Source organism: Lontra canadensis, unplaced genomic scaffold (assembly GCF_010015895.1).
Source record: "Lontra canadensis isolate GAN:19392208 unplaced genomic scaffold, GSC_riverotter_1.0 scaffold44, whole genome shotgun sequence".
NCBI lineage: Eukaryota > Metazoa > Chordata > Mammalia > Carnivora > Mustelidae > Lontra > Lontra canadensis.
Genome location: NW_022631038.1, coordinates 4,416,911 through 4,482,518, shown reverse-complemented (window position 1 = coordinate 4,482,518; position 65,608 = coordinate 4,416,911). Strand labels below are relative to the sequence as shown.

Genomic DNA, 65,608 nt, shown 5'->3' with positions numbered 1-65,608 from the left:
GCGGTCCTAGGGTGGTCCGCCAGGGCTAGCTATCGCACGCCACCCTCGCCTCGGTTTCGCAATCGGGTCAGACTAGCCAGCCCTGGAGGTCACTGTGTAACCAAGTCGCTCCGCTGCGAATCTGTTAACTATTAAAATCTGTTAACGTGATGGGAGAGTCCCGAGCCTCGGGGACTTAAAACACGCAGTGCCGTCACTCTGCGTTAGAGAAACAGTGTGCTGCCCAGAATCGCCACTCAGGAATTGTGCTGGACATTCCCCTCCCCAGGCGTATCCAATTCTCACAGGAAGAAAACCCAGGGAAATTATTTGTGCGGTACAAAGAAAGTCCTAGTTACTCCTCAAGCTCTGCAGCGCTTCTCCGCTGTTGACACTGACTGGGCGAGTACTTGCGTTAGTGTCCCCTCTGTCTCTTCTCAACGGTGTATTGTTTACATAAATCCCAAAGGATCAACAGCGCTAGGACTCCAGAACAGCAACTCCCCAGCTTAGAGAGCACTCAGAGGAAGATTTGCAAATGTTTGGGGGTCGGCGGGGGCGGGGTAGGAATCCCAGCATATTATCATCTATTAGGCTCCTTTTCACCAACGGTAGTGAATTCTAAAAGGGCCTACACAGCAGGTTACACGTGTAGGTCATCCTCCTAGAGACTCAACACAGCTCGTCCATGTTAGAAGCTTCATGTTAGTTCCCTTCCCACTGCTTACCTCCTCCATAGGAATGCATGGCCATGGAGAAGGAAACATTTTTCCAAGCTTTCTAAATAGCCTTTACAGATGATGGAATACACTGGTCTTCATATATTGAACCAGCCTTGCATTTTTGAATACACCCCACTTGTTTATTGCTGAATTATATTGTTAGAGAATTTTTTTTTTTTTTTTTTAATCTGTGTTTGTGGGAGAAATTGGTGTGAGGTTTTCTTTCACGCATGGTATTTATCTGGTTTGGGTATCAGAGTAACACTGGCTTCAGAGAATGAATTGGAAAGTATTCTCTATTTTTCTATTTTTCTGAAGAGGTTTGTAGAATTGGTTTTATTATTCTTTAAAAGTAGAGTTCTCCAAGGAAGCCATACAGGCTTGCAGATTTATTTTTCAGGAAGTTAAACCATGAATTTAATCTCCATAACAGATACAGGACTATTTAAATTATGTTTCATACTGGGAGAGTTGTGGTATTTCATACTCTTTGAGGAATTGTTCCATTTCATCCACTCATAATACTTCTTTATTAACCTTTTGATGTCTGTAAGATTTATATTGATATCCCATGTTTAATTCCTGATATGAATAATTTGTGACTTCTCTCATTTTTTGGCTGTCAGCATTGCTAGAGGTTTGTCAGTTTTACTGATCTCTTCAAAGAGCCAGATTTCTTTTTGTTTTTCTCTATTTTTTTTTCAATTTCATTAATTTCTGTATTAGTTCCATCTGTTTACCTTTTATTTTTCTTTTTTCTAGTTGCTCCAAGCAGGAGTTTAAATTATTGACTTGACACTTTTTCTCTTTTCAAATATTTACATTTCGTGATATAATGCTCCTATATATTTTAAAAATAGTAAACCAGATTATACTACTTCCCTAAACAGTTCTTAGAACAGCTAAATCTTCCCATGACTTCTAGCAGAGCACTGAATCTCTTAAGATCATGGCTATATCTATAATCCACCATCAATATTGTTCCAGATTTCAGTCAGTTCCAAATCCAGAAGTGGTTAAAAACAAAACTTTGGCACTAGAGATCTGGATCCTGCCCTTGGTTTAGTGATGATTTATTCAGAGATGCATAGCTATGAGCTTGTCAGTTACCTATTCTAGGCATATCACTTATAATATGCTTAGGACAAGGTCTGGCACATAAACAGCATTCATAGATTTCAGCTAGTGCTGCTACTATTATTCTACAAGGCTTCCTTTTTCTAAAACACTGGTATGAGGAAACATCCTATATGGCAGGTGCTCCAAGGTGAAGTAAATCTAGGCAAATTTGGAAACAAACCTGAGAGATTAAAGAACACAAATACTTATAAACTCCTGACTTCCCCTCCAGCAAAGACATTTTCATAAACATTTGGAAAACCAACACCACTTCTAAAGTTCCTCGGGTAAAAATGTACTGTAAAAAGCAGTTTCTTTTCCACTATAAGCCAAAAATAAGCAAACATAATTACATTTTTTATTCATTTTCTACTTGTCAATCATGCACAAGATGTGCTTGAACAGCCTTTCCCTGCCCATTGATAGTTAAATTCTCCATTATACAGGTAGAACCATAGAGAACTGGTTCCCTCAAACAAATGGGCCCTTCAACAAAGATGGGACTCCCAATTCAAATATCTACAGATAATTTGCATTATATCCAGGCCTTTTAAATACTGTATTAGCAAAATTTAACTTTCTCCTTCAAAAAAATATCTAAATTTCTCATCCATATAGTCTATTTTGTTGATTTCTAAATAATTTCCTATTAGCAATAATTTCCAAAATTTTCTAAATATTTTACATTTTTATTCATTTTCAAATAAAGTACGTATGGCTTGAGGTTGTTTCTATCCATGTATAATACCAAATGTCAGTTGAGAATCTCTGTTCAATTGGACTGCAGAAGCAGAAATGAGGAGGAGAGAGCAATGGGTATTATCTGATCACAAAGCTCATCAAATGTCTGAAGTTCATTGCTGAAGTAGGGCAATTTTCCTAACTTCAAACAACAACAATTATATATCTTATTGTAAATACATTCTTAGGCACATTTTCCTTGTATGTCCTTCTTTAGAAGCAGGCAAATAAGGAGAATGTTTGATAGTAGGACATGGCTGCAATATTATATTTTAAAAATCTTTTTGTCTCTAGCACAAATAAACAGAACAAGAGCAAAATGGTATACATAATGAAAATTCCAGGTATCCTATTTAACTTTGTAAAGGATTTAGGGTTCCAGGCAGTTCTTTGAAACAGTTGATGGTGTATTTCCCAAGTAGGAAGCTTGCAAATTATCCAAATCATCCTCAGAATTGATTTCATCACCAAGTCCCAGAGATTTTCCCTCTTAAATATCTAATGAGTGTTCTCTTCTTTTATCCCTAGTACCATTCTGCCAGATCTGCCTTTCATGATTACCTGCCTACCTGCTTACAATACCTTGACAGGTTCTCCTTCTAGTCTTCAATTCCGCACATCCATCTTCCATAGAGTAATGAATCTAAGTTAAAATCTGATCACATCACTACTTGCCTAAGACTTTCCAAGGTCTCCCAGTAACTAAAGTTCCATTCCTTACCAGAACCTCCAAGATCATTCAAAATCTGCCTCATTCCTGCTCCATCTTTTGTCATTTCCAGCTCAAACCTACAGCCTACCCTAGCGACAGTGAGATCTGTCGCTGGAGACACAGCATCCTATCCTTACTTCCATACCCTTGTTCAAGTCCCCTTTCGCCAGAGGACTCTCTTCATTCCTTTCTCCCACTTCCTTTTTCTTGCCCTAGAACTCAGGGCCCTTTTTGACTCAGCTTAGTAGTCAACACTGGAGGAGGCACGTGCTGATCACACTCTTGCCCTCCCACTAATGCCCACTCAATATTCCTTGATTCTCTGATTATCACACACTCACTAAGTCATCAGTCTACACATCTGCCCTTCTCACTGGGCCAAGGGTTCCTCAAGGGCAGGGATAATTGGTCACAGCTGTGTCTTCAGCCGAGCGCCCAGAACTCAGTGTATGCTCAATAAATGTTTTTGGATGAATACGGGTATAAACTTACATAGAAGATTGCATGTAAGTACTTGGAAATGTCACAATTTTACTTTAACCATACCGAAAAATGTGGATTAATTTATCTGTCACTAGCAAGAGGACTAGCCAAGTTTTCTAACTTTTCCCAAGAAAGATACTAAAGATAAAGCTGTTTTCTTTCTTTCCCAGGCTAGGACACACAAAAAAAGAGAGGCTAAATGCAGCGATAGCATGAAAATAGTTTAAAATGAACAATGTGCATGCCTAGGAGCAATCCAAAGTGCTCAATGCATCTGCATAAGTGTACAATGTGAATGATGGAGAGGGCAGTGGAGTTCTTGCAAGCTGGAAGCACCATGTCAGAAACAGTTACTTACCTGAATAAAAATATTACTTCGGACCTCTAAAGCTGATGCTACAAAGAAGTAAATATTAGTCTCTGGATATCTTTACTTCCCTAATTCTCCTACTGATTACTGATATCACTCCTTGCCACCCACCACCACCCTACTCTCCTCCTTGGCACTCTGGCTTAAGTATGAAGATATAGCTCTCTCTTTGCTTTCTTACAGCAGGGCCAGAATATTCAAATGAACTTTACTAAAGGAAGCAAAAATAATTTTCCACCACATACAATGATGCTAGAGCCTGAGAGAGTCGATTCATCTTTAATAAATGCAGCAGTGAAGGCAACTGAATCAGTTCATTAGATTGTCAATTCTCCTGTGACCATGAGGCACACACCCAGTGGGAACCCTTACTAGGGACAAATCATACAGGGTCCCAGTCTCCCTATGTTTGAGGACAGCTGATTATGCTCTACCACAAATACTATGCTCTCAGACATCCAAACTCTTCAAATTCCAGGTCAAGATGCATGCTGAACACAGCCTCAGTCCCCACCCGGAGCTTAGCATCCTGGTTCCAGCTCTGAATAAAGATTTGACTCTTCCCCAGGTAATCTTTCTCAGAAATAACCTTCATTTTAACGTGGTACCTGCCTAACCACAAAATATGGCCCAATCTTTGTGTGTTCAGTTTAAACGTCATTTAACATAATGCAACAACCTTGACCTTCATAGGTGGAATCTTTAAGAGGATTCTTTCCCATCTTGAATGCCTGTGAGATAAAAGGAAAAACAATAAGTGACTCATATACCTGGTAAATTGAATAAGCATGTCCACAAGGTTGTCATCAAAATGTATCCTGTCAGTGAAGTTTTTCCCTAGATAAAAATTCTGGCACTATGACATTTTGTGTTTTATTAATTAAAAACAATGATGTAATGTTCATATAAGTGAATGCACATCATATTTTGAAGAAAAATAGTATAAATGAGCATCAATGAACGCTTTACTTGACTTGGGGACTATGGGCTCCTCCTACATCCCACCCTTCTGCCACCTAAAAATCATTCATTATTATCCTGAATTGTGCTTATTGTTTCCTTGCTTATAAAAAAATTTAAGCACGTATAAATATATCAAGAAACAATTTATTGTTCAGATTTTCTTGGAGAACTACTGAGCTTTATAAAAATAGAATTATACAACTATTTAGCATTCTCTGACTTTTTTCTGAACAAGAATGCTCTTCACTGCATTCTTCATAATAATCCCAAACTGGCAGCAATCTAATTGTCCATTTAACCCCAGAAAGGACAAATTGGGGTCACCTGGGTGGTTCAGTGGGTTAACCCTCTGCCTTCAGCTCAGGTCATGATCTCAGGGTCCTGGGATCAAGCCCCGATCAGGCTCTCTGCTTGGCAGGGAGCCAGCTTCCCCCTCACTCTCTGCCTGCCTCTCTGCTTACTTGTGATCTCTCTCTCTGTCAAATAAATAAAATCTTAAAAAAAAAAAAAGGACAAATTGAAGTTTATATACACAATGGAACTCTATCCAGTAATGAAGATGAATAAGATGCTACTACCCTCAATAATATGGATTTCACAATCACGTTTACAAAAAAAAAGCTAGACACAAAAGAATTCATGTTGTACGCTTCCATTAATATAAGTTTTCAAAAGAAGCAAGATTAACTTATGACATTAGCAGTCGAAACAGTGATTACCTTGGGGTAAGTGGGGAAGTGTCTGGGAGAGGAAACGAAGGAATGTTGGAGATGCAGGTAATATTCTACTTTTAGGTCTGACTGGTTGATAAACAATGACAGTATTTTTCAAAAAACCATAAAACTATCTACTTATGATTTATTCACATTTTAAAAAGATTTATCTATTTTGTTCCATAAGGCAACGTTTCATTTTAATGGACTAGAACTGGACATTTAGTACTTGGGTGTTTGGTGATGTGGGCGTATCTGAAAATTGCAAATCTTTAATTCTGCCTTGTTGAAATTGTTGAAGCCAGAGACCATAAGTCCAATAGCAGAGGTACTAAGAACACGAAGTGCTGACAGGTGTGCTTTACAAATGAAAAACACTAGACTTTACCTGTACTTAAACAGATAAAAAAAAGCTAGTGAATATATACATTTATTTAAAATGAATCTGTATTTATTTTTCACCTTGTCCTAATGCAATTTTTTTCTTCCTATATGCATATGCCAGGTAGGATAGAGACTTCCTGTCTTCAAAGATTTGTTTTTAATAATTTCAATGACTGCTGACATAAAACCAGACCATAAAAGTTTAGGATAGGTGTGCCTCAATCCATTAACTGAAGGGCTCTTGATTTTGGCTCAGGTCATGATCTCAGGGTTAAGAGATCTAGCCCCGCCTTCAGCTCCACATTCAGCAGGGAGTCTTGCTTCCCCTCTGTAGGCCTTGGGCACAGGGGAGTCTCTCTCTCGTTCTCTCAAACAAGCAAAAAAAAAAAAGAAAAAGAAAAAAAATTTAAAAGGACCAAAAGTTTATTTGTTGGTATATTTGTTTCAAAAGAACATTACAATCGGTCATAGGCTGATTTTGGTGGTCACTCTTGTGATAATCACTTACGACGACCTCCCCGCTGGCGATAAGTAACCACACGCGTACTGAGCACTTCCTCCTGAGTTAGGAAGATACTTAAACGCACTCCTCTTGGCCAAAGCTTATCTTGCAAACACAAAACAAGTGAACTACTGCCCTGGGCCAGAAGTTCAACACAATACCAGACCCCATCCTTTCACAATACACCTTCCGCTGACTGGTGAAATACGAGGTTCAGAAATGGCTCTTCTCTGCATAAAAATACCCCGGCCCTCGACCTAGGCGGTCGCCCCTCACCTCCAGGAACTTACACTGGAGTGTCCCAGGCCCCCGCGGAAGGGCTTCTGTTCTTCCTACACTCCCTCTTGGTGATCCGGCCGCATGGTTTTAAACTATTACACGCAGATCCTCTTCACTTCCCAACACCCACGTGCCCGGAACCGCCCCCCTCCTTGCCTTCATCCCCAAACGCACTCCTCCTTCCTCCAAGGCCTTCCCCTTCTCAGCCAATGGCAACCCCGTCCTTCCAGGTCCTTAGACAAACACCCTGGGGCTCTACCTGGCTCCTCTGAGACCCCAGGCCTATCCGTGTCTGAAACGTACTTGATGTAATCCAAAGCACGTTCCTGACCCAGTCCCAGCTGCCCAAGCCCTCCCCTGATTCAGGCCGCACCACTGCTCTCCTGAAACACCGCCCTGGCCTCCTTAGGAGGCTCCCCCTCCCGCTCCCGTCCGTCCCTCGGTGCCCGTCTGTCCCTTCTCAGCACTCCTAGAAAAGCTCCAGGCACACAGCAGGCGCCTCATAAATACCCGTCAAATGGAGGAGGTGCCCGCGATGGGCTTGCCGCCAGCTGCTGCTCCACAGAGCGCTGCACAACCCTCCAGTCAGGACGGTTCAGACTCCGCGGGCCCTTCGAGGGAGGGAAAGGGCGCATTGCCTAGGTGAGCCCTGAAAGCGGGCCAACGCCTACAGCTCCCCAGTAGACACACTGTCCTCTCCCTCCACAGCTAGAAGGCCTCTCGCGCCCGGGATCCCGCTTTCCCGCTGGGGCCAACCCCAGCTCTTCTCTAAACGAACGCGAGCCGGCGTCACCAGTCACCAGCGTTGGCGGAAAGAGCTGAGGTGCGCAAGGCATGCCGGGGAAGCACGAGGCCCATGGGGCGTGTTGGGGGTGGGCTATGTGGGGCATGCTGGGAGAGCACACGTGCCGCACGTGCGTGGGGCTTGCAGGAAGCGGCGCCAACATCAGCGAAGGGAGTGCAAAAGAGGCGGCTGAGGAATATGGGTATCCCAAGAGGGCACGTGAGGCGCGCGGGGCACGCTGGGAGCACGTGGCGCACAGGGCATGCTGGGGGCGCATGGGTCTGCTGGGAGGGTGCGTGGGGCGTGCTGGAAGCACCTCCGAGAGCTGCCAGGAGAGCGCAAAGGAGGGGGCTGAGGAACGTGGGTGTGCCGGAGCGCGCCTGAGGAGCGCGTACCATGCTGGGAGCACGTGGCGCGCGGGGCGTGCTGGGGCGCATGGCCTGCCGGGAGGGCGTGCGGGGCGTGCTGGGAGTACAGCCAAGAGCCAGGAGGACATCGCGGAGGCGACAGGTGAGGAGGAGCGCGAGCCCTCAGAGCAAAGGGCAAACGTCCCTGGGGAGATGTCAGCGTGAGGGATGCAGAGAGGCAGCACGGAGGCCCTTGTGGGCCCTGCCATCTGCCGCACCCCTTCCTCACGCCAGTGTGAAGGCCTGTGGGTTCGCCTCGCGAGGCGACGGCTCTGAAGGCGCTGCTGATTCTCTGTGACCGGCAGGGAGCGTCGGCGGGGGGCCCCGTCCCAGCGCCCCAGAAGCGCAGCGCATCTCTGCGGGCCGCTGCTGCTGGCGCGTAGGGTGGGACGAGGCCCGGACTCCAGTGCGCCCGGCTAATTCCTGGAGGCCGCGCTCAGACAGCCTCGTCAAGCTGAAGAAAGACCTGGAAGGCGCTTTCTGCGCGGCCCGTCCCCGCCCGGAGAACACGAGGCCCGCGGGGGGCGGGGTAGGTTACGGGGCCCCTGCTGGCCCCTGCGGCTTGCTGACCGCACGTGTCGCCGGCACCGCATCAGGGGCTGAGGCTGAGGCGTGCAGCGCTCTGCGCGGCTTCTGGGGCAACCCTGGGAAGGGGGACATGCTCTGAGCGCTCCCCGTTTACCGCTCCTGAGCTCAGAACGCGCCCAGGGTAGCGCCGAAGAACGGGAACCGTTCCCGGAGTGCTCCTCAGCGGGGCCCCGGTGCTCCCGCGCGGCTCTCTGACCACCGCCGCCGAAGGCCGGCGCAACTTCGCGGCGCCTCCTCCGCGGGAAGGTGTTAAAATCCGCAAGAGGCATCTTGGGGGAAAATAGGTCAGACGTGAAACTGGGCCGCGGATGCCGACCTGCGGCTCTGACCTGGGCTCTTCCGGGCACGCGCAGCGTGTGCTCGGCCGCGCCGTCGTGAGCTGTTCGCTTTATGCTCTGCCTGGCGCGCTTTGATGCCCTTTATCACAGAGCTTCAGAGAAAGTGGGTTTTGGCGAAATTGCGAAGGAGGTTGTCTTTGCCTTGGAACTTGTACTTTTTAAAAAACCTTTTCATAACAGTAAACGTTAAAATAGAGCAGGAAAGCTGAAGGAAGGACAGTTTCTACTTTTAACGCTATGGGAAATCCCATTGATGAGGTCATTAATAACGTGTGGGAATTTGTGTTAACCCAAGAGTAGTTCCCGTAAGACAACCAAGTGCCCCTCTAGAGACGAAACTTTGAAACACTCCTTCTTGAATGAGGAAGCTGCATGGGAGCCAGCCAGAAGGGCACAGTCCGCCATCGCCTTAGACCACAACACATGTGGTTCCTGAGATCACGCTTAAGACTGGTCGTATTCCCGATTCCCGGGCTGATACGTGATTATTTTTCTTCTTTAAAGGGAGAAAATGTGTTGTTTAAAGATCGGAAGTGTTAGAATCTCAGTTACCTCCCCCTGCTGTGTGTGTGCATGGGAGAGAAGCTGAGCTTAACTCCGCCACTGGCACATGCCAGTTTTCTCTAATGCCCAGGACAGACTTCGGAGGTATGCTCTGTGAATTACCAACTGTGAAACTCGTCCCAAATAGAAGTTTTAAAGCTAAGTAATTGTGAAAAAGGAAACTGGATAACAAAAATTAGACATCTTAGTAAATACTTCTTTTCATGTAAAAGGATGAAAAATATATTCAAATTTGAAATGCTTTAAAGATAACCTGAAGCAACAGAAGACTTCACTATACATTTAGATTTTCAAAAAATTATTACTGTCATAGGAGATACTTTTTTTCTGAAAACAAAATGAAACTTAAGAATAGCCAGGAACTTTAACTTTCTTAAATGAAGACAATGGGATAGAAATATATCTAGTATCTAGATCAGAGTAGGCGTTTAATAAACAGTAGCTCATTTTTGTGTTGTTATACTCAAGTTATTTTACTTATGGTGTAGAACTTCAGCCTTAATTCTATATTATCTTTTTGGAATAATGAAAATTTTCCAGTATGTATCGTGATGGTTGCATAACTGTGATACTAAAAACCATTGAAATTGATAATATAAAAAGGTGAATTGGAGGTTATTTGTATTACATCTTAATGATGTTTGTAACAAGTTCTAGCAGGTTAAAGATTTTATTTATTGAGAGAGAGTGTGTGTGCGTGGGAGAGAGGGGCAGAGGGAGAGAGCATCTCAAGCAGATGCCCACTGAGTGTGGAGCCAGGCTTGAGCTCAGTCTCACAACCCTGAGATCATGATCTGAGCCAAAATTAAGAGGCAGTTGCTCAACCAGCTGAGCCACCCAGGATAAACAATTCTTAAAGGTAAAATGGTAATGATATTTAAATGCTAAAATCTGCTAATTTGCTTTTATTGCCTTATTCCAATACAACATCAAATATTCTGTGATGGGTTCATATTAAAACCCTTTGATAAGATAGTTCACTGCTATTTTATTGCTGTTTGTTTATTTTTAAAGGCCTGACAGAGCTGAGACATTCAGTCAACAGGAAAATATGAGTGATTCTAGGCAGCAATCACTGTTCTTCATCACATCTCCAGATTTACACAAACTCTGTGCTGTCAGGATAATATTGAGTAATGAAGTGGCTGACACTGAGATTAGAAGTACACAAATGAAGATGTGCAGGTAAAAAACCCATTTTATAAGTAAGGCTTTCTAAATGTTTTGAGACCTGTTAGAGCTGTTTCGGAAGTATCTCCTTTAAAACAAAATACTCTTTTATTTAATCTGTGTATATAACTTTAAACAAAGTAATTCAGTTTTGTTCTGACCAGATAGATTGGATTACATTTAGGGGAGGACTTAAAATATCTGTGATTGAGTGTCACATTATTGAATTTTTATATTTGTGACTTCTTGTGTGATCTTTTTAAATTTGTTATGGATGTTGGTAAATTAGATTCTCAAAAACTTAGAGGTAGAAATTAATAAATATTTACAGAGTACCTGGTGTTTATGAACACTTTAGGAGATACTATAAGCATTTTAGATTAATGCAGTTTCTTAATTTGCAGGTCAACGTAAGATAATTTCTGTAGAGTATTTCTCCAAGAACTATTTTGAAATGACTGACCCAAGATTGATTGAAGCTAAAGTATAACTCCATGATTGCTAAGAACCCACCATTTATTAGTCCCTTAAATTGTTTGAGTCAGACAAAGAAGGACTCTTAGAATACAGATAATATCTGTAACTGAATTTCTTGGAGAGGAACAAACAAGATTGCTAGGAGCCGGAAATAAAGAAGATGCTCTTGGGGGTGTCCTCCCATTTTGCTTTCATTTACAAAAGTTTTCTTCTCCCCATTGTATAGTTTCCCAGTAAAGTACATCCAGGAGCCTGTACCCTTTGTGCTAAGGTATAACTTGATACTTACTGGACATTTACCTATGACTCTTTTAAGAAACAAATGGGTGGGAAACCTGAGATTTTCTCCTGTTTACCCTCAAATTGAAGATGGCCATGCCCACAGAGTGAGGTGTCTTGATTCATTGTAGGCATTGTAGGCTTAGCTATGTCAAACAAAGGCAGGCCTTGCAAAACCAAGTATCTGCTGCATCTGGTTCTGCACCAGGGTCTTAAAACAGAAACAGAAGTGCCCATCTAACTTTTTGAGGTAACCCCTCCCCACTACACACTCTTATTTTTTTAAAGTTTGTTTCCTTGATACTAATTTTGAAATTTTTCGTGTGTTTTATCCACCTTTTCCTTGATCTTTGAAACAAAATTCTTGATGATAATTTGAATTGTGATTTTTGTTGTGAGTTCATTTGGCTGTTGAATACTAAAATGAAACCACTACCTACTTCATTTAGGCTTGGAAAAAACTTCTTTTTTGAAGGAAAAGCATCTAGTTTAGTAGTTCTAACATTGAAGTAGTTGATAATATCACTGATAGATAAATCCTTAGACTCTTGCCTCCTGACTACCACTTAAAAAAGGAAAACAGGAGTTAGAAGAGCTGGATTCTTAACAACATTAAGATATCTTCAAGTCTCTGGACAGAAATGGAGTTTTAAATGAGAAATCTAGGTTCATGGATAAAAGAGATTGGGAAAATCAGATGCAAGGACAATATTCATATCAATATCTGAAAGCTTATAACATTCTTAAATCTTGGCTGAGTGGCTAAATGTTCAAGTTAACATGTTAAGTGTGGGGAGAGATACAGAAGTCTTTATAACACAATCCTTCCCTAGGAAAAATGTAAACTTTTGAACTAAGCAATTTTCAAAATGTTTTGATAAGTAAAATCAGACAGAAGGCAAGTCCACTTAAAATTGTATGTTTCATCTCTACAGGCAGTTGCTGTTTTTGCATCAAGATATTCTTACATCACCTGTGCCTGGAACATTAAGCCAAATTTGGGTAGTGATGGCGGTTAGTATTTTAAAATTTTATGAAGTGTTATTACTAATTATTGGGAGCAATATTGATAAGCAGTAATTCAGGTATTAATTTTAGCTCGAATTGAAGGTGGTTTATGAAACCAAATTACCGTGTTATAGTTTGATTGAACCATTTATAGACTTTAACTTCGGTATACCTGATGTTTAAAATTCATTTTTGTGGTTCTAATTTAATATTTAGTTTGTCACAAGTGCTAAAATAAAGACTATTAATGAATAAAATATAACATAATTTTAAGAGCATGGCCTTAATCTTTTTTTAAAATTTTATCCTTTAGAATTCTATTTAATATAAAGGAAGAAATTTCCTATTCCAATACATCTCCAATTGTTTTAAAGAACTTAGATCAATAGTTTATTTATTTATGTTAAACTTGATATTTCTTCTTTTTTCCCCCCCAATATTTGTTTATCTGTTTAAGAGAGAGAGATTGTGCTCATGCTTGCATGCACACACACAGGGAAAAGGAGAAGCAGACTCCTTACCAAGCAAACAGCCCAACATAGGGCTTGATTCTGGGACTCTGGGATCATGACCTGAACTGAAGACAATGCTTAACTGACTGGACCACCCAGACTCCCCAACAGTTTTTATTTTTAATTTGAAATTTTATTTAAAACAAAATTTTTAGGGATGGCTGGCTCAGTCAGTTAAGCCTCTACCTTTGGTCCAGGTCATGATCCTAGGGTCCTGGAATCCCAGTCCCACACTGGGCTCCTTGCTCAGCAGGGAACCTGCTTCTCCAGTTGCCCACTGCTCCTCCTGCCCCTGCATGTGTTTTCTTTTTCTGACAAATAAATAGTCTTTAAAAATTTTTAAAAATTTACACATAATAAAACTACAGTAAGAAACCTATTTCCCAGTGCTGTACGTCACTGAAAATGATAATGAAAAGCCAAAAATCTTTATAAAAATTATATTATCCTCAGATTTTTATCAAAAATCTTTCTGAAAATCCTCATATTCTGAGATTTTAGTTCTTCAGAATCAGGGAAATGAACATTTATTAATACTAACAAGCCATCAAAAAATCTTTAGTTCCTTTATTTTTCTTCTAAGTTATATTGTTACATATTCATCTTTTATTTTCTCATTTTTTATATCATTTTTAAGAAAGATAAGCTGTTGATGGACAAGTAAACACTACTACCTCTTACTTGTGTTCTTCTCTACCTGCAAATCTTTATGGAACAGGGGGAACATTGTTTCAGAGTTCTTGTAAATTCAAGCATCCTAATCTTAGCAAGAATATTAAATGAAAAGTAGCCATCTAAAAATGTGTTTTGCTTTCTTACAAAGATATTACATACCATAAGTTTTTTGAAAATATTTAAAGTAGAAAATTGGATTTTTATATATACTATTTTGAAACTGCCTTTCATTTCTCCTTGAACATCCTCTCCTGGATGTTGTTCTGTTTCAGTACATACATCTTATCCATTATTAAGGCTGTCTAATATTTCATTGTATGGGTATATAATAATTTAGTTAATATTTTCTAATGCACATCTGAATTTCTAGTGGTACTTCTACAACACTTCAGAAAGCATCATTGAAATTATATAGTCTTTATTTGGTAGTTTCTGTGGGTTAACTTTCTAGAAGTGCAATTGCAGTACATTTTAAACTGAAATCTAAGTAATGCTATTCTCTGAAAAGCTTGTACTAGATGGCATCGTAATAGTATATTGAGAGAGACAGTATTTCCACATTCTCATGAACACTAGATATTAACAACCTTTACACATCTGCCAATTTGTTAGGTTAAAAATAATACCTTCTTTGATTTCTTTTTTTTTAAATTTTTTAAAAGATTTTATTTATTTATTTATTTGACAGACAAAGATCACAAGTAGGCAGAGAGACAGGCAGAGAGAGAGGAGGAAGCAGGTTCCCTGCTCAGCAGAGAGCCCGATGTAGGGCTTGATTCCAGGACCCTGGGATCATGACTTGAGCGGAAGGCAGAGGCTTTAACCCATTGAGCCACTCAGGCGCCTCTACCTTCTTTGATTTCTATTTCTTTCATTGGTTAATTGAAACACTTTGGCCTTTTGAACTCTCTTTTGAGTTCACATTTGTGTCCATTTTCCTTATCCATGCCTAGAAACTTATTAAGAAAGGTGTTAGATATTATATGAAATTTATTAGCCTTTTCCTTTTCTAGGTTCATGTCACTTTCAGGTAGGCTTTTCTTCATATTGAGAATGTACCCACATGTTCTTTTTTAGGGAGAGAACGATTATCACTTGCTTCTCCAAGGCATACAAGCTGTTAGGATGATAACCTGATGATGGGTCAGCTGCTGTAGAATGTTTAAATTCATTATGTACCACATTATTTAACAATGTATTTGTGTTAAGTAATTTTTATAAATGTGGATTTTTTTTGTTTTATTGTTATAGATACCATTTTATAAAGCTGGGAAACTTAATGCCTATATTGAAAAATATGGAGCTAAAGTAAGTTTTTAGAAGTTTAATAATTCCAAATACTATTTATATTGATTATGTATTCAATTTTTTTGTCAGCAAACAAAAATTAAAATGTCTTTCTCATATGATATTGCTTTCTGTGAAAGAACCACCTTTTTAGTTTTTAGAGTTTGTATAGAATTTTTATTTCTTCCGTAAAAACTTAGTAAAATTCACCAAATTATCTGGGCCTGGCGTTTTCCTTGTGGGAAGGTTTTTGACCACAATTTCAATATCTTTAATAGATTATAGTACTATTAAAATTATCTATTTCAAGGAATGTGTCCATGTCACCTAATTTGTTACATTTATTGACATAAAGTTGCTTATAATACACTCTTAATTTCCTTTGCTGTAGAGTCTGTAGTTATGTCACCTGTCTCATTCCTGATAATGGTAATGTGTCTTGTCTTTCTTTTTCCTCCCTAATCAGTCTTACTAGAGGCTTAGCAAGCTTGCTGATCGCAAAAAACAAGATTTTAGTTTGGTAGATTTTCTCTGTTGTCTTACTATTTTGTATCTCATTGTTTTTCTTTTCGTTTTTATTATTTACTTTCTTATGCTTACTTTGGGTTTATTTTGCTCTTCTTTTTTTAGTTTCTTAAGGTGGAAACTGAGGTCATTGATTAGAGAACATTCCTTTGTAATATAGAGACATTTAGTGCTCTAAATTTCCTCCTATGTATGTGTTTTGTTTTGATCTTCTTCAGTTCAGAATGCTTTCTAATTCCCCTTTGATTTCGTCTTTGAACTGTGGGTTAGTTAGAAGTATACTATGTAGTTTCCACATACCCAGGGATTTTCCAAGGATCCTTCTATTGTTTTCTAATTTGATTGTGACTTGAGAACATGTTTTATATAGCTTGAACTTTTAAAAATTTATTGAGACTTGTTTTATGGCCCAGAATATGGTCTTCCTTAGTAAATACTCCTTGTCTACTTAAAAACAATGTGTATTCTGCTGCTGTGTCAGGTAGTCTAGAAATGTTAACTGGGTCACAGCAGTTGATAGTGTTATTAAGCTACTATATTTTTCTTATTTTCTACCTGTTGTATGAATTATTGAGAAAAGCATGGTACAAAATTTGGCGCTGACTTTAGCTGCAGTGGTCAATGACACCACCTTTGTCCTGAAAGGCTTCCAGGTCATGAATCAGGATGGTTATTGATGACAGAATTGCCCTACATTTCCTCCTTGTACACCAAAGCTGAATGTATGTTGATACATTCTACTGTATCTGGGTTAATACCTCCATCCAAGCAGAAAGGTCAGTACAGAATCAAGGAGAAAGCCATTTGGCTTTCTAAGAAAGATCCTGATAGTTTATGGGGTTCGTTCAGGCATTTAGGCCTGAGACCTTGGGTTCATGTTTGAGGTTAGTGTTACAGGTTGGCTTCATCCTGCTGCCTGAACTCCTATTGATAGAGAGCATCCTTAATTAAAATATCTATGAAACAGATTGAACAGATTTGTCTTCTTCACTGCCAGCAAAGTAGTTATCCTGGGAAAATTCACCAGAAACTAAAATAGTACAAATATGAGGGGTGAATGATATTGGAAAACAGTTCTCCTTGGCTCTCTCATTTTTTCTGCATATATTACTAAGAGTGGCAATGGCTGCATTTTCTTTTGGACTATATTTACAAGGATATTTGTATAGAAGAAAACCTTGGTTCTTTTCCTAGCTCTGTATATTTTCTTATATGTGTGTGGCTAATCCATACTCAGCTGATGACTCAAGAGGGACTCTACTGATCTCAGAGTTTGCTCTCTGTGCAGCTCCCTCCCCTCTATAACGTTTTGTCCCCAAAACGAGCTCCCTAGTCCTCCTGGACTCTCAGCTATCCTGTCAACTAAGGTAGTCCACTGGGTTTTCCAGGGTTCTGCCTCCCTGCACCACAGCTTAAAAACCCTCTTTAATCGATATATTGGGGTCTAATTATTGGTTTCCCATCTCTTAAGGATTGCTATTACTTCTTGTTAGATGTCCAGTGTGTTGTGAACCACTGTTTCATGTAACTTGCTCAGTTATTGCTTAGTTACCCAAAGTGGGAGGATAAATCTGGATCCTATTACTTTTCATTAGTCAGAAGTTAAAGTCTTGATTTTAAAAAATACTCTACAGGTAGAGATAGTCTGCTGGTTTCATGTGTGCTCATGTAAGTAATTGTTTTCTGATGTTGAACTAGAGTGAACAACAATGAAAACCATAATACAGTTCTTTGCAGAGCTGAATACGAAGTATAGTATAGGGTCCTAGCACAGGAGCTCTAAAACTTAGGCTTATTGGGCCAGGATAAGGAGGAAGAAGACTGCCATTGTAGCATGATAGTTTCATGGTTTCAAAGTGACTATGTTTTAACACTAATTAACTTTAGAACCAGAAAAGATTAGCTGTAGTGATTACTATAACTCATATCCAAAATAACCCATGTTTTTGGATGGTGATCTAAATACACATTTTCCTTGAGTTTATAGGACATACCAACTGCTATAAATTTGCCTATGTTTTGTTCTTTAATATGTTTAGGTAGAGGCTCCACAAAGAGTAATTCCTGTAATTCTTCAAAACTGCCTTTCATATTCACTCACAGCTAGACTTGCTCCAGCCTGGAATAAAACTGGCCATCTCTTGGTGCAAGGTGACTATCTCTCTTTCAGTCATTGGGGGTTTCTGAATTAGATCACTTTTATTCTGTGCATCTGTTTTAAATTTCAGGATATATTATTTTTAGGGAATAGTTTTTAAAGTATAGCCACCGCTAAGCCTTCTCAGGCAAGTCCACAACAACATAAATGTCCTCTTCTTACCTAGGATGATTTCAAGAGGCCTGCTGATGTTTTTTCAAAGAATTTTTTAACATTATATAATACATGATATTTAGAAAGGAATAAATATAAGTTATGGTGCATTAGAATACATTGAATACAAATTACCAAAAACTGTTGGAACCAAAAGGCTATTCTGGATTTTGTGTTGAGGTCTGACCATTTTCTAGAATTTGATGCCAGGAAATAAATGTTAGAAGGAAGAATTGGGTATTTGTCCTTTTAATTGAAAAGATAATTTTCGAGTGGTTATATTTTTTCTCTGAACTGTCTTTAGGTTATTCCTTTGTGTAAAACTGCATTTTAAGGTATTTTCCTTGGCTTTGATAATTAATCATAAAAGGTTATATTTATTAAGCATGATTTATAAGTTATAATAATATGGACTACCTTATGAATTTTTTAAGGAAGAGAATTTCTTTCTCAGATGGGAAAGCAAAGTGCTGTTGGTAAGTAAAAATGCGTAAATAAATAGATAAAACATTAGTATGGTTAACAGTCATTAAAGAAAACAATGTTACATATTGGTGGGTTGTTACAATTTTGATGATTATGAGAATATAATCATGTATTATTATAATCATAATTTTATCCAGGACATCCTCTCTGGGCCACAGTATATGTTCTTATTTATAAAAGAAAAAAATTACTTCTCTTAATTGGAATAAAATCTGTATTTTTAGTATTTCTACTTAATTCAAATTATTACTCTGAAGAAGTTAAATTCTGCAAGCATTTGTAATGTATAGTTTCCAGAGTCATATCATTGAAAATTCTTTAGTACTGTTGTAAGTCAAAGATGTATTTCTTATGAGAACACAGTTCTTCTTTTCCTTAAAGGAGAAAAAAAGGTTGTCTAAAGAGACAAAGAAGATCTAAAATACACATGTTATAGTATGGTCTAATTCTTTCATTGATAAGCATGGCTGTTCAAGTAGACCTGTTCCTAAACAGTATCCACAGATAGCAGACAGGTGGAAATCCTAAGCCCCAGTAGACATTAATCAATCATGCTAGCTTTCACCACAATTTGGGCATAGCCTTAAATCCTGAGCTACCACCTATAATCCACAACTATTTAATTTGAGTTGACTTTCAGGCTGAAGCTTATTTGCCCTCCTTCCTCTAGTTTTATGTTTAAACTGGACATGACAGTCACTGTGCTCTTGCTCCAGGCAAATGGGTTCATTACAGAAATTCAGTTTCATCCTCAGACACTGTCAAGAGACTATAGATGTCAGAGGTTAAAGATAAAAGTTGAGAAGAGCAAAATTCTTCACTCTTGTGTTAGAACTTTTCTTTTAGTTTTGCCAAATATAATATTTATAGCAGAATTGATAAATTATAAGTGTATATAGCTCATTGGATTTTCACAGACTGAACATATCCTCATAACCAGTTCTCAAATCAAGAAGAACATTACCAGTACCCCAGGAATCCCCTCATGCTTTCTTTCAGGTACTACCTTTTCCCAAGATGACCACTCTCTGACTTATATAAGTAATTCTAATTATGAGAAAGCAAGGTAGGAGCCTTGGCGCTCTATGAGATCTGTATTCTATCTACTGGTTTATTGATGGGCATTTGTTAGGAAAAGACTATAAAGTTAGGAGCTGGGCATGGCACCTCTCCCACTTTAAGAAGACAATGTCCATTTTTCACATGTAATAGAAATCAGGCTTGTAAAATTACTTGTTGAATTTTTCTAACTGTGGGATGTCTCATTGTTCTTATCGTAACCCTGCCCTGTGACCTCCCCAACACATACATGCCCATATTTCCGTTTTGTTTCAGGCCTCTTTCTCATTTGCAGACTCTCAAACATTACTGGGTGATTTTTTTTTGGATTTTACCATGTGAGGAAAAATTACATATTCTTAATTGAGTTTCTAATGTGAACAAATTAACTTAAAGTTACTTTTTATTAAAATATTTAGCTTAATAAAATGGAGTAATAATTCCAGAAAATTCACAGTTAAATATTTTATTTTCAGTATTAGACATCAATGTAAGCGAAACTCAAGTTTGTCTAAGTATAGAAGCTTACACAATCAGACTGCCATTACCTGAGGTACCATGTATTTTTATTCTATAATTAACTTTGTTATATTTACTATATACTTTATTACCAACATACTAGTAGGCTTTAATTTTTAACAAGTGATAAAAGTTTTTTATTATCAAAATCCATATTATTAAATGCTTGATATGTTGAAATTGTTCTAAATCTGTTTACTCAAAGAAAACATTGTCAGTTTAACACAGATTTAAAAAAAAAATTTTTAAAAGATTGTATTTATTTGAAAGAGACCAAGCATGAGCGGAGGGGAGGGGCAGAGGGAGAGGGAGAAGCAGACTCCCCACTGAGCAGGGACCCTGACTCTGAGCTCCATCACAGGACCCCAAGATCATGACCTGAGCCGAAGGCAGATACTTAGCCAACTGAGCTACCCAGGGCCTCTGACACAGATTTAATCATATCATTCTCTTGCTCAAAAATCTTTTTAGATGGTGGTGGAGACTCTCCAGAAACCTGTGCTGCCTCAGCACTCACACTTCTTGCCTCTTTTCTCATCTCCAAATATTAAAAACACTGTTTCAGTTCATACTAAATGTAATATCCCCTCATTAGCATTCTGCTAGCATTTTTTATACTTGTAAAAAAATATATATGTAATAACACTGTTTGCCTTCTTAGAAGGATATGTCTTTTACTAATTCCCATAGCACTCAGCATAGAAACTTACACATCAATAGTAACTCAATAAATATTATTTTCCTTCTTCTGTGACAGTGGTTCTCAGTGGAGGGAGGTAGAGAAGGAAATGAATGACTTTGTTCCCCATGAGCCATTTGGTAATGTCTGAAGAAAAATTTGGTTATGACAAAGGGAGAGGGGCATTTAATGGTTTGAGGCTAGGGATGTTGCTAAAAAATCCTACAGTCACAGGACAGCAACCCCATCTCCACCCCAGCAAAGACACAAATTTCAGTAGTGTCCATATGAGGCAGATGACTCCTCCTTTGCTTAGAGTGACCCTTTTATTAGCTATTCATCCTGCCCATCCTTTAAGGGCCAGCTCCAGTGCTATTCCATTCATATTTCTCTTTACCTTTAATTCTTTGATTACCTGCTATGTTGAGGCAAGAGACAAGTCAAAAATAAATAGGATCTACTGTCTGGCCCTCGGGAATTGTGTAAGCCAGTAGGGAAAATGACCTGCATAAAAACAAGTGGAATGGGCCTCAGGACATGAATATCTTGTACTGATGAGGAACCTTTCCAAGGCTTGGACCCACTGTGACCTCCCAGCCTCTTTTGAACCTTTCTTCTATTCTGCACCATGCTCACATACAACATAAAACATTGTATGTTTAGAATTGTACTCATTTTATATCCCCAATTTACTTCATAATAAACTTCTTAAAGACTAATATCATGTCTTACTGCCCTTTGAGTTTTCTACAGATGAGACTTGTGCTTTGTATATCTGAGTTTTGAATCAATTAGAGATTGAAAAGAAGAATAAGACATACAGAGATCAGAATACTGTCTTTATTACTAGGATGAGAGTGTAATTTATGGTCCCAAATGGATACTTTTGAGAGTGAAAGGGACACTAACCTAAGGAGATACTGATCCAACATATATGAATTGGGGTATGTTAAAAATAAAATCAAAGCAACTAAAATTAAATTTATTAAGTTCATTATACATAAAAGAATAGTTTGTGAACCAAGAGTCTTCAAACTAACAGTGTAATGAGACTCAGAAGGGTGTTGTTGCAGGATAGCTTCTATAATGGCAATGTAGAAGGTATTTTATCTTCATAATGATTGGTTACAGTAATGGTGTTTTCCAAATGACAGGGGATTGGTTAAAAGTGATTATCTTACTCTGTTTTGGAAAATAATTTAAGTTTTATTTATGATTTTTAGAGGCATTTACAAGAAATAATTGAAGTTAAATTTCAGTTGTGTTATAGAATGAGCTAGATTAGGTTTTATGTTGCTTAACTGGTTTTTTCTGCTTAAGGAATTTTCAAGTTTGGTCTCCATTTTATTTATTTTAATAGATATTTGGTCATGCTTTTTATTACTGAAAAAAAAAAAAACCAGTTATTAGAGAATGTGTCCTATCTGAACCCTAGAATTAGGCAGATTCCCCTCCTACTTGTGGGAGTAATGGAGACTCCCAGGCTCCCTTGGGAGATCAGGCACCATTCCCCATATGACAGAATGCAGTACACTACCTTCTGCTAACAGGCCAGTCCCCAAGAGGAAGAAGAAGGAATTGTTCCAGTTTTATCAACCAGATAAGTCACCTGATCTGCCCTGGGGAAAAAAATGAATGGACAGAGAGACACCAGGAGTGTGTGTTAAAGCTTTCTCAACATGGAAGTAAACGCCCAAAATGGAAAAGATGTAATCCTCTCTTCTACTCAACATTATATACTCAGTGTACACTGACTCTTTTCATTTAAATTGATTGCCTAAATTATAACCGACTGTCAGCTCCTCCAAACCTCACTTTACCTAAATTTTTGATATGGCATTTTACCCATTAAAATTAGCTGTAAAAATTAGTTCCGTACATGTCTATGTTCCTACTAAGTTGTGATCTCTTTTGAGAGTCTAGGTTTTGCCTTATTTATCCTTGTTCCCCATATGGACTAAAAGATACTGGGATTGAGTCTTCCTTTTATCAAAATCCAGTGTTGGGTACAGGTCTGGTGCGGGGTGGGGGGGGGTGTTCACCATTCCTCTTCTTTCCAGTTTATCTTTTACACTTTCATTCCCCTTAAGTAACTGAGCTGGGACAGAGGCTAAGTAACTTGCTCTAGGTCATAAAGGTATTAAGAAAGTGATTTAGGATTTAAGAGATTTCTTTTGACTCTGTTCTTTCTGCTACATTATACTTCCTTCACCTAGTCTTAGGTGTCTTGACTCAAATTCATATGTCCCATAGAGCCTGACAGGAGAGGATATTTATTACGTATTTAAAAAAAAAATTAGGTAACAGCGGTTGGCAATATAGTACCAAACTAAGTATCATAAGAATTACATGACTTTAGGAGTTCAGGGGAAAAGGAGATATTTGAGGGAATTCATATTTGAAACTGTGGCATTATTTTCTACCCTTTCCTTCTTGAAATCATATCCTTTTTTGGTTTCTCTGAAATTGCTTTATCCAGAATTTCCTACCACTTACTAATGATTCTCTCTTCTCTTACTGTACTTTAAATGTTGCTGTTCCCTAGAGTCCCATTTTCAGCCCACCTTTCTTTTCCTTAGCAGGTTCAACTCTTCCAGTGGTAACCCTATACACTTATCTCCAAAATATTCTCATATAGTTGCAATTTGTCCTTTCTCAGATATTTTCACATGCATGTACTAATGATGCTCAGTCTCAGTTACGCCTGAAACGGAATTATTTGTCACCCTCAGTAGTACCAGCTAGGTTCTTCCTTGTATTTGCTCTTGGTTACTGGCATCAATAACCAATAAGTTAACTAGCTACAGATATCAGAGTTATCCTTGGATCTCACCTCCTATATCCAATCAGCCATTAATAGCCTATCTCGGTCTCAAATATCTTCCTCCCCTCCATTTCTGCTGCTCTAATTAAAGTCTCTTCTGTTGCCTGAATTATTAAAATGGTTTTCATATTGGTCTTTTTTCCCCTTATTTTTTCTCTAATTCTTCTTCACAGTATCAACAGAGTTCTCTTTCTAAAACAGATGACCCCAACCTAAATATCTCTAGTTAATCTCAACATTGCCTAGAGCAAATAAAGTCCAAATTCTTTAGCTTGATATTATAAGGAAGAAGGGATGTTTACTGAGTAATTTGTTAGTGCAGATCTGTTCAGAAAGGGCACATTATAAATATTTGTTAAGTAAAAATATGTAAGAGGTTAACTTTCTTTTGAGGCGTATGGGTAGTTAGCCAGTCTTCAGAAAAATCTATGTTGAGAAAAGCCAAAATAGACATTAAGTGCTAGTACTTAAGATGAAAATCTCTGCAGCAGTTTGAGTCTCTGAATAGTGTTGAAAATAGCCAGAAGGATATAAACTCAAGCTATGTAAATGGGTGTACATGAGAACCCATAAACTGAATATTTGGACATGATACCTACCCTCTCTGAATTCAATTTTAGGTTCTGTTTTCCCTCAATCTATTCATTCACCTGCAGTCAGTCTTTCCTGACATTCACAGCCATCCCAGCACTGACCATCCTTTTCTTTTTTTTAGATTCTATTTTTTTATTTGACAGAGAGGAGAGAGCTCATATGCACACAAGCAGGGAGAGTTGTAGGAAGAGGGAGAGAGAGAAGCAGGCTCCCCACTGAGCAAAGAGCCCAACGTGGATAGGGCTCATCCCAAGACCCTGGGATCATGACTGCAGCCAGAATCAGACCCTTAAATGACTGAGCCACCCGACACTTCATGACCATCCTTTTTTAGGTCACACATTAGACAACTTTGCTCTTAAGCACAGTATACCACAGGGCAAGATTTATCTCGTGTGCACGGTTATGCATCCTTACTCACGCTTACTGTCTTAGCTTTCTTACCTCACAACATAGCCAGCAGTTCTTATCTTCTTATTTCTGCATTCGTGTTTTTCTGCTCTGCCTTGCTCCCTCATTTCCATTAGTTTCAATAAATGCTATAAGAATTCAGGGAAGGATCAGTCACTGATCATAGAGGAGATGGGTCTAACTCTACACCTGTAAGGCTCTTATTGATAGAACTCAGATCAATCACAGTAAGAGCAGTGCTTAAAGCAAATGTTTTGTTATTTATGACTTGTCTAGGCAATAAAAAAAATGGCCAGCTTAGTTGGAGTTTTGTTGAAAAGCAGTACTAGAAAATGAAGTTAGAACATTATTTCCCAAAAGCCATATGATGATAGGTTAAAAAGGGGTTGAGGGATTATGAAGCATTCTTTCTGATCGTAACACAGTGTCTTCTTAGGAGGACATTAATACTTCATTTGAAGTCTCTCTTTATCTTTGATTCACTGTATTAAACTGCCCCACAGGGTAAGGAAACAGTAAGTGGAAAAGGACTGTTAAACTATAAGCTTAATTAAGTACCCTGCAGATAGGGCTCCTGAGGACCAGAGGAAAAGCATTCGATGAGAAGGAAAAGGAATACAGAAGGGGGATATTGGCTCTGTGCTCTCCCTTCCAAAGAGCAAATAGAGGAACAATTCCCAAACTCATTGTCCAGTTAAAAAAAAAAAAAAAAGTAAGGCACTATTGTTACAAAATGTAAATACCTTCCTTTAGAAGGAATTCAGCTTCCTATAAACATAATAAAAAAGTTGAAAACCAGTTGAAAAGTATGAGAGCGGTTCAGGGTTGGAAAATGAGAGAAAGCATGAAATACTTGATATATTGTACAGACAGAAATAGGAAAAGCTGAAACATTGATTACATTATGTAAAGTGTTATGCACCTCCAACTTAAACTAAGCCTTTAAAACTACTTTGTAATTGTGTATGTGTTTCTTTTTGTTTGACAAATTCTTTTGATGTCTTACTTATACATTACATCTTATTTCTCTTAAAAGCTGAGAGAATTTGGTATTTCTCAGAGTATTATAAAGGATTTTGATAATAACAAGAATGCTGTCATTGAAGGACATTCAATTTTGAGCAATTGGTGCTATGTTTTGCCAAGGTGAGATTTCAATTTGTGTCATCTGAGATGGGTCAAAGTTAGAGTTAGTTTTGTCTCATTTTGCTTCAGCAATGATGTGTAGAAAAATATGAAGGTATTTTTGAAATTGAATTTTTGAAAGTGGTTTGTAACTTAAAAAAGATGTCGTACAAAGCCATCAATTTCCTGTATCAAATTACTAAAACAATTTTGTTATACACTTACATTTTTGTTATAGTCTTTACAAAAGTAAAATTTCCAGATATCTCATTATGAAATTATAACTATTATAATAGTATCAGTAAAACCTTATAACGTGTGCATGTAATTAATGATTCATTATCATATTTTAGAAACTGTTTTAAGTTTGTACTGTCTTTAGGAGAAAAATGGCTTGTTATTAATATAAATAGGACTATTGGGATGAAACTTTAACCTACTTAGGAAAAAGAGTTTTAATTAACTAACAGAATATGCACAATAATTTAATCACCAAAGCAGGGAAGAGGAAGGTAGGGAACAAAGATTTGACTCTGATTCATTTAACTCTTAACAGACTTTTCCTTAAAGTCTAAGAGTTTCTAGGCATGCTTTTACATGGCAGCATTTACTAAACATTATTTTGTGTTTATTACTGGCATATTGCATTAATTCAGTTTAGTTTTTCTTAATAATTCTGGTTGTTAAGATTTAATACGATGGTGTACTTGGAACTAGGAGCAAATGATTAGTTTATTACTTATGTATTGATAGTGGCTTAATCTTTTTGAGTATTTTCTAAATTAAATTACATAGTTAAATAAAATTATATCCAAGCGCTGGCTCATAATGTTTTATCAACTTTTATTTTTTATAGTATGAAAAGGGGACAAATAATAAGTATTCTTCACACCACACCCCCTGACTGTCCTTTTCACTCATATGAAGATTTCGAGATGCACTGGGATGACCTGGTAAGGAAAAGAAATGTGTGTTATGTTAGAAGCTATTTGATTTTTGCTTCTTATAATTTAACCTAAATTTAGGTTTCTCTTAAGAAAATTTCAGCTTTGTTCTTAATTTTTAGTATGGCTATAAACTTCCAGAAGATTGTGGAAATACTAAAATATACTGCAGCATCTACTTCAAAATCATAGGAGGAAGGATCTTCACATATCCTTTTACATGCCACTTATAAGAGAAGCCCGTTGCCAACTCATGATCCAGTCCTACTCCTGGCTTTGATGTTGTCATCATTTTCAACCTTCTCTATGTCTAAATGCAACTGCATTCCCCCTACTTCTTTTTTCCCTGCTTGAATGTTTGTTTTCCTTAGATGTTTTCGGTTTTTGAAAATGAGCTTAATAATTTTTTTTTTCTCTTAAGCATCATTGCAACAATTTAGGTAACAAAAGGAACTTTAGGGTAGACAGAAAAATGTTGGGGTGCCTGGGTGGCTCAGTCCTTAATCATCTGCCTTCAGCTCAGACCCTGATCCCAGGGTTCTGTTGATCCCATAATCCTGGTGTCAAGCTCCCTGTCCCTCTCTGTGCTCAGTGGGAAGCCTGCTTCTCCCTCTCCCACTCCCCCTGCTTATGTTTCTTCTCTCGCTGTCTCTCTCTCTCTCTCTCTCTCTCTGTTAAATAAATAAAATATTTTAAAAAACATGTTCACATCATTGTTAGTAGACAGTAAGAAAATCTTAGGATTCTCCTTAGCCAAGGGCTCCCTCCAGTGGTATTTTGGATATTATTGAAAGGGCAAAATATAAAAAATTAATCTTTTAATAAAGATTTTTGTCTATGCAAGATTATTTAATTTTACAGGCAAAATTTAGAGGATCTGACTTGCACTTAATGCACCCCAATGATTTAAGAAAATATCTGTCTTACCATTATTTTAAATAAGTTAATGATAATTGAAAGTGTTCAGGTGAAACCTTTAGATTGTAACTAGTACTGATATCATATTCCTGTCTCTGTATTCTGAACTCTGATTCAAATTGGAAGAAGGAAGAGTCATAGTGTTCTCTTTCTGCATTCTACACTTCCTAACCGAAATCTTAATATAAAATTGAGGCTGACAGGGATCAACTACTCCCTTTCATTAGATGCAAAGACATTATTCCAAGTCCTCAGAATTTTTTTCGTCAGAAAATTTACTGCTCTCTTCAAAGAATTGCTTTTGGGACTTGAATACACTCTATATGTGTTGTTTCTTTGTATTAATTTTTTTACAGCTTTTGGAGATGCAACCTCTTTATTGTTTAGTGTCAACACTTATTTTTGTAATCTCCAAAGGTTGTAATGTCCTTCTTATAAATCATTTTTGGAATATCTTAGTCTGCCAGTCTATATAGAAAGCTCTATAGTGACACAATGAACAGTCTTGATTTTGAGTGTTAAAATAGAATGAATCAAGATCCCTGTGATAAAACACTTTAACTTTTGGAAAATATGAATTAACCAATATATGAAATAGCTAGGATTTAGTTGTGTGTGCTTTTTTAACAGTTAATATTGTAATACTTTTTTAATTCCATAGAAATTGCTATCTCTTGGGGCACCTGGATGGTGCAGTTGGTTAAGCGTCTGACTCTTGGTTTCAGCTCAGGTCATGATCTGAGTCATGAGATCAAGCCCAGAGTCAGGCTTTGCGCTCAGCTCAGAGTCTGCTTGAGATTCTCTCTCCCTATGCTCCTCCCTCTCATGTGCGTGTGTGCATGCGCATGCTCTCTCTCAAATCAATCTTAAAAAGAAAAAATAAATTGCTATCTCTTGAGTACAAAACCTGTTCTACTGTTCTTTAACATTTCTCAGATACCCTCTGAGCTGCATCAGAAGTCAGCCCATACAGTTCTTTCCAAGGGTAGATTTGGAAGGTGTGTTGAAAAGTTTCGTTTCAGACTTAAAATCTAAGCTGCCTCGTATCTGTGGCTTCCCTGTAAAGATGACAACTAAACCATGCTACTACACACAAGAACTAATGAAACCTCAGGTACAGGTAAGAGATTTCATGCCCTACTGAGCTCTCTAAGACATAGTATGAACTTATCTTGGATCTCTTACTTTCTGTGAGGGATTATCTAACCCATTGTATGAGAATTCTTTTCTCTCAGTTCAGTCTTTCCCTAATGCTGTTTGTTACTGTACTTGACCATTTATCATTGCCATTTGTTGTCTTTTTGTATTTATCATGGAATTACAGTTATAGCTGTTTACTAGTCTTTTCTAATTTAGCGTGAGCTCCTGGAGGGCACAGATCATATTCATTTATTTAAGCTAAGTGCCTGGTACAAAATAGGTGTTCATTATATTTTTTTCAATGAATAAATGATCTTATAGGGTAGTTTGGGAACATTTGTCTCATACAAATCCAAGTTAACTTGGAACTGCCACTTCATTTGAGTCTGCTTGATCAAAAAACCTTTGTATAGTTCCATTTATAGAAACTGAATTAATTCAATAGCATTATTCCTTGTAAGATGATATGCTAAGTAAAATCTTACTAAAAAAAGGAGTAGGAGCAATTAAGCAATACTGACAAGGAAAATATGCTGATGTATCTTCACACTCACTAGAATAAGATTTCTTTGTGAACAGATAATAAAACTGGATGTGAAGTTTTTAAGAAACAAATATAAGGAATTTAATTTAAAATTTTCAACAGTGACCTTTCTTATAAATGACAATTGTGTGTTTTTGTAAAAGAGAAAGATAAAAGTTTGAACAATTTGAGCAGTTTGAATTGTAATATGAATTATATTAATATTTCTGTGTCTGCTTAACCTTTTTTCTTGACTGGGTCCTCTGTTTATTGTAGTTTCCACTGCTCCAATGATTTCAGCTTTCACATGCTGTTGACTTGCTATGAATCATGGCGTTTTTTCAGCATTTGCTTCTATGCTAATTGTTTTATTCTCTTTATGATCCTCAATTAAAATTCACCAGAGCCAGGGTCTGATAGGCCCCATTCATCTTTTCAGGCCAGGCTATATCTATTGTCTCTCACCAGCTAGTATGTGGATTTGGTATCCTTGAGTCAAGGACACCTCATCTAAATGGTATAAAAACATGGCAGCCTAGATAGCCCTCAGGGCCAATAGGCAAGGCCATTTCCTAAGAAGAGAATGTGAGGGGTGCCTGGGTGGCTCATCTGATTCTTGATTTTGGCTCAGGTCATGATCTCAGAGTTGTGAGATCGAGCCCCACATCAGGCTTGGCACTCATCAAGGAGTCTGCTTGAGGTTCTCTCTCCCTCTGCCACTCCCCCTTGCTTGCTTGATAGCTCTTTCTCTCTCTGGAATAAATGAATCTTAAGAAAAAAATATGTGAGTGGACAAATTCCAATTGATATCCTTATGATAATGAATCTTAAAATTTTGCACAGACATAACATTTTTAGTAGTTACTGGCCAAGTCCAAATCTGAGGAATTTAGAAGTAAATACATCATTGCATAATGCATTTTTATTGGATATACTTATCAAATACTTATTATTTATAGCCCATGTCTGTTTTAGAAATAGTGGATCTGGGTAATACACTTGTGCAAATTTGCTTCTTAAAAGTAAAATAATACTTGAGGCACCTGGGTAGCTCAGTCGCTAAGCATCTGCCTTTGGCTCAGGTCATGATCCCAGGGTCATGGGATTGAGTCCCATGTTGGGCTCCCTGCTCAACAGGAAGCCTCCCTTTCCCACTCCTCCTGCTTGTGTTCACTCTCTTGCTGCCTCTCTCTCTCTCTCTCTCTCTCTCTCTCTAATAAGTAAAATCTTTAAAAAAGTAAAATCACACTTAATTGGAAATTCTGGTCTTTGTATTTCTCCTGACAATAAGAAGTTATCTTACTCAGTTTTACTAAGTGCCTCTGGGTGCCAGCTTCTTTTATGTGTATTATTTCATCTTCATCATTTTGGAATTAGGAATTTTTCCCCACTTTTTGCAGAAGAAATTGAAGCTCAGAGCATCCAAGTAATTTAACCATAGCCACACAGTTAAATACCTTGCAAAATTAGAACTGAAACCCAGAGGAAGATTCTTAGTCATGAAATTAGGAAGAGTTTAGAACTGTGTGTAAGAGCTCCGATTCTAGGAACCCATACTACGTTCATAGTCTTAGGCAAGTTATTTGATCCCCTTATGCCTCAGTTTCCTTGTAAAACAGGGTATGTTAGTGATGGTAATAACATTTGTTACAAATTGGGCTCTCTAGGAAATGGACTCTGGAGTCTAGCACACATGATGTTTATTGGGGACTGAATTTGGAATACCTGTGGAAGGAAGGATGGAAGAAGATGGGGTAAAAGGAGAAGTCATTAGCAAATCAGGTACCAGGTAGCTTTGGCCAATCTTCCCAGGAGCTCTAAGGCTAAAACAGCCCACCCTGGTGGTTTTGCATTGTCCAAATAGCCAGGCCTTTATGCCCTCTCCTTCATCTGTCATTGGATTTGGGCCACCCAGGGATAGGCATGTCCTTAGGTAAGGTAAGTTTCTGGAACTAGGGTGTCTCTGCAAGGGCCAGCTCCCAAAAGTAGGGACAGCAACCCTTTTGTGGAGGGGATCTGAGCAGCAAGTCACCACGTCCTTCACGTGCTTCACAGGGTGTTTTATTTCTTGTTTTAAGGTTAGATAATGCCCAGAATGGTTCTTAGTACTAAGATCTCAGTAAATGTTAGTTCCTATTACTGCTACACCACATGTTAGCTCTAAGATTCATGCAGTCTAAAAAGCGTAAGTTTAAAAAGTGAAAAACAAATTGATCAGACTAATAAAGCTTAACCAACTTTTAAAAAAATTAAATTAGCAGGAGTGTTTAACCAAAATAGTTTTCTTTTTTAACTATTGGAAGTTCTCAAAGATAAATAAAAGAAATTCGTATAACAAGTTCTCATATGCCTATCATCTAGCTCTTCTTTGATACAGTTTTTGGGTGGGGATTAAACTGGACTATTTTAAAAGAAACCCAAGATACAATGTTCTTTCATCTGTGAAGACTTTAGTATACATGTCTGACAGTAACTTTTAAAAATTATTTACCATAATTCCTTAGTATCATCTGATACCAGTCCATATTCCAATTCCCTATTTATCTCAAAGATTTATTTTAGAGGATTTGTTTAAATCCTAATCCAAGCAAGGTTCACATATTTTCATTCAGTTGTTATACCTTTTAGGTCTCTTTTACTGTATAAAATTCCAACCCTCTCCCTTTTTTATTTATGTCTGTTATTTGCTGGAAAAACTAGACCATTTTCCCTCGAGAATGTCCCATATTTTGGATCTGACTGTTGCTTTCCTGTGTTTTGTCATTTGTAGTTAACATATTCTGAACCTCCTACTTCCTGCAAGCCTGTGGTTAGATCTAAGTTTAACTGAATTCTGGCTCAACTTTAATCAAGAAACACTCAGGTGGTGAAATACACAGGACCAGATTTTAATAGATAAAACACATTTGATCAGTCATTTTGGTCAGTCATCAAGTTTTATTTAACCATTACCTTAATTCAAGGACTCCATTAAATGACATCCATTCATATCTAAATATATGTTAAGAATTTTAGTTTTCCTCTACAATTTATGTTAATGTACCAAAGTTATGTAAGATGTTCGTAAAGTTCTACAAAGTAAAAGTTAACTTAGCCACTCTTGCCAGTGACCCGGCAGAATAGTAATAATCAGTAAAAATTAGATTTTTTTTGAGTTATGACTTCATAAAGCTCTGGTTTGTTGACCATTTAAGTATTTTAAGTTCCATGAATTATTTATGATCTCATCTGCTGTTTACATTGTCCTTTATGTAGTCTTTTTATAAATTTTGAATATAAACCTAGAGGTGTCACCCTTTGGGCTATTTACTATATTCTAACAGTTGAAAGAATGAGTAAATAATACATCAGCAGGCTATGGGGCCAAACAAGCCCTTGGAAGTTATTTTCATCAGGTATGTTTCTGAGACAGATGAAGATGAAACAGGGTATGAATATAAACATATTTCAGACAATATTCTACATAAGTTTTATGTCAGAATGCAAGTGATTCTAGTCTCATGTGAATCTATCTAGAATGAGTTTTTCTTTTGGAATCTCAAGTAGTAGATACATTATTTAAAAGTTACTAGAGTTTGGGGGGAGGAGTCAAGATGGCGGAGAAGTAGCAGCTGAGACTACTTCAGGTTGCGGGAGATCAGCTAGATAGCTTATCTAAAGATTGCAAACACCTACAAATCCAACGGGAGATCGAAGAGAAGAAGAACAGCAATTCTAGAAACAGAAAATCAACCACTTTCTGAAAGGTAGGACTGGCGGAGAAGTGAATCCAAAGCGATGGGAAGATAGACCGCGGGGGGAGGGGCCGGCTCCCGACAACCGGCGGAGCAACAGAGCACAAAATCAGGACTTTTAAAAGTCTGTTCCACTGAGGGACATCGCTCCAGAGGCTTAACTGGGGTGAAGCCCACGCGGGGTCAGCGTGGGCTCAGGTCCCGCAGGGTCACAGAAGGATCGGGGTGTCTGAGTGTCGCAGAGCTCACAGGTATTAGAACGGGGAAGCCAGCTACAGAGCCGGAGCCGAGGAGTGACTCTCAGCTCGGGCTTACCTTGAACCGGTCGCAGGCTCGGTCAGCTCGGAGCGCGGCCGGAGGCCAGGCAGACGGGAGTAATTGGGCGCTGTTCTCTGAGGGCGCACTGAGGAGTGGGGCCCCGGGCTCTCGGCTCCTCCAGGCTAGAGACTGGGAGGCCGCCATCTTCATTCCCGTCCTCCGGACTCTACGGAAAGCGCTCAGGGAACAAAAGCTCCTGAAAGTGAACCGAGCGGATTACTCAGCCCGGCCCCTGGTAAGGGCGGTGCAACTCTGCCGGGGGCAAAGACGCTTGAGAATCACTACAACAGGCCCCTCCCCCAGAAGATCAACAAGAAACCCAGCCAGGACCAAGTTCACCTACCAAGGAGTGCAGTTTCAATACCAAGGAGAGCAGCGGAATTCCAGAGGAGGAGAAAGCAAAGCACGGAACTCATGGCTTTCTCCCCATGATTCTTTAGCCTTGCAGTTAAATTTTTTGTTTCTTTTTCAATTTTTTTTTTCTCTTCTTCTGCTAAATTTTTTTAACTTTTACCCTTTTCTTTTTTAACATTTTTTAACTAGTTTATCTAATATATATATATATATATATTTCCTTTTTATATTTTTTCATTATTGTTTTTCTTTTTTTGTTTCTTTTTTCTTTCTTTCTTTCTTTTTTTTTTTTTTCTTTCCGAACCTCTTTATATCCCCTTTCGCCCCCCCCTCATGATTTGGGATCTCTTCTGATTTGGTTAAAGCATATTTTCCTGGGGTTGTTGCCACCCTTTTAGTATTTTACTTGTTCCTTCATATACTCTTACCTGGACAAAATGACAAGGCGGAAAAATTCACCACAAAAAAAAAGAAAGAGGCAGTACCAAAGGCTAGGGACCTAATCAATACAGACATTGGTAATATGTCAGATCTAGAGTTCAGAATGACGATTCTCAAGGTTCTAGCCAGGCTCGAAAAAGTAATGGAAGATATTAGAGAAACCCTCTCGGGAGATATAAAAGCCCTTTCTGGAGAAATAAAAGAACTGAAATCTAATCAAGTTGAAATAAAAAAAGCTATTAATGAGGTGCAATCAAAAATGGAGGCTCTCACTGCTAGGATAAATGAGGCAGAAGAAAGAATTAGCGATATAGAAGACCAAATGACAGAGAATAAAGAAGCTGAGCAAAAGAGGGACAAACAGCTCCTGGACCACAAGGGCATAATTCGAGAGATAAGTGACACCTTAAGACGAAACAACATTAGAATAATTGGGATCCCAGAAGAAGAAGAAAGAGAGAGGGGAGCAGAAGGTATATTGGAGAGAATTATTGGAGAGAATTTCCCCAATATGGCAAAGGAAACAAGCATCAAAATCCAGGAGGTTCAGAGAACCCCCCTCAAAATCAATAAGAAGAGGTCCACACCCCGTCACCTAATAGTCAAATTTACAAGTCTTAATGACAAAGAGAAAATCCTGAAAGCAGCCCGGGAAAAGAAGTCTGTAACATACAATGGTAAAAATATTAGATTGGCAGCAGACTTATCCACAGAGACCTGGCAGGCCAGAAAGAGCTGGCATGATATATTCAGAGTACTAAACGAGAAAAACATGCAGCCAAGAATACTATATCCAGCTAGGCTATCATTGAAAATAGAAGGAGAGATTAAAAGCTTCCAGGACAAACAAAAACTGAAAGAATTTGCAAACACCAAACCAGCTCTACAGGAAATATTGAAAGGGGTCCTCTAAGCAAAGAGAGACCCTAAAACTAGTAGATCAGAAAGGAACAGAAACAATATACAGTAACAGTCACCTTACAGGCAATACAATGGCACTAAATTCATATCTCTCAATAATTACCCTGAATGTTAATGGGCTAAATGCCCCAATCAAAAGACACAGGGTATCAGAATGGATAAAAAAACAAAACCCATCTATATGTTGCCTACAAGAAACTCATTTTAAACCCAAAGACACCTTCAGATTTAAAGTGAGGGGGTGGAAAAGAATTTACCATGCTAATGGACATCAGAAGAAAGCAGGAGTGGCAATCCTTATATCAGATCAATTAGATTTTAAGCCAAAGACTATAATAAGAGATGAGGAAGGACACTATATCATACTCAGAGGATCTGTCCAAGAAGAAGATCTAACAATTGTAAATATCTATGCCCCTAACGTGGGAGCAGCCAACTATATAAACCAATTAATAACAAAATCAAAGAAACACATCAACAATAATACAATCATAGTAGGGGACTTTAACACTCCCCTCACTGAAATGGACAGATCATCCAAGCAAAAGATCAACAAGGAAATAAAGGCCTTAAATGACACACTGGACCAGATGGATATCACAGATATATTCAGAACATTTCATCCCAAAGCAACAGAATACACATTCTTCTCTAGTGCCCATGAAACATTCTCCAGAATAGATCACATCCTCGGTCCTAAATCAGGTCTCAACCGGTATCAAAAGATTGGGATCATTCCTTGCATATTTTCAGACCACAATGCTCTGAAGCTAGAACTCAATCACAAGAGGAAATTTGGAAAGAACCCAAATACATGGAGACTAAACAGCATCCTTCTAAAGAATGAATGGGTCAACCAGGAAATTAAAGAAGAATTGAAAAAATTCATGGAATCAAATGATAATGAAAATACAACAGTTCAAAATCTGTGGGACACAACAAAGGCAGTCCTGAGAGGAAAATATATAGCGGTACAAGCCTTTCTCAAGAAACAAGAAAGGTCTCAGGTCCACAACCTAACCCTACACCTAAAGGAGCTGGAGAAAGAACAAGAAAGAAACCCTAAACCCAGCAGGAGAAGAGAAATCATAAAGATCAGAGCAGAAATCAATGAAATAGAAACCAAAAAAACAATAGAACAAATCAAAGAAACTAGGAGCTGGTTCTTTGAAAGAATAAGATTGATAAACCCCTGGCCAGACTTATCAAAAAGAAAAGAGGAAGGACCCAAATAAATAAAATCATGAATGAAAGAGGAGAGATCACAACGAACACCAAAGAAATACAGACAATCATAAGAACATATTATGAGCAACTCTATGCCAACAAATTTGACAATCTGGAAGAAATGGATGCATTCTTAGAGACATATAAACTACCACAACTGAACCAGGAAGAAATAGAAAGCCTGAACAGACCCATAACCAGTAAGGAGATTTAAACAGTCATCAAAAATCTCCAAACAAAAGCCCAGGGCCAGATGGCTTCCCGGGGGAATTCTACCAAACATTTAAGGAAGAACTAATTCCTATTCTCCTGAAACTGTTCCAAAAAATAGAAATGGAAGGAAAACTTCCAAACTCCTTTTATGAGGCCAGCATCACCTTGATCCCAAAACCAGACAAGGATCCCATCAAAAAAGAGAACTATAGACCAATATCCTTGATGAACACAGATGCAAAAATTCTCACCAAAATACTAGCCAATAGGATTCAACAGTACATTAAAAGGATTATTCACCACGACCAAGTGGGATTTATTCCAGGGCTGCAAGGTTGGTTCAACATCCACAAATCAATCAGTGTGATACAACACATCAATAAAAGAAAGAACAAGAACCATATGATACTCTCCATAGATGCTGAAAAAGCATTTGACAAAGTACAGCATCCCTTCCTGATCAGAACTCTTCAAAGTGTAGGGATAGAGGGCACATACCTCAATATTATCAAAGCCATCTATGAAAAACCCATCGCAAATATCATTCTCAATGGAGAAAAACTGAAAGCATTTCCGCTAAGGTCAGGAACACGGCAGGGATGTCCGTTACCACCACTGCTATTCAACATAGTACTAGAAGTCCTAGCCTCAGCAATCAGACAACAAAAAGAAATTAAAGGCATCCAAATCGGCAAAGAAGAAGTCAAACTATCACTCTTCGCAGATGATATGATACTATATGTGGAAAACCCAAAAGACTCCACTCCAAAACTGCTAGATCTGGTACAGGAATTCAGTAAAGTGTCAGGATATAAAATAAATGCACAGAAATCAGTTGCATTTCTCTACACCAACAAGACAGAAGAAAGAGAAATTAAGGAGTCCATCCCATTTACAATTGCACCCAAAACTATAAGATACCTAGGAATAAACCTAACCAAAGAGACTAAGAATCTATACACAGAAAACTATAAAGTACTCATGAAAGAAATTGAGGAAGACACAAAGAAATGGAAAAATATTCCATGCTCCTGGATTGGAAGAATAAATATTGTGAAAATGTCTATGCTACCTAAAGCAATCTACACATTTAATGCAATTCCTATCAAAGTACCATCCATTTTTTTCAAAGAAATGGAACAAATAATCCTAAAATTTATATGGAACCAGAAAAGACCGCGAATAGCCAACGGAATATTGAAAAAGAAAGCCAAAGTTGGTGGCATCACAATTCCAGACTTCAAGCTCTACTACAAAGCTGTCATCATCAAGACAGCATGGTACTGGCACAAAAACAGACACATAGATCAATGGAACAGAATAGAGAGCCCAGAAATAGACCCTCAACTCTATGGTCAACTAATCTTCGACAAAGCAGGAAAGAATGTCCAATGGAAAAAAGACAGCCTCTTCAATAAATGGTGTTGGGAAAATTGGATAGCCACATGCAGAAAAATGAAATTGGATCATTTCCTTACACCACACACGAAAATAGACTCAAAATGGATGAAGGACCTCAATGTGAGAAAGGAATCCATCAAAATCCTTGAGGAGAACACAGGCAGCAACCTCTTCGACCTCAGCCGCAGCAACATCTTCCTAGGAACATCGCCAAAGGCAAGGGAAGCAAGGGCAAAAATGAACTATTGGGATTTTATCAAGATCAAAAGCTTTTGCACAGCAAAGGAAACAGTGAACAAAACCAAAAGACAACTGACAGAATGGGAGAAGATATTTGCAAACAACATATCAGATAAAGGGCTAGTGTCCAGAATCTGTAAAGAACTTAGCAAACTCAACACCCAAAGAACAAATAATCCAATCAAGAAATGGGCAGAAGTCATGAACAGACATTTCTGCAAAGAAGACATCCAGATGGCCAACAGACACATGAAAAAGTGCTCCATATCACTCGGCATCAGGGAAATATAAATGAAAACCACAATGAGATACCACCTCACACCAGTCAGAATGGCTAAAATTAACAAGTCCGGAAATGACAGATGCTGGCGAGGATGCGGAGAAAGGGGAACCCTCCTACGCTGTTGGTGGGAATGCAAGCTGGTGCAACCACTCTGGAAAACAGCATGGAGGTTCCTCAAAATGTTGAAAATAGAACTACCCTATGACCCAGCAATTGCACTGCTGGGTATTTACCCTAAAGATACAAACGTAGTGATCCGAAGGGGCACGTGCACCCGAATGTTTATAGCAGCAATGTCTACAATAGCCAAACTATGGAAAGAACCTATATGTCCATCAACAGACGAATGGATAAAGAAGATGTGGTATATATACACAATGGAATACTATGCAGCCATCAAAAGAAATGAAATCTTGCCATTTGTGACGACGTGGATGGAACTAGAGGGTATCATGCTTAGCGAAATAAGTCAATCGGAGAAAGACAACTATCATATGATCTCCCTGATATGAGGGAGAAGAGATGCAACATGGAGGTTAAGGGGGTAGGAGAAGAGTAAATGAAGCAAGATGGGATTGGGAGGAAAATAAAACCGTAAGTGACTCTTAATCTCACAAAACAAACTGAGGGTTGCTGGGGGGAGGGTGTTGGGAGGGGGGGTGGGGTTATTATGGACATTGGGGAGGGTATGTGCTATGGCGAGTTCTGTGAAGTGTGTAAACCTGGCGATTCACAGACCTGTACCCCTGGGGAAAAAATATATGTTTATAAAAAATAAAATTAAAAAAAAAAAGTTACTAGAGTTTGTAAAATGCAGGAGTCAAAAAAGTGGCTTAGTTCTTGAACATTTTTTTCATCAAATGGAAAAAATATCTAAATATTTTAAGATGGCCTAGTTACTTCTGATAAAACATCTCTTCTAGATAGAATTTCTTTCAAATTTAAGAATTGTTCTTCTCCCCATGGTCACATCTGTGGGCAGGGACAGGCTTTGTGGGGGGAGGGCATTTGGTATATTTACCTAATTTGGTCCAGGAGAATGAGTGCCTTAAGCTGTTTCTGGATGCATACAAAGACAGTGAGTTGGATACTTGGCTTCTGCTAACTCTGCAACTGAAAAACCAAAAGCATTCATAATTGAACTTTTGAGCAGAAACTGCAGAAGTGTGGCTTTACCTTACTTCTTCCTTCCAAATAATGTATATGTCTGATCAGTTGATCCTAAACTGCATCCTGCACGCTAACAGCAAAGCTAGCGGATTGTAAGAGATGCTGTGAGTTCTGGCTAGAGGCAACATGCTTTCTGACATGTACTCCCATTTTTCAAGATTGTCCATCTACATGCCCTTATGACCAGTGACAACACTCATGCTATTTCAAGGTAGGCGGTCTGTGTTCCCTCCTCCTGCGTCTGGGCAGGACTGTGACAGATGTGGTGCTGCATGACTTCCATGGCTAGGTCAGGTGGAAGCTGTCTTTTCGGGACACATGCTGTGGGATCCCAGACCACGTGAGGGGCTGCCTAAAATTAGTCCAGTTTACAACCAGCATCTAGCATCACACATGAGTGAGGAAATGACGTCAGCCCCAGGGTCTTCTCACTACCGCTCCATGAGAGACTCTGAAATAAACCAAATCAGCTCCCAGAATTGTTAGAGAGAGGACCTAATTATTGTTTTGAATCACGAAGTTTTAGTGTGATTTGTTTGGCGTAATAACTGGATCACTCACTCACTGTTTCTTTGCCTATTTCCAACTCCTATCTCCGAACACTCTGCACCTCTCAGCTCTGCTCAGTAACTGAACCTCCCGTAGTGGAGAGGGGCAAGCCAATTGTTCTGGTTTGCACAATATTCCTAGCAATTTTAAAAATTTTATTTCAAGTTGTGACTGTTTTTGATGTCGGAGGATGAGAAAAGACTCTCCATCCCGTGTTTCACATTATGATCACATGTCACTTTTTTACAGACTCTAGGACTCAATAGATATGTATTTTACAAGACTATAAACACTTCCATCAACTGGTGAATGGATCAACAAAATGTGGGATTTCTATACAGTGAAATATTATTAAGGCATAGAAAGGAAATTTTGTCCCTTGCTACAGTATGGATGAACCTTGAAAACATGCTGAGCAAAATAAGCCGGACACAAAGAGACAAATATTGTATAATTCCACTTGCCCTAGAGAGGGCAAATTCATAGACCTAAAGAGTAGAGTAGAGGTTCCCAGGGTCTGCAAGGAGAGAAAACTAGAATTGTTGAAGACTATAGAGTTTGTTTGGAATGAAAAAAAAAATGGTAGAAATGATAATGGTGATGGTTACACAACAGGAGTACAATAAGGAATTTACTCAATGCCACTGAATTGTATACTGAAAAATGATCAAAATTGGAACTTTATGTTTTATTTATATTACCACAATAAAAAAAAAAGACTAAACACTTGGCTGTCTTTGGGTTGTCTGACTCTTTGAGTCAGTCCGACAGATTCTTACTGAATTGCTACCAAGTACCAGCACTTTTTTAGACTATGAGAGCACAAAATGATCAAGACACAGCCAGCCAGTGTCCTCTAGTCAAACTCCTACTTACTCTTAAAGGCCTAGTATAGATGCAACCAACTCTTCCATTCATTTAATTTCTTGGAGCAAGCATTTTGTAGTAATTGTGAACGATTTAAGAATGTGAAGTATAGGGGTGCCTGGGTGGCTTAGCTGTTGACCAGCCAACTCTTGGTTTCGGCTGAGGTCATGATCTCAGGGTCGTGAGATAAAGCCCTGCCTTGGCCAGCAGGGAGTCTGCTTAGAAGCCTCGCCCTCTGCCCCTTCCCCCACTTGTGCTCTCATGAGCTCTCTCTATAATAAATAAAATCTCTTAAAAAATGTGAAGTATATAAGAATAAATACATCATGGTTCCTGCCCTCAAAGAATCTATTATCTCCATAAGGTGGTGGAACACGCATGCTGGTAAGAACACCACCTTTTACTACTATTTTTTTGGTGACAAATACCTGCTAACATATTCTTAGGAAGTTGAGGGAAAGAATATAAAGAAAAGGGAAAGATATTCTGAGTGAGAGCAGCACAGACCTACTTGGACGACAATGGATAGCTAATTGTAGTTTTCAGAGGATTTATATAGGACGTAGAACATATCTTCATCTAAAATATTTTGAAAGGTTTGTATCTTAACAAGGACACAAACCATTAGGAGTGTACATGTTTCCTCAGGAAGGCTCATTGGTTTTTGTGTGTTTTTTTCTGTATTATATATTGTAGTGTTACTTCATATTCTTATTTTGATATTTTACCTATATTTTTTCTTTTCCATTAAGAACATTTTGACATTTTAAAAATTTCCTAATCTCTGTTCTTTCAGGAAAACAAAGTCAAGGCACCTAATCTGACCACTAAACAGATGTTCAGGTTCTCTCTGACTCAGGCCCCTTCCCCAAGACCTGCTGTGGCTGAGCGTCTTCGACTGTGCTCATTAGTCACGCACCACAAGGTGGAGCTTTCAGGCAGCCACCTGGAGAAGCCGGGGGTGTCCTCAACTCCGCACCTCCAGCAAGAAGCTGTCCAGAACAGAAAGAAATCCCGGTCTGGCAAAGCACCCCAAATACACTTGGAAGTACCAAAGCCCAACAGAGAGAAGATTCGAGTTCAAGGCACAAATTTTAGCTCCCAGAATAATATTGCCCCAAAATTCATACCAGTTTTCAAGAATCAGTCATTACAAACGAATAAAAATATCTTAGAACCTGGCAACCTGAAAAGAAAACAGCATGTTGTTACAGAATCTAAATTGTTTTCACCTAAAAGTAGCATGATGCAAAATGACAAACTGAACTTAGATCCAGCTTTTAGAAAAAGACCTAATTGTCATATTCAGATGAATGCTAGAAATTTAAATCAGAATACTTGTAGACTACAAGAAAAAAACACTGGGTCCTGTGAAAATATGGTAAAATATCCCCCTTTTAACGAAGAACCATCAACTGTGAGTTTAAATGAAAGTAAATACCTGTCTGATAGCTCAGCATTTAAGATGTCAGATAACAGTTCAGGTGTAATAACCAGAGCTGTTGAGTTCCAAGTGAATGGAAAAGAACATTTAACAAACAAATATATGACACAAATTTTAGGGGAAGGACACAAGTCACGAAAAATAAAGAAACAACCACACATTTTTGAATCAGACACAGACATGGAAGATCCCCAACTACTACAGCAACAATCAGTAAATCAAAGTATAAAAGTTAATGTAAATGATCACAAACTGATAAGCAAAACAGCCCATAGGTCTAAAAGAAAATTGTGTCAAGAATCTTCAAAAACTTCAAAAAGACTTTATTCCAATACTCTGCATTATGGACAGTCCAGTTTCTCTGGAAACAAGGTAAAAAAAAATCTGGGGTATTTATCATATTGTAGGCCTTTCAGACACCTAAATAAAGATTTAAATGATTTGCCCCAGATCATCTAGAAACAACAAGAACCAGAGGGTCTGCCCTCACACAAGTGCAAGTATTAAGTTTAACCAAGTGTGATTCTTCATTCTGAATACAGATGCCTGATGTGGACAAATCAAAAACTCAGAAATCTGTCATCATCCCTAAAGCTTAGAACATGGATGTGAAGGGAGGAAATGTCCACCAGGTAAGTTAGGTGATACATTTTTTATTTATTTTTTGTTACGTTATCTGAATTGGTATTGCCATGTTTTAGGGATCTCTGACCTCTTGGTAAGAAGGAGATACTTTTAAATTCCTTGAAGCCTTATCATCAGCAAGGAAATAGGAAATATTGGGAACAGTGCAGCACTTGAATAAGGACTGTACATGAAATCAATTGCGTATATAATAAAGGCCCCCACAGAGGGATGAGGTGGAGAGAGGTCCCACTGCTGGCTGGTTCTCACATTGCTCTGTGGTCTAAACAGACTAAAAAGAGGGCATAGCAATAGCAGACCACCTAAAGATGTAAGATTCCACAACCATCAGAACATGTACCTTTGGGACTTCTCCCCAAGATAATTAACCTCATATGATGTTTCAAAGGTTAATCATTAAGTTAAAATTTACTCCACAAAATCGCAGTGCTGGCTAAAGTGAAACTTGAGATTTAGCTGATAATGCTGAGTTGAAGGCACAGAATTCACAAACCATGCATCTGGAAATGGCATTTTATTCCATTCTGCCATCTGTTTTATTCTGAGATAAAATATCAACAAATACTTCTTTTGTGTGGAATTATTGGATTATTTTCAATTCAAATTCCTGTGAACAAACTAGAAAACATTTTTTCTTATAAATGCTGTTTCTTTCTGTAATAGAATTTCAGCCTGGTTTCAGTTAACTAAAAGGTACTTAATTCTGTTCCTATTTTTTTAAGCATCTTGTGTTTTATGTAGTCTTTGACTTATATTTTAATGCACTCAATAGGTGGCTAAGGAAAAAAGTGTGTGCTAGAATGCCTTAAAATTTCTCATTTTCATTTTTAAAAATTGATTCCAGATTTCATAGTTTTGTTTTATTTTGTTTTGTTTTTTTAGATATACAGCCCTTTCCCATTTTGATTTACTTAAGACTTTGGATAATTTTTATATCATTCCATCACCTAGAAAGAATAGCGTAATGAGAAAATTTATGGATGTTGTTATAGAAAATAATTTCTGTCATATATAAAGTTAGTATATACCCTTGTAAAAAAAAATTGAGTAATACAAAACACTTTCAGGAGAAAAGTAAAAAAATAAAAATAAAAAAATCTGTAATTCCTCTTTGCAGAGATAACCACTCTGAACAGGGATGGACATTCAGACACACCTGTGAGCATGGAATCAGGCTCCATGCCTGCTGTGGAACCTCCTTTATCACTTCACAGTTGTTGTTTTCATGGATGCCTAGTATTTATTCCGTGGCTTGTGGGTATATTATATGCACTGCCACTACTGATTGACACTTAAGTTCTTTCCAGTTGTTCACTGTGGCAACAATATTGTACATACGGTTTTGAACAGGGTATCTGGGTGGCTCAGTTAAGCGGCTGCCTTCAGCTTAGGTCATGATCCCAGGGTCCTGGGATCGAGCTGCATGTTGTGCTTCTTACTCAGCTAGGAGTCTCATTCTCTGCTGCCTGCCAGTCCCCCTGCTTGTGCTTGTACTCTCCCTCTGTGTCAAATAAATAAATGAAAGAAATTTTTTTAAATAAAACAAAAAAATGGTTTTGAAGAGACATTTTTAAAAATATCTAAGTATAGAGTAGTTTTGTTAGTTGAAAATACTTTTATTTTGCCCTTACTATTTTTATGGAGATTTATTTGAATGTATTATTTTTATTATTGAAGATTTCAAGCTTTAGAAGATATAGACAATAATATAAAGATTCTCTAAGGAGCCATCACCCAGCTTTAACAATTATTAATATTTTGCCACTCTATTTCACCTCTATTTCTCACAGATGCACTTTTTTTTTACTATCCTATTTGAAAGCAAATTCAGTACATCAGACAGCTCATCCATAAACACTTCAGTATAGCTCTCTACCAAACAAGGGATAGCATAATTTTAAAGAAAAAAAGAATATGTGTATGTATATACATTACATTTTTGGCCTATTTATAGTATCTTTACTAACTCACTAAATTTTACTTTAGTCTAACATGCAAACTGACGGAAAGCCCTCAGTCAACATGAAACCTATTTCACAGGACAGCTAGAGCCTTCAGTCATACAACTAAAATAGTGGCATGAAGATTTATTTGTTCAGCCATACGTATGTGCTCTGTGCTACTGAAATAACAAAACTGCCATCGGCTGTGTAGTCTAGTCCCCAACCAACCCACTCTGGGCTCCTAGCAAGGACTTAGGGGCGTATTGCAGTGAAGCAAATGCCAACAATGATGTTTTGGTCTATATTACAAATAAATTACTGAGCTTTTTTTTTTTTTTTAAGATTTTATTTATTTGACAGAGAGAGAGATCACAAGTAGGCAGAGAGGCAGGCAGAGAGAGAGGAGGAAGCAGGCTCCTTTCCAAGCAGAGAGCCTGATGTGGGACTCGATCCTATGACCCTGAGATCATGACCTGAGCCGAAGGCAGAGGCTTAACCCACTGAGCCACCCAGAGGCCCCTATTATTGAGCTTTTAAAAAGGGAGAAACAGAAATAGAGTTTCCCACCTAATTCTGGCTTTTAAAAAACATTTTATATGTTTAATTTACAAAATGTGATGTAATTTTTGAAAAATATTTAAAAGAAATACAAAATCTTCATTAATCTTCTACTGAAAGAATTCTTCATTGAATTTTTAAAAACCCAACAAAGAGCTGAGTGTAAGTTGAACTTTGATTTTTTTAAATGTGATTCACTGTTTTTGCTACTTCACTAAATCACTGCAATTAAAGGCAAAAGTGAATACAAACTCCAGTTCAAACCTGTAAATATAATTCTTGCTCTTGAAGTTGCACCTGGATAATTTACTGTATGTCTTTTACTGTAAGCATTTCTTTTTCCCAGAGTATTTCTATTTTGAGATATTGTCATTTTCAGAGGGAACACAGCTGGTTTAAAGCCCATTTTGAGTGGGCCTTGCTCATACTAAAACTGGTATGGTGGAGAACTAGTAGACTGCGGTAAAAAAAAAAAAAAATTGTATGTCATTGTGTTTGTGAGGCTGTGGTGACAACATTTGTCAGTGAAAATACTGTGAATAAGGATATATTTGGTTACTCAGTCGTCACAGTATCTATGTCCTTGAAACCAGTCTTTCCCTCTGCTCCCTGCATTCCTAGCTGCCTTCCTGCTACTGACCTGTCGTCATGCCTTAGGTAATAAAAGATTTAACTTTATTATAAGACTAAGCAAAATAATTAAAAAGATAAATCTACTGCTTAGTGTGTAGCATCTCTTTATATAAATAATCTCACTAGCTCCTCCTCTACTCCATTAGTGTCTAAAACTAATTTATAAGATAGTATTTCATTTAGATAAGTGTTAATCTACATGGCAAAGCCTGCTTATGTTATTAGGATCAGTCTATTTTCTGGTGTAAAGTAAGTTTATTTTTCATCTTATAATATTTATCTTAAGGAAAACAACACAAAATATATGTAACGTGTATATTTTATATATATGTATATGTGATAGACATGTACATATTATATATGTCTGTGTATATATATATATATGATTTGCTATAGAGATACATGAGCATATAGATTATTTACTATGTCATGTTCAGAGAAGAGGTTCCAGGCCAAATTGCTGTGCTCAGACTCACTGAAAAAATTAATGAAGATTTTGGTTCATTTTAAAGATTATAATTTCAAAAGCCAGGGTAATTCCAAATCTAATTAAGGAAAACTGAATTGCACTTCTTTAAATTTTTGTTTATTTATGTACAATATGGACACCACCCCCACCCTGCCCTCAAAATCATTCTACATATTCCAATTATATGCTAGTTTTGGAACCATTACAGTTTTAAACCATAAATAATTTTATGTTTGCTTATATGCAGAACCTTAAAAGATTAGCCATTTCATTTAAAAACCTATGGCAGGGGCCCCTGGGTGGCTCAGTGGGTTGAGCCTCTGCCTTCAGCCTAGGTCATGATCTCAGGTCTTAGGATGGAGCCCTGCATGGGGGAGGTCTCTGCTCAGCTGGGAGCCTGCTTCTCTCTCTCTCTCTCTCTCTCTGCCTGCCTCTCTGCCTACTTATGATCTCTCTGTCAAAGAAATAAATAAAATCTAAAATAAATAAATTAATTAATTAAAAACCTATGGCAATATGCCAGAATTAATGCTCTAAGAATCATCTTCATAGAAATAGAAAAATATTTTTGTGTACTATTTATATTTTCAATTTCACAACATTTTTTGTTTACTATATTTACTAAAATTATACAGTATTATATATTATTTTCTTTGTATTTGTTTACCATATCAAATAGGTGAAATATATGGGTTTGTCAGTTATTACTAATGAGTACACTAACCAGTTTTTGCTCTTTTTTTCAAATTGCACATCATCTGGTGTTATGCCGGAATTGACGATATATTTACTGATACTTAAGAATGGTCAGTACTTATAACTGTTTAAAGATGTCATGTCATTATGTATTGATGTTTAAAATGTCCATGTTGTATCCTACATAGGGTGTCTTATTTTAAATATGAAAATAAAGGTATTCAGATAGGTGTATTTTCATGTTCTGGAGTGACTACATATAGGAATAGAAAGACTGGGATAAATTCCAAGCTAGTTTACATTTATGGTTCCATTTCTTCACATGCATTTGCTTCTGGGTCCATGTAAACTAGTTAGGTCATCACCACTTCACAGAACTTCTGTTCTCAAAAGTTTCTTCATTTTGCTCAACAAGTATTTATTTAGTATCTACTACATGCTGAGGACCATTGTAGGTGCTTGAGATATTTCAGTGAACACTAGCCTTGGATACACCTTCAGTGAACACTGAGAGAGATGATGAACATGACAATATAATATATTAGAAAATGGCAAGTATATGAAAAGGAAAAATAGAGAAAAGAAAAGGAGATGGTTAAGGTAGGCTTCCTTGAGAAAGACGTGAAGGAGGTGAGCTCTCCAAGCATAAGGAACAGGCTATGTATGTCCAGGAGTGGCTAGAGTAAAAAGAGCCAGAGCAGGGAGACCAGAAGATCAGATCTGATGATGTTGGGCCTGTCAGCCAAAGCAAAGACAGTTACTTTTACACTGACTGAGATGGGTTTGGGATCAGAGGGGTGACATGGTCTGACTTGATTTTCAACAGGTTCATTCTGACTGGTGCATTGAGAATAGACTGAGGCTAGAGGAGAGCATGAGAGAAGAGAAAGGGGAACCAGCCGAGAGGCTGTGCAGTCATCCAGGCAAAGATGGAAGTGGTGTGCCGCCATGGCAGCTGTGGAAGAGATGAGGAGTGGTCGATTCTGTGCAGGTTGTGAAGGACACCGTACGCTGGCTTAGGGGTAGAGAAAAGAGAGGGGCTGAAGATGACTCCAGCATGTTTGGCTTGATCATATCTCACTTAAGATGAAAAGGAGCAGGACTGGGGACTGATTGTGGCATTTCACAACGTGGGGGCCATTGATGACGAGCAGATCTATGGAGTGATGGAGGCAAAAGCCTGACTGGGTGAAGGGAGAAGGGAGAATTGGAAATCACGAGTGTAGGCAGCTCTTTCGAGATATGTCATAAGTGGACTTCTCTGAATCATTGTTAATCACCCTTAACAATATTATCCTTTGATTTTCCCCGTCTTGAAACCATATTTTCGTACAGTGTCCGTAATCTTACAACTCTGGACACAAATTTTCTGTTTCTCTTGCTGACTGGCACTGGGTACACAAGGATTTTGAAAGCTGAACAATAGTTGTGCCAGACACATTTGGGACACAGGAGGCATGGGAGGAAGGGCAATCCAAAGAGAAATCAAATGAGAAAAGGCACGAAAAGGTACCCATGTTTAGAAACAGTGAATATGGGTTCTCATGTGGTTAGTGTGAACTTCATAGGGGGACCAGAATGACTTCGGACCACAGTGGTAAAGAATAGTTTTAGGCTGGGTAGTATAATCATGGGGAGGCTCTTCCAGAAACTTAGTCCAGGCAGCAGAGAATAGAAAATAAGAAGTACTGACAGACCTAGAAGTGGCCATCAGGGAAACTGGGTGGGGAGGTAGGGCCACAGGTGAAGCTGGATTTTCAATCTTGAACCACTGTAAGAAGGTCACCTTTCAAAAATACAGAAAATGGAGTCATGGTGGGGAAAATCTAACAGAAGATGGTGGATTCAGTCCATCGTAAACTGAGTTAGTGGCATTAGCAGAAGATAAAGACCCACCATAAAGACAGGATAGACCGACTACATTAAAGCTCAGGGAAATTGAGTTTGGGATATCATCCACATAGAACTATTGAAGATGCATGGGAGCATAGGGAGTGAAGAGAAGATGAATGACAATTTCGAGTACGCAATATTGGTGTGTAAGGAATGGGGAAAGGGAGATGGTGCAGAGAAGAGCAATCAAGATAAGGTCAGAAAGAGAGATGAGGTATCCCAGAGCTAAGGAAAGGACAGCATGGAGATGGCAAGGTCAGCATCAGCGCACTGGCCGGGAGGAGACTTGAGAGACAGCAGGCTGTGGTCTCCAGTTCAAAGGGGAGATGGTCAGGTGCACGGGAAGCAAGTGCTGGGGTCCCTGCAGGAGGTCTAGCTGTGGAGGAAGGACCCATGCACTGTGGTTCGAGGGGATGGCAAGATCAAAGGGACATTCGTGAACTGGAACGAGAAGGTGAAACACTTCAGGAGCAAACACTTGTCGAGAATGCATCAGGTGGATGGGATTTTTCCATCTTAAGCTTTTCCTCTCTGATTTTTTAAAATTTAGAACCTGCTGCCAATAATAGAAAAATTCATAAACAGTTGATCATCTTGCTTATTAGCTTTGTGTTTAAGAGGAATGTTCGTGATTGATTTTCTTAATATTGCATGTATCTTTTGTTCTGTTTTCTGCCAGAGAAAATTTTCGTAGTCACACACACACACCACAAAAGCATCAGTATTTTATTGTATTCTACAAAGATCTTCCTGGCTGCTGTTATAGATTCATTATATTATTTAGTTTCTTATTTTAAATATTCAAATATTGACGTCTTTCCATAAAAGAAATTACATGTAGTGTGCGCATAATATTTAAAAATTTTGTTCCACTAGCTTTTTTCCAGAGAATCTATGGGGATTATTTCTAGTTGGTAGCCTGTATTCCTATATAAAAGTAGTAGAATCTGCAGTTCTAATTAAGGAGAAACTTGGCAAAACATTATTGGTTCTGTGGTTTATTATATATCTACTTATCTCACCAATAAAAAATTTAGGAATAAAATATTTAAATTTCTGAAAGATGAGTTAAGTTACCTTAAAATCCTGGATCTACACTTCGAGGAAACATCATTAACATAATCATTTAGGTAAAATGAGTGATACAATGGGATTTTATAAACATACTGTTAAAGCCATTAAAAACTTTATTAAAAAAATTTTTTTTTCCCAAATCCATTCCTAGTTTTGCTCTGTACCAGTGTTGCCATACTGAGATAAATAAACATGGGGCTTGTATCAAGCAGAGAGCCTCCCCTACCCTCTTTTCTGCTTTTAGCTCTGGACTTGGTGAACTTGTTTTCATCTGAATCAGAATTTGAAAACTAGCTTCCTCGACGAGTTCCTGTTTTCAATAATGGCAGGCTAGATGCTAGATTATTTAAACTAAACCTGTCACAGAAAACAACCAATAACACTGGATACATTTTTTTGAAGTTCATAGAAACATTCAAGAACCAAAATGACAGAAGGAATTACCACTATAAATGCTAAGAGAAAACCAGAAAGGTAAACAGAGAATCCAAAATCACTTCTGCTCTTAAGATATTTGGTAACCTGGACTGGAAATGGAGCTGCATTTTGATGATGTTGAAGAGTGAAGGAAAAGAAATGTAAACGCTGAGTGCCTGCCAGAGGCAGGGAGCCTACTGGAGATGCCCACCTCACTCTGCAGAAGACATGTTTTGCTGGGACCCTGAAAGACTGTGTCCAAGGTGAAGGCACCATCAGCTGCCACCCCCCCGAGACTGTGGGGGTGCACTGCCTTAGTGTGAGAAGAATAGGAGAAAAACATGGGCCCCAGTGGATCTCTGCCCAGATTCACCAAGGTGATCCAAGAAAACTCAAACCAAGAATTTAAAATAATATCAGAACTATAAAAATGCCAGAAATATCAAAAACTTTGGGGAGAAAACTAAATGGTTTTGAATGGTATTAATATCAAAGTAAATGGAGGGCTCTGCCATGTTTATGGACTGGAAACTGGAAAATGGAGAGCTTCAGTTGTGATTTTGGGCCACACTTCAACATGTTTATTTTTAGAACTTGATAAGCTTACTCTAAAATTGATATGGGCATGCAGAAGTCACAAATAAACAAAGACTCTTAACAGAAAACAAGGAGAGAGAGAACTTGGTCTCCATATAGCAAGATTTATAAAAAGCTATGATAAGTAAAACAAGATACTGGTGTTCAGATTGAAAAACCACTGAAACAGAAGAGACCAGTTGACCAATATATAAATATCATACACACACACACATACACATACACTACTGGCATATATACCAGTACATCAATATATAGATCATATTTTATACTACTACTGTTCATAATGGCTCAAAGGCAATCTAAATGACCATTATGAATCTTACATGATAAGTGAGATGTGAAGTTCAAAAACAAAAAATTCATACTTGTTGTTTAAGGATTTTTGCTATAATTAATATCTTACTCTTCCTCTCAATGTTGTTTAAAGGCTGCAATACATTAGACAAAGAAATCTCTGCTAATATAAGTGTTAATTCCCTTCAGACAACCATGTAACCCTTAAAAATCACATAAGCAAGATAAAAGTTTCTGCAACCTACATATGCCTCTACATATGCCTTTTGGGGAAAAAAGAAAAAGCAATGTATTGACAATTTAATTGGAGCTTTAAAACTATGGTTTTCTTACCAAACTTTATAGTAGATGAACCTGTCATCAAAGCAGTGAACTCAAGTCAGATCAAGCAGAAGAACCATGTAAAAATTATAAAGAAAATCAAGGGAATTATTATTTATAAATCCAGCATAATGGTACGCCATGAGGGAGAGAAGGGAGTATGGCTGGGCAGGTAGATGGCAGGGCAGTTCTTCCGGGATGCTAGCAATATCTGTTCTATTTCTTGTCCTCGGTGGTAGTTATACAGACATTGACTTATTCATTAAACTGTAGCTATATATTTATGTACTTTTCAATGTGTGTTATATTACACAGGGTTTTGTTTCTTAAAGAGAAAAATGGAAAACTATCTTCACGTAGTGTAGAATACTGAAGGGGCTTTCCTTTGGGACCGTAAGATAGCCAAGTGGGGCTGTAGAGGTAAGGATTGCGTTCTGACCATTCTCCGGAGGATGGTGTGTGCCCCGCACTCTCAGAGTGAGCTACTTTCGGAGATACAGGGACGGCAGGTTGCAAGAGAGCAGCAGAGAAGGAGGACCCTAGGCTCAAAACAAAGTCCCAGCAGAGGCATATGGGCTGAGTGGTAAGGGCAGAGGGCAACAGAACTGTGGCCCTATAGCATGCAACTAAGTGGTCCAATCAGGTCAGATGCTTTGAGGAGTTTTAACTAGAAATGGTGAGTGTGAAAGAGTGAATTGAACTTTGGTCTACAGTCATATCGCATGGTTTTTATTTTGTGGTCCCCAGTTTTAAGATCAATTCATCTGTGTTCTCAGGGGGGGGGAACCCTATAATCTCTGCTTCCGACTTAGTTTTATTCAAGCCTTATTCATGTAATGAGGTTGCTGAGGACTTGTCCTGAGCAAAACGGGGAGGGAAGTCCTATGGCAGCGAGGGGTGACCAATATGAGTCTAAGGTAGTATTTTTTTTTATTTCATGGATTTGCTTCAGGGTTTGATGCAAAGAACATCAGTGCTTTCGAAAACCATTCCTTTATTAACTTGAAAGGCCAGTATAAGTCGTCATACTGTGGAATATAGGAAGTGTTATTTAAGGAACAGCCAAGTCCTAAGGCATCACGGAAACTGTAAAGAGAGGAGGGAAATGCCCTCACCCCTGCCAAAAAAAAAAAAAAAAAAAACACAAAACAACAACAAAAAAACCTAATTGTTTGGGAATGGGGTTTGGGGGGTACAGGACTTAGAGTTGCTGTCACTCTCGCAAGTCGGAGGGGAGAGTCGGCGGGTGTGCCCAGCTTGCAGAGTCGCAGGAGCGGCCGTGGGAACCTGCGAGATGCCCCCCGCCATGCTCCCGTCCAGCAGCTTCGGGCTGTTTCGGGCCCCGGCGGCCTCTCCCGCGGCCAAGCCGCTCGGGGCCTGGGCCCAGGGCACTCAGAGCACGAGAGAGCGACGCTCACGGTCGCTGCGCGCTGCGGAGCTTCGGGGTCGGCGTGTTACACGGCCGTGGGCGACCAGTACCCTGGCCCCGTGCGGCATCGGGCGCGACGGACGGGGCTGCGCCGCGGCGGCCCCGGGGACAGGAGGATGAGGACAGGCGCGGGGCCGGCGCTGGGCTGGCTGCGTGTCTCCGGCTGTGCGGGAGGCCGTTCGCGCGGGGCCGGCGGGCCGGTGCCCGGGACGTGGGGACGGCTGTTTCCCGGGCTGCGGCTCGGCAACTCCTGACCTCCCGGCTGGGGGTGACAGCGCCAGGTCTTGGTCCCTGGTTGGCGCCCACGCGTGTTTCCCACGGACCTGGGTCCCCCAGGAAGCCTGCGGACCCCGGCACCCGGCGTCTCCCTCTCAGGGGACCCGTGAGCGTCGTCGTGGCCCTTCTCCTTCCCTCCCTGCGTCCGCGAGGGCCACCCTGTCCCTGACTTGGAACCACGTGGGGCCGGGCGAGGCCGAGGGGCCCCATCAACTGGCGGGGGACGAACGGAGCCGCGGTGCGCCATCGTGTCCCGCCACACCGCACGGTCGCGACCGTCAAGGTCGTTCGGGTGTGGCGTGTGGGTCTTCAGGAGACACGGTCTCCGGCTCGTCCCGTGGGTGCTGGCGACCCCCGCGCGCCTCTGCTCTGCAAGCAGCTCGCCGCCTTCCCTCCGCCTCACGCTCCGAGCGAGCCCCGCGTGCAGACACTTGTCGCCGCGCTCGGGGGATCTGCAGGTGGCCGGAGGCCGGGCAGCGGCGCGTGCGGCTCGGACGCCAGGAGCCGCCCTTGGAGAGCCGGCGCGGAGGCCAGTCCTTCCCTCCCGCGTCCCCCGGGGCCTCACTCTCGGCCGGGGACCCAGACGTCCGCCCAGCGTGGCGCTGAGCCCCGCGGAACGAGCCGGCCTGGGCTCCTCTCCGTGACCGGCGAAGGCCTGTCCCCTCGGACGCCAAGACCGACGTCCTCCCGGCGTCCCCGTGTTTCGCCGCCAACCTCGCCCCGGCCTCGCGGGGCCTCCGAGCGCCGACGAGGCCACGGGCTGCCCACGCAGGGCGCCGCTCCGAAGGGGCCGCGAGCTCCCGCGAGCCGGCTCGGGCGCCTGGTGTCAGTGGCAGGTGACGGTCATGACCCGGACGTTCAGGCGCGTCCGCAAAACGGAACGTGTGGGTCACAAAACTGAGCGACACTGCGTGTCCCACGGCAGTGAACTCCGCCGGCCTCTCTCCTCCGGGGGCGAGTCTGGGACTTTGCAAACCAACGTCAGCCTCGCTCTGTATGGGGCCGCGGACGTGAAAGGAAGGGAAGCACTTCTAGTCCTGTTTCTCTTTGACCACATTTACCGCATTTCATTACTTCGCTGCCGGCTCTTGCTCTGCAGTCCCCAAGGACACCGCTAGATGAAACCGAGAATAAAAACAACACGGAGCAGGAGATTCAAGACGCCAGGTTGCCTACACCCCGTCAGGCCACACGATGACTAAATTGAGCTCTGGCGAGCCGGATTTGCAGTGCGGGTCCATCTCCGGGGCGCTGAGAAACGGGACACTCCTTCCCGGTGTCAGAAAGCAGTTCTGTGGGAACACACGGCTTGGCGGTCCCTGCCCGCCGAACGCACTCGGGCAGGTTCTCCTTTGAGAGAGTGCCGTCAGCTTGACGGGGATTTTATTTGGCCCAAGAGCCCGAGTGCCCAGAGTTCGTCTCCTCATGTGCGCCCATCAGGTTGTGCTCTAGGAGCAGGTACAGAGCTCCGTCTGGGTGTGGGGAGACATGACATAGCTGATGGGCATCCCCTTTTGGACTTAGTCTCCCCAAACTTTCCAACTTTGGATGTATTGTCCCATTGTTTGAAATGAGGCCTCAAAGTGTAAACCAGCTATGTAAGTCGGAAGAATTTTCAGACATTTAATTATATAACAAGGCTGCGTAATTTCTTCCTGGGAAGACAGAGAGTGGGATTTCCGAATCAAACTTGTTCACTTTTGTCTGGACTGGATTTAATTAACTGGCAATTCCTCTGGAAAGTATGGAGATAGGCCAGATGTCCTCTCGAGGTCTCTTCAACCTGCCTGCTCTGTGCTGAATGACAGAATGTAAGAACAGAAAGACAGTGTTCGCTGAGGAGTTCAGTTCTTTCAACTCAACAGTGAGGGAACCAAGATACACAGAGTAAGCACTGTTTGCATTATTATCATAATGCTAAGGAAAAAGTAATTCTGTTGCTTTATAGTCCCATCTTTAAAAAAAAAACTCTTTATTGTAAAAAATGCCATGGATTCAAAAACACTTAGGAAGTATGCATGTGCAAATTAAAGATAAAAAATGAAATATCCTATTCTCCACGTTAAGGGACAACCTTACTGTACTTCAGAGGCTCCCTATGTGCCCCTTGCTGTCCCCATGGAAGGAAAGTCACCATCCCCCTGACTATTTTGTTAATCTCTTGCTTTTCTTCATAGTTTTACCACATACGTGGCCATATCCCCACACAATGTATTTGAAGTCGTGTCGGTGAACTCCACACCACGTGCATTCTTCTGTGACTTCATTCTCTCGTTCATCGTCACGACTTGAGGTCCAACCACGCTGGCGCTCTTGTCTTGTTCTGTACAATCCCATCGTGGGGATATACCACAGTTTATCCATCCCACCGTTGATGGACTTCGGATTATTTCCGTTGGCATTTTTCTTTGTTTTTCGTTTGTTTTGTGTGTGATTTGCATGTGGACAAGTTTCTCAGACTCTGGAATTGGTATGTGAAAGGAGAGCCAACTTTCAATTGTAAAGTGACATGTGAGGTGAGTCCCAGTGATAAGAAGGAAGCAGTCCTGTGGAGATTGGGAGCAGAATGTTCCAAGGAGGAGGAACAGCAAGCACAAAGGCCCTGGGGTGAGAAAGGGCACATGGGAGAGGAGGAGCAAGACTGCCCAGGTGGCTTGAGAACCCGTGGGAGAGCTGGAGGAGGTGACACGGAGCAGAGAGCAGAGGCCAGATGGCAGGTGCAGTGGGGGCCAGTAAGGAGGCCGCACTGCGGGGTGTGTGGAGAGCGGGCCACACGCGGACGAGACCTAAAGCCTGGAGCGCAGTGAAGCGCCTGCCGGGTCGTGCAGGCACGGCACAGTGAAGGCTTTAGATGAGCAGAGAACCCGTGGAGATGGAGAGTCAGACCGAACTCAAAAACATTACGGAGGTAGACAAAGGAACCTCACAGTGGGTTGGATGTGAAGGTGAGAAAAAGAGAGAAATCAGCGTGAATCCTACATTTTTGCTTTGAAAAACAGTGACCCATTGTGGGAGTTCCTGAGTCGCAGAAGGTGAGGGGAAGGACGGAGGTATTTTGGAGAGACGGAGAAAATACATGTTTTTGTTTTAGCAGTTAGGCTTGAGATGCCTAACGGACATCCAGGGCACGTATCACGTGGACTGTTAATCTGTGCGTCCGGAGAACGTTCTGGTCCGGAGAGACATGTCTGCAGTCATCAGCAGATCACTGGTAGTTAAAGTCCTGGGAGAGAGTAAGATTACCCAGGCGAGGTGTAGAAGGGAAGAGGCCCGAGATGTGACCCTAAGATACCCCCAACAGTTTCGGACAAGCCGAAGGAGAAGACCAGCAACGGGTGTGGAAGTGGGAGGACCGACACCGTGGTGTGGTGCGCGCCAGGAGCCGGGACCGTCTCTGGAGGGAAGGCGCGCGCTGCGCAACGGTGCCCGCAGGTCAGGGACACAGAGGACAGAGAAACGCATAGACAGGCAGAGACGGAAAAGCTGTTTTCCCTGAGGGCTGGAGCTCTCGCCGCCCAGAGCAGATGCAGGTGACAGAGGCGAGGCCCGGGGGTGAACCCGGCATGGTATTAAGGCAGCGCCTCAGTGGCTGCAGCGGGGGTGGGGGGGCAGCTGGGGAGCGCGTGGGGCGAGAGAGACTCCGTGCAAGACGGAAGCCCCCAGAGAATGTTCGCACGCCGACGGCACACGTTCTCAAGCAGGGAACGCTGAGGTGGCAGGAGTGTCCTTGCTTGAGAAGGGAAGAGAGGATCCAACACAGAAGCCAACCTGTGATTTTTTAAAAAATATTTTATTTATTTATTTGACAGAGATCACAAGTAGGCAGAGAGACAGGCAGAGAGGGAGGAGGAAGCAGGCTCCCCGCTGAGCAGAGAGCCCGATGCGGGGCTCGATCCCAGGACCCTGAGATCATGACCTGAGCCGAAGGCAGAGGCTTAACCCACTGAGCCACCCAGGCGCCCCAACTGACCTGTGCTTTGAGCAGAGGTTCTCGTGAAGATGAGTATCCAGCGTGCTCAGCGCCGAGTAATTTCCAACAGCAGAAACTTAAACACCCCCATGTTCAACAATAGAAGTGTTTCTTGTAAGTGATAGCACGTCCGTGAAACGGAGGCTGCACAGGCTGCTTCTTGGAGTCATGTACGCAGACACACGGAGATACAAAGACCTACATTTGAATGTTGAAGAGGAAAATATACATCTGTATCATACGTATAAAAACTCCTGAAAGGAGTTACTGATGGTGGTTACTCTGTGTCCTGTTCTGGGTGATCTCTTTTTTCTATACCTTTTTAAAATGTGTTATGTCATAACTTTTTAAAAAGTGTTATGACGAGCATGAACTATCTGTGTCATCAGGAAGAAGATACGTCACATTACTTTGAAAAATAGATGTGGCAGGACACAGCATTTTCTCTTTTGTCCAGACAGCCATTTCCTTTTGCTTGATACATGCAAAAATATTGAAGGAGTGATATTTAAATTTAGATGAATTCCACATTAGTTTTCCCTTTTTATTCTTATCTGTTGCATCTCCTCATGGTGTTAGGCATGTTTGATTCTGACATGTGCCAAGTTGTTGCTTTTGCTCTTTCTAGAGCACTGGGCAATCACCCAGTTACCTCCTGATGGGAAGATGACGAAACGGGAGGGCCCTGGATCCTTTTAGGGAATCCCAATAACTCATTTAATTGAGAAATTGCGTCTTCAAGCAGTCGAAGCCACAAGCAGATCAGCTTTCTTAATGGTATTTAAGTAATTACTGGAGCCAGGGTGAGTGTCTGGATCCCAGGAACCACGCAGATTCCCAAGTAGTATTCAGGGCTGTTGTCAAGCTGGAAGAGCCAGTGGATGCCTGGAAACCACTGACGTGGCCCGCAAGCCGTGACCCAAAAATCCAGACCTCATCGACCTGTAACCATAAACATAGTGGTCATATTTCCACTAAAGTAGGCTTTCATTCATTTTCAAATATTCCTTTAGCATCTACAAGGCACAGAAGTTATGCTGGAAGCCAGATATGCAATATCAAATATAAAAGGGCTGGTTGCTGGCCCCTCACCCACGGGGAAGAGAGACAGGGCAACACATTTCGAGGATGTGTCGAATGCTACCACGAAGGAAGCTCTCTGCGCCATCACGGGAGCGATAGCAGGAGCATGGCTTCTGGAAAGAAAGGAAGTTCAAGCTAGGGTATTTCTGTGGGTGGGAATTAGTGGGGTAAACTGGAGGTACGGGTGGTGGGGGTGGAGAAACAGCTGTGTGAGAAGACCCGGAGGAAGGCACGAGAACTCCAAGGAGCCAGAAAAGACCAGCAGGGCTGGAACACGAGACAGAAAGGGCAGTAAGAGCAGCTGGACAGGAGAGACTGGAGACTGAGGCTGGAGGAAGGCTAGACTGGAGATGGGGGATCCCATAGGGGACTGCAGTCGCATGATGTAGAGAAACAAACTGGTTAAGAAATCTCCCCAAAGTAGAGCTGACAGGACTTAGTGGTTAACTGCTATAATGGAAGCTGAGATCACGGGTGTCAGCTCCTTCTTGTGGAAGCCTTCAGGGCTATGCAAGTCCCTCTAAGCCCTGCTTTAGCTGCATCCCACAATTTTGGCTTATTGTATTTTCATCTTCATTCAGCTTAAAATACTTACAAATTCTATTTAGAAACTCATTGTTTAATTTCCAAATATTTGTGGCTTTTGAAGATCTCTTTCTGTCATTGTTTTCTAATTTAATGCTACTGTGGTCATTCACTTTTAATTTATTTACTGAGGCTTATTTTATAGCCCAGGATATAGTCTGTGTACTGTGCCACCCCAAACTCAGTTGATTCGCTTCCCTTTTTTACCTGACCTCATCTTGCCTTGCCTGACTTCATTGTCTTTTTCTTTTTCAGCGATTTCTCTCCAGTACATTGGAGTGAAGAGAAGATCAGGCCAGGATGCATGTCTTCTAGCCTGTGGATTTTTTCTCGACAATGCCTGTGAAGAGCTATGCACCAATTCCACAAAAACAAGCAAGAAAATATTGGCACACTGTAGTCTAAATCCGTATTTGGAAAAGAAAATTACTCTAAAGAATCACAGTCTGCAGAAATGAGACACTGACCACAATAATTACAACCTTTGCATTATTATGCAGAGTTTAGCCTCCCTGGAGCCAGAGCCATAGGGTTGCAAACATCTCTTTCCCAGAAGAGGGTCTCTACCCATAAGGAGTGGCTTCCCAGAAGAAATAGACATTCAGCTTTAAAGACCAGTTCAAACTCCTATCTCTTAAGATATTGCAGGAACTTTAGAATTTTAATTACAATTCTCTCTTCAATAAAGGTATATACATATAACCTGATAGCTGGTCTCCCCCAGGGGCATCACCTTTTATTACTATTGTTCAGTGAGGAAGAGAGTCAGGTGTTGGGCTGGAACATGAGCTGGGAATTGTGGGTTCTGCTTCACCTGCCCTGAGGAGCTAGAACGTAAATTCATCCTCTGAATGCACGGGGGTGCCTATTGATGTCTAAGGCCAGCTCCTAATGCCTCTATCTTCTGCTCTTCTCTAACCACAACGGCCCCTGGAAAGTGCTTATTCAACTTAGTTCTCACAACACTTTAATTCTGCTAAGTTTTGAGACACTGGTTTCCATAGAGAACTCATGGCCGAGATGGGTTCCTCTTTGATCACATCAAAGTCGTCCTCAGGAGACACTGTACAGGTCCCTGCCTTGTGACCTAACAAAGGAGCAATTGAGAGAATTGAGTGAAGAAATTATGGAGTTGGTAGTTTAAATTGCTCTAAGTCATTAAAGTCACCAATCCTAGGCAATGTAGTAGTGTTTAAAGGGAGAAAAGGAGCTGTTTGGTTTTTGTTTTCCTGTCATCCAGAATGTTGTCCTTGGAAAGCGGAAGTGGGATAGAACAGGGGCCATAAAGTGGGTTAAGAAGTCATGTGGTAGCCTGCAGCAACTTTAATGGTGACCAGCTTGAGGGCACTTTTTATTCTCTGTTGAAGGTTATTTCTTCTTGGGGGACTTAAAGTCCATGAAGTCTACCCACATTCCTTAACTGGAATTTTCTAGCCACATCCGTCCCACATCTGAGAAGATCACATGTGCTTCTGTGGACATCTTGAGAAGCTCTGTTCGAACCCTCACATTTTATTTCACTTCTCCATCAGGCTCTGGTTTGGATTCCAGAAGTCCTGACCTAACCACAGCCATAATGAGAGAAGATGTCATACATTCTCAAGTGTCCCTAAGGAGTATTGGGAACCTCCATGTCCCATGAGGCTGCCAAGCCAGGGTAACAGCTCAGCTTCTCCGTGAGTGACTGTCTGTCCTTTGGCCACTGGCCTGGCTCCTGTCACATTAGGACAGAGCAGTTGGCAACTGTCTACAGTCGTCAGGGCCCCAGCCATCGTCACAGGGGACTTCTACATAAAGTCATGCTCTGAATGTCCCTGTCCACACATCACAGTGCAGACTTCTTCATTGTAGTCTGCATTTGTAGCCCAGAGGCTTCTACTGGCCTGTTGAGTAGCCCAGACCTATTTCCTGGGTGGATCCAGCAGTTTGCATTGGCACAAGGTAAGACGTGGGAGCCTGCACAGTTTCTTCTAAAATGATTATAAAGAAGAAATTCAGGAAAGAATGTGTTTTTAAGAAAGCAATGGTGGAAATTCCTGGAGAGGCATGATGTGGAGGCTGTTCCCTCAGCCCCTGACAGCAGAAGCATCCACCCCAGATGCTGGTGGTGTTGAGGAGAGAGACCCTGAGCCGGAGGCTTCCTGACCATCAGCTCCTGGGGTGACAGTGCTGCGAGAGTCAGGTTTCCTGTCACCCAGTTCCAGGAAAACTCTTCCGCAGGGAGTGTGTACATGGGGAAAACAGCTTTGCCTCACAGCACACGTAGCAGAGCCCCGTGAGCAGGTGCAGACAGGGGTGCTCAAGGAGGGTGGGGGACGAGTGTCCCTCCCGGGCTGGATGGGGGACACCTGAGGCACAGGCTGAGGAAGGGTGTGCTTACAGGTCTGTTTGGGCACAGACAGCCCCTGGCGGACCCCAGTAGGGCTGGTGAGGAGACGCTGTGGGAGGGAAGGTGTGAAGGCAGGTTGGTTAGGGCCAATGAGAGGCCCTAACGGGGCTCCAGACTTCACTCAAGGCTGGCTGATGATTCGTGGGCACTTGGTAACTTTGTGAAGGAAAGGGCAAGGGGAGAAGGAAGACACGTACCTCAGTCCCTCCTCCCCCACAGTCATGGGGCCTCTCGGGAGCCACCCAAACCTTGCTCCCCACTATCCCGTACTCATTCATTCAACAGAGAACTGATCGAGGGCCTTCTGTGTACAAGGTGCTCCCAACACTTGTTCCTCCAGGGGTCAAATCTCAGGTGCGAATGAAGCTGAGGTGCCATCCAGGGCCTCAGAGAGGAAATCATCAAAGAAATAATTCAAGAAAACTTCTGAAAGTACAAGACATGAGTTTCCTGACTAGAAGGACCCACTGAGCACCCAACATGATGACTGAAATTTTGCAACATCGGAAGCGCAAAACAAAACAAAAATCGTACAAATGTCTGGAGAGAAAAAATAGGTGACATACACACCCACAGGAATAAAAAAAACGTCACATCCCAGCCACGGGAACTAGAGGGCAATGAAATCAATTCACTGGTATTCTGAAGAAAAATTAAATTTCTGATTTAGGAGTCTATGTCCAGCCAAACTGTCAACCATGTTTCAGAGAGATCAAGATATTTTAGACACGCAAGGTCTAACTTCCCACGTTGCTTTCTAGGAAATCTACTAGAAAATGTGCTTCCCCCAAACAAGAAAGTGGAAGATGGGGACACGGGAAGTAAGGGACCCAGGACAGAAAGGCAATGAGGAGAGCCTGGAGCATCCCAGCAAAGGGGGTTCCCAGGTGTGTTCCAATGGCCTGCAGGCACCCGTCAGACCCAGACAGAGCAGACAGGTCTCAGACCTGCTCAGAGAGTGAAATCAGTGCCTCCACGTGTCTTAAGAGGAGATTTGGACAGATGCAGAACATTCTGAGGCTGAATTCATAATAAAAACATGGAAATCAAGTAAGCAAAAAAAAAAAAAGATGATTTTAAAGTTCAAGGAAAAGAACTTTGCACAGCAAATTGCTCTTGGTTCATCGATGAATAAATATTCTTTAGTCAAAATAACGTAAATATAACACACTGACCTACACAATGTCATGATAGGCTGGTATTGGGGAGGGAGGGGCCTGCTCAGGTGCCTTGTTAAATCCCAGGGCACCTTGCGCTCACCTCTAGATCAATGCTCCAGCCCCCACTGGCAGAAAATGAGGGACAGATCCCAACACCATGAGAACGCACAGGAAAGAAAAATGCTTCAAGTCTCTTAACACACACCATATTCTCTTGTTAGACTTGGAAAACATTTGCCCAGTTCCAGATCTCCAGGCTTATTCTCAAGAAACATTGCTACTCACATCTATTATAAGAGTTCCCAGGGAGAGCGTGGTTGAGTACTTAGGATTCCAATTTATATATTATGGTCTCGTGTTTCCCAACTTGAAATACCACAGTTAATGTGTCAACATTCAAAACGCAGCACTCAAGGTATCTGCTAATGTTTAATTTAATCTTGCATTTCTCTGGCACCTGGAGAAATTAAGAGCCTGGGAAAATAATGATTAGCAAGTGTTTTGTGACTTAGATCACCCTGCAATTGCAAAAAGCACTTTTAAGTGTTTTTAAGGTGTTTATTTCTCAGCACCTCTCCGTGAGCAGGTGGCTCCTTTCCAGACAAGTTAAGCGAGTTTGGAGTATGTGAGGGAGAGCGGAATTCTCATGACATTCCATCCAGGTTCATCCCTGTGTGTAAAATCTAGGGGGGGGGGGCGCTTCCTCAGCACAAAACTGGGTTATAACCCGGCATCAAGTGGTTCCATTCTGCGGCCGCCCACGCCACTAGCAACAGAAGAAGGAAGCCCTTCACCCCAGTAGACTTGCACAGGCAGAATGCACAAATCTCTTGTGTTGTTTTCCTCTGACACGGTAAATCCCGTCTTCCTCATACTGGGACATCTCATTCCAGAACATTCAGACAGTATTGTTTAGAGGGTTGTATCCTTTCAAATGACACGGAGTGTCGTGCGCGGGAGCCGTGACCCTTTCTCCTCAGTTGTGCAGTCAAAGTAGCTGCTGGTCTGAGGGATGCCCTGGCCGGTCCCCAGAAGAGCACAACGTAAGCGACAGTGTTTCTCAGTCTCTTCTATTCTAAAAAGGGGAGGTAATGCTTAATGTAAAAGGAATGCGTTGCTAAGTGTGGGATTTGATGTATCCACATGGGTGGGGAAAGGCAGAAGGAAGGATCCTGTTCTTGAAGCTCCCAGCTCAGCCCTGGGAGGTGGCCCTGAAGATGACACCAGCCCCTGCAGGCCAGACCCCATGACTGTCCTGTGGGGACTTGTCTGCTGGGGTGGGGACCCCAGATGCCACGGGTCTGGGGCAGGACCAGGGCACTTGCAGCCTCTGGGCCAGCAGTGCATTTCTCAGGTAACTTCAGGCAGCTGTGGAGGCATCCAAGACTGGCTTCTGTCTTCGAGCTCCGGGTGCGAACCACAGGATGTGTGGTGTTCCCCACCGCCACTCCCGTATCTCTGTTCATTGTATTTAAAGTGATTAAGCAGAATCATTTGGGGGGCGGAGGGGGGAAGCTTTTAAAGTAAAACAGAGACTACGAACCACTTTGGATTTTGTTTTTAAAGAAAATTCCTAAGCTTTAAAACTGTCACCTTTCAGACAGAACAGTGCCCACATACATCATTTTGAGAATCTCCAGCTCCCTAAGCAGCATGGTCCTTTTTTTTTTTTTTTTTTTTTGCTTCCTAGTCTTAAAATTCACATTTCCTAAATAGCCAGTGGGCTTATCTTGTGTTTCCAGCCACAGAGTTATGTAAAGGTTATTATTTTTCAAGGGAATAGCAGAGAACTATTAAGGAAACCAGCTTAAAAGAGGAGAAAGCCAGCAGACTGAGGCAATGATTTGAAGTTTGAGCACATTTCCACGCCTAAAGTCATCCGGTTCCAGACTGCTCGCCTCGCCACGGAGCCTCCTCACTCCCTCCCCACAGCTGTACTCGGGGAGCAGAGTCAGAAGAATCGGGGCTCCTCGGGGACAGCCCTTCTCGTCCCTTTTCTCTGTAAGCTCTGGAGCTTACTCATGCAATCCACAAGCATAAAAATTAGGTGGAAGTTGATCATAGAGAAATCGAGATTAAAAAACAAGCCAGAGGGAGGGACGTGGGATCTCGTTCTGTAAGGGGAAAGTCAATGGCCAGGAGAAGCTTTTTATCGGACTTAGTCAATCAAGGCCTGACCAGTCATCTAGCCACTGGCTGTAATGCCTGTGTTGGATTTGGAGGTGGGAGGGGCAGAAGTTAGAAGAAGCAACATAGGAATTGCCTCCAGGGTCTCCTTAGGGCACAGGGAGGGGTGAGAGAGTGATGGCCCCATGGTCCTAACTCCCAGAAACTATGGTATGTTACCTTATATGGCGTATTCTGCAGATGTGATTGAGTTAAGAATCTTGGGTGGGAACATTATCTTGGAATATTCAGTGGGTCCCCATGCAAGGTCCTTCTAGTGGGAAGAGGGAGGCGGGAGAGTGAGTGAAGATGGGGCACAGGGGAGGGAAATAGAGATTTGAAGATGGCACGTTTCTGGCTTAAGAAAGAGGAAGGAGCCATAGCCAAGGACTTGAGTGGCCTCCACAAGCTGGGGAAAGCAAGGAAATGGGCTCTCCCGCAGAGCCCCTGGGGGAACGCCTTCCTGCCAGCACCTCGATTGTAGCGCACTGGACCCGTGTCAGACTTCCCCACAACTGTAAGACGGTTAATCTGGGTCGGCTTAAGCGTGAACGAGTGTGTGGTTATTTGCTGCAGCAGAAAGAGAAGGAATCAGAGAGAAAATGTGAAACAGTCAGAGTCGCCCCCCACCCAGGCTCCTACCGGGACAGCAGCCTGAGTCCCCTGCACCCAGCCCCTGACCAGGAAGTCTGACACCCTCATCCCCAGCCCCCGCCTGGGACACCAGCCTG

At 40.7% G+C, this 65,608-nt stretch overlaps 1 protein-coding gene across 1 annotated transcript; it reads left to right on the top strand.

Annotated features, from left to right (window-relative positions):
* The first annotated feature begins 8,652 nt into the window (after positions 1 to 8,652).
* Positions 8,653 to 42,893, top strand: CUNH18orf63 (chromosome unknown C18orf63 homolog). Its single transcript, XM_032872158.1, has 13 exons — positions 8,653 to 8,687; positions 10,663 to 10,833; positions 12,510 to 12,588; positions 15,021 to 15,077; positions 17,621 to 17,732; positions 18,327 to 18,368; positions 19,914 to 19,990; positions 25,501 to 25,610; positions 26,446 to 26,542; positions 26,656 to 26,741; positions 28,388 to 28,571; positions 41,629 to 42,648; positions 42,819 to 42,893. Exons 2-13 carry the CDS (start codon positions 10,700 to 10,702, stop codon positions 42,873 to 42,875), a joined length of 2,055 nt encoding a protein of 684 aa, XP_032728049.1. The 5' UTR covers positions 8,653 to 8,687; positions 10,663 to 10,699; the 3' UTR covers positions 42,876 to 42,893.
* Positions 42,894 to 65,608: the final 22,715 nt, after the last annotated feature.

Coding starts and splice junctions, on each gene's coding strand:
- CUNH18orf63 (XM_032872158.1), top strand. CDS start 10,700: ATGAGTGATTCTAGGCAGCAATCACTGTTCTTCATCACATCTCCAGAT. Junction 18,369..19,913: donor GGGAAAGCAAAGTGCTGTTG/GTAAGTAAAAAT, acceptor TTTTATTTTCAG/TATTAGACATCAATGTAAGC. Junction 26,742..28,387: donor ATAGGAGGAAGGATCTTCAC/ATATCCTTTTAC, acceptor AACATTTCTCAG/ATACCCTCTGAGCTGCATCA.